Raw genomic sequence first — 72,089 nt, 5'->3', positions numbered from 1 at the left:
TTGAAAACCAGTGGATTGGCCGACGAGGTACCATACCTCGGCTGTGCGATCATTGGACGTTATTCCAATAGACTATTGATTATGGGGACACATGAAGGAATTGGTCTATGCCACTCCAACAGACGTTGTGCAGACACTACATAGTCGTGTCTTCCGTGCATCTCAGCTCATTCAGTATCAACCGTCCGCTCCCGGTAGCTGTGCGGTCAGCACGACAGAATGTCAGTCCTAAGGGCCAGGGTGCATTTCCCGGTTGGGTGGAAGGTTTTCTCCGCTCAGGGAATGGGCGTGGTGTTGTCCTAATCATCATCATTTCATCCCTATCGACGCGCAAGTCGCTGAAGTGGCGTCAAACAAAAGACTTTCACCCGGCCAACGGTCTACCGACGGGAGGCCATAGTCACACGACATTTTAGTACCACCATGGTGATTTCAATGAGCGTGTGAGTCTTTACACAGAAGGGTAGAGGCATGCATTGAGATGAATGGACATCATATTGAGCACTTCCTCTGAACATGTGAATGTATTCTTTATAGGACCCAAGGTTATAAGTCATAATTTCTGGTTCAGATGCACACAGTTATCCCCATGAAGTAATGGATACCTTTTTTAACGCCGTTTATAAGTGTATTATAGTTAATATCGTTAACAGTCGCGGTTAAATGTCACCTAAAATATCCACATTGAAAAGGATAGTGTGGCGGAACCGGTTTATAGTACTTCGTGACATTAATTGCTTATAAATGATATTTCAGGTAGATCAAAAAACGATAAAACCAGTTACCCATTGTCAGCGTAATAATTCGTTTGATCTCAAAAATGTGTATCCCGGCTAATATTTGTCACTCTGCTAAAGAAGTCTCCACTTGACGTTGTGTAGAAATGTTGTCCGTAAAGTCGTGTGAGTGGCAATAAATTGCATATCATTTATCAGATTTTACACAACTGTTACTTAATATGGTAGCACTTTTCTCTAGCAAAGGGAACATTTAGCCACAAAATACTATCCGCGCAGCCGGAAGGGGTGACCGAGCGGATCTAAGCGCTACAGCCTGAAACCGCGCGACCGCTACGGTCGCAGGTTCGAATCCTGCCTCGGGCATGGATGTGTGTGATGTCCTTAGGTTAGTTAGGTATAAGTAGTTCTAAGTTCTAGGAGCCTGAGAGAAAAAATTATTTTGTAATTAGTCACTGTACTGAAATAACATTATCATTTTCATTTACGAATTAGTTAAATACCCAACGATTGAATAACACAGCGAACGCCACATTACAACAGACGCTCTAAAATAAACTCTTAAATTTGCAATTTGTTTAAAGTTAACTGTCACAGCCGGCCCTCTTCAGAATGTTAAGAGGGAAATAAGTGCGTCAAGAGCTACATTTTCCGCGCGCGTATACATGAATTTTCCCCCATTTTCGAGTGAAGAACGCCACTCGCAACGTTTCTCTCGCGCAGTATTTTGTTTCGGGTCGCGGGGCTCCCGTCGCTCCGCCGCGGAACGAAAACAAGAAACGCGGCGCAAAATCAAATGCCGGAGGAGGGTACGAGCGCGGCGCGGCATTGGAAGTGAAGCGAGTAGCGCTTTATTACAAAGCGAGGATTAGCGCTCTCACGGACGGGGCCTGCAGGGCAGCGGCGGACCTGTACCGGACTGCGGGGCAAGGCCTGGCCGGTGAGGCGGAAGCGCCGGGGCACGCAGGTGCGTGCCGCGCGCTGCGTAGTGCGTGTCGGACGCACGCGCCGCGCCATCAGTCAACCGCCCCTCACCCCCTCCCCCCCCCCCCACCACGCCCGACCCCTTTTTTTATTTTTATTTCTTTGTAGGGCTGCTCGCTGCCACGGAGCTTAAATTACACGGCCGGCCGGAACGAGACGGACGCAAGCGAGCCAGCGAGCAACTGCGAAACAGGCGCGGCTACTCCCTTAAATTAAAACAAACCCGAGGTTATGAATCCCGTGACAAAAAAAAGAATAGAGAGACTGTCCACTCTCGCACCGATTCTTTTATTCCGAAATAAAAAAAATCTCCTTTCTCATTTAATTAATTAAACGAATTATACAAATACCAATAAGCAAACGCGCACTAAATTTGAGTAATTAACGCAGAAGCTACCATAAAGAGAGAGGCGAGGGAGGGGATGCTGGAAATTGCAGGAGGATTCGGCGGTACGCGTACTGCAAATAATTTCGCTCCGATATTTCACTCACGCGCCACGTGTGTTTGATCACAATCCGATTACACTAACACAGTTTTGACGCCTCGCTAAGTTTTCATTTTCCAAATTAAATCATTTTTTATAAGCTTACTAGTCACAGAGTTATGGTTAGAGTACGTTTGCTCGAAGTTTGTAGCGTCATCTGTCAATAGACGCAGTACCGCCGTGCTTTAGTAACTGACATTGATACAATCTTCAGCTAACATCTCCAACATACTACTAATAAAGTTGTCTTACCAAATAACAAAGAACAGTGTCCCTAATTTGCTGGGAAGTGGCGGTGCGGTCCCCTACGGCACTGCGTAGGATCCTACGGTCTTGGCCTGCATCCGTGCGTCGCTGCGGTCCGGTCCCAGGTCGACGGGCACGTGCACCTTCCGCCGACCACTGGCGACAACATCGATGTACTGTGGAGACCTCACGCCTCACGTGTTGAGCAATTCGGCGGTACGTCCACCCGGCCTCCCGCATGCCCACTATACGCCCTCGCTCAAAGTCCGTCAACTGCACATACGGTTCACGTCCACGCTATCGCGGCATGCTACCAGTGTTAAAGACTGCGATCGAGCTCCGTATGCCACGGCAAACTGGCTGACACTGACGGCGGCGGTGCACAAATGCTGCGCAGCTAGCGCCATTCGACGGCCAACACCGCGGTTCCTGGTGTGTCCGCTGTGCCGTGCGTGTGATCTTTGCTTGTACAGCCCTCTCGCAGTGTCCGGAGCAAGTATGGTGGGTCTGACACACCGGTGTCAATGTGTTCTTTTTTCCATTTCCAGGAGTGTAGTCCAGAAATAGTGGATTGTGATGGTGCTGGTTACTAACTGATTCACTGAAGCCCCAATTACTTGTAATCTGGAGGAGTTCTTGGGCTGTACATCTAGCAGCAACGCCCACACTCGTATGGGATTCGTTTACTCATTTTTATTTCTTGCTGCGCCCGCTCCTTATCAAACGTACCGTAAATTTCTACAACAGCTAAAGCTTAAGTCATAAGTTTGGAAAGTTCTTGCGATTTTTTTTTCAAAGCTGTGTCTTGTTGTGACAGTTCTAGTATAAATCGCTCTATGCATTCAAACGTAGGTCGACGAACTTTTTGAATCGATAATCCAGCATCATGAGCTAGTTCTTCTGGCGTTGTTTTGTTTACCCTCTTTCTTCCTCGTCGGCCGCGGTTAATGTACTTTTAGTGCCAAAAGTAACGGCGTTGTCTGTAACTGTAGTTTTTTGCATCACTAAACATTTATCCAGGATTTTTAATTTAGCTAGTCGTTTATCCAAAGTCATTTTCCGAGACTAAAGATATTTTTGGACTAAATTTACTTCCTTCACTATTGTGTGCCAAAAGCTGACGTTGGTCAGAAAGGTAAAATCACAGAAACTGGAAGGAGGATGCTTGCTGCAGATTTATTGCGAAGGTTCGCTTCAGATGGGTCCTGCGTATCATCCAAAGTGCCCACCACTGTTTTCACGTTTTCTTTTATGATTTTATCTAAGCAGTAATGATCCCTCCAGCGAGCATTCGACAATCGTTTAAAAATTTGTTTTGTTTTTTCTGCAAGTAATATCCGTCTATACATTTACATATGCAGAAGACGAGAAGAATGAATATAACTTCTCTACAACTACAAAATAGGTGACGCTGTAGGGAACACATGAGAATACATGAAATCCACAAAGTTTTATGGAATGTTTAGCACAGCGAGTAAACAAATATTTTGTAATTGCCTTTCATTGTAATCTCCATGTAGATCTGACATTGAGGTGACATTGACGAAACGTAGAGTCCTAAAAATCGCAAAATTCAGTCCATCTTCTTCCAGCGTTTTTCGTATATCTTTTTACATATCATCAGTTCATCTAACTTTCAATATTTTCTGTAGCATCACATATCAAGCGGTTTGATTCCCATCTTTTACGGTTTTTCTGTGGTGTTACCGCCAGACACCACACTTGCTAGGTGGTAGCCTTTAAATCGGCCGCGGTCCGTTAGTAAACGTCGGACTCGCGTGTCGCCGCTATCAGTGATTGCAGACCGAGCGCCGCCACACGGCAGGTCTAGTCTAGAGAGACTCCCTAGCACTCGCCCCAGTTGTACAGCCGACTTTGCTAGCGATGGTTCACTGTCTACATACGCTCTCATTTGCAGAGACGACAGTTTAGCATAGCCTTCAGCTACGTCATTTGCGACGACCTAGCAAGGCGCCATGTTCAGTTACTACAAGTAATATCTTCAAGAATGTATTCTGAACAGATAATATTGTGACTCATGTACCGTCAAGAGCGACGTTCATCATTAATTGATTAAAGTTAAGTATCAAACTAATTACGTCCACTTTCTGAATTCTCATTCCTTGTCATGTTCCAGACCTCACGTTAGTATAGTTCTTCCCTCCTCACGCCAGCCTGCGTGAGCTAAAATGCGTGCATTTCAGCCTTCACTCGTAACACGGTGTTGGCTCTTCTGCTAACACAAAATTTTCCACAGTCAAGATTCACTACCATACAATGCTGCACACGAAACGCACATTCTCAGAAATTTCTTCCACAAACTAAGGTTTATATTTGGTACCAGCAGACTTCTTTTGGTCGGGTATGCCATCTTTGCCGCCGCTTATCTTCTTTTTCTGTCCTTCTTGCTTCGTTCATCGTGTTGTTTTGTTTTCAGGTAATAGATTTTCTTAACTTTGTCTCATGTTCACCAGTTTTGAAGTTAAACTTGTTTCTACTCTCATTTCAGCTCTTACAAATTACTTTCGTTTTTCTGCAGTTTACGATTAACTCATATTCTGTACTCATTGAACTGTTCATTCCATTCAGCGGTTCCTGTATTTTTTCCTCCACTCAGGATAGCAACGGCATTAGCGAATCTCATCATTGGTACCTCTTCACAGGGGATTTTAATAATGGTTCAAATGCCTCTGAGCACTATGGGACTTAACTTCTTAGGTCATCAGTCCACTATAACTTAGAACTACTTAAACCTTACTAACGTAAGGACATCACACACACCCATGCCCGAGGCAGGATTCGAACCTGCGATCGTAGCGGTCGCGGGGTTCCAGATTGAAGCGCCTAGAACCGCTCGGCCACTCCGGCCGGCACAGGGGGTTTTAGTAAGACTACTGAAACTTCCTTTATTTCCGTCTTTACCTGTTCGACGTGTACTGTGTGCAATATGGACGAAAGACTGAATCCTTGTTTTTATACCGAACACTTAGTTATTGACTTCCATTCTTACAGTTTCCTCCTGCTTCTTGTACATGTTATAGATTACCTGTATTTCCCTGTAGCTTATTCCTATTCTTCTCAGAAATTCTGACAATGTAGAACCATTTTACGTTGTCGAACGCTTTCTCTAGGTCGACAGACCCGTTAACGTGTCTCGATTTTTCTTACGCCTTTCTTCCGTTATCAAGTGCAACAGAAACGTACCCCTTGTGCCTCTTCTATTCCTAAAGCTAAACTGGTCGTCACATAATATATTGTCAATTTTCTCTTCTGTGCTCCTACATATTATTCTTGTCAGAGTCTTGGATGTATTAGCTGTTGAGCGGATTTTGCAGTAGTTCCCTAAGTCATCTATCCTTTCTATCTCAGGGATTGTGAGCAGGATATTTTTCCAAAAGTCAGATGCTATGTCTTCAGACTAATGGATTCTAAACACCAGTTAGAATTACTGTCTGGTTACCACTTTCCCTAGTGATTTTAGAAATACCGATGAAAACTTATCTGTCCTGTCTGTTTGATGGGAAGTTTTTCAGAGCTGCGTTAAACTTCAACGCCAATGCTATATCACCTGTATTTTCCACATCGACTCCCATTGTGTCATCTGTCACGTCATCATCTAGTCCTCCTCGTAGAGGCCTTCAGTGTACTCTTTCCGATATCCGCTCTCGCTTCTGGAATTCTCTCTAACGATTTCGCATTAATTTAAGTGTTGATGCCTCTGCTTTTAATTTCGGGGAAGGTTGTTTTTAATCTTCTGTACGCTAAGTCAGTTTTTCTTGTTGCGGCTTAAAGTCAAGCACCTAAACGCCAGAGGAGAGATGGCTGTGAGAAGACCTCAGCCAATCGCACGCTGACCGACCCCTCTTCAGGACGACAATGAGACAGCAGCGGCCATAAGCACCGCACCCGACTGGTCGCGGCCCAGTTCTACGGAAGCTTCAAGACTATCAACTTGGATAGAAGCTTCAACTCTAATTACTTGCTTGTACTGTCTATGGACTTGGGCTTTGTTATACTGAAGAGATTTCTTCTCTGCCACCCTTTGCTTGCGACACATCTGTGTAACACAATGTTCAGTATTGTGTTTGTCCATTTTATAATGAAACTCATTAATACCATTTGTTTGAATGTTGTCTAGCGATCCGAGAAAACAAGTTTCCTAGACATCCCATATTTGACGACTAGGCTAGATTAAACACTTCCGACGACCATTTCTTTATCAGTTTCTTCTCATTTGTCCTGCATTCCTTTCGTCTTGGATTCCCAGCACTACCTGCTGATCTGATTTCTAAATGATCCATGTTTCTGTATTCTTGGCCTGCTGTGAACTTCTTTATGCTTTCTTATTGCGTCTTTATGCTTTTTTATTGCTTCTATCTGTTAAAGTATTTCATGTTACGCAAGGTTTTTTCACAGCTACCTGCTTTGTACTGTAAGATGTATATATTTCTATTGTCTATTGCCAAACCACAATTTATGAAAGATGTTTATATTTTATTAATAGCATTAAGTAGGAATAATTAATATTTGTCATGTTGGAAATAATTGTGGTAGCAGGGAATGTCTGGGCCAAAGTATTGTTGGCAGGAGAGACCACACATTGATATAATTTTAAAAAGGGCGAGAGAGACAGCTTATGGATACATTTCAAGAAAAGAGCGGGAAAGACCGCGCATTGATACTTTTTGTAATAGTAGCAGGGTTGTCTGCACCAGAAAACATTGTCGGCGGGAGAGACCGCACTTTAGCGTTCCTAGGAGGTCAGTAGTAAGCGAGATGTAAAGCGAGTCGGTAGCAGGTCTGAAGCGAGAGGCTGAGAGGAGCGGTGTGCCTGCCAGCCATCGGCTATCATTTACAAGAGATTATAAACGGATGTACAGAGGCATCAGCTAAGTATTATCATAAGAGGAACTAATATTATTTAATTATTTATCTTTGAGAAACTCAAGACTACTGAAGGTATGTTTGCGCAATGATAGTTGTAAGATTATTGTAAAAAGTAAGTCCCATTTGAACGTTTGTAAAATCATCTCATTCAGAATATAATTAATTTTTGCCAGAAATAATGCATTACTGATTATAATCCATCCCAAAAACCACCAACGTAAAACTTTTCAAAATTTTACTGTCAAAAAAATGTTTAACCATGAATTACGTAACTTCAGTCAAATTAATTAAAGAATAACGTCAGCTTTGCTATTAAAGAATAACGTCAGCTTTGCTAATAAATACAGCCGCTTATTATGACAGCCCACCAGCAGCTAATAGAGTATAGTAAAACAGAGTAAGTATATTCATGACGCAGTTCAATGTAGCAGTCAGATGGCGATCCATTAACAGTAAAAAAGGTGAGGAACAGTTTTGGGTTATTGCAGGTAACGACTGAGGGCCACGACGACACATTCTATGTTTCGTCGAAATAATCAGAAAATCACTTTTAATAAGCAGCATTTAAATTTGTATGCGAAGATTGAGAAAGAGAATTAATTTCAAAGGGAAGATTTTATTTGTTATTATTAAGCAAGAGATAGAAAGTCTAAGGGAAGGTTTCATAGGTTATTGTAGAAGGGAAGGTTTCGTAACAAAAGAGATATAGAGGAGACGGGAAGGTTACAGTACCTATGTTTGTCTCTTTAACTTCTGTGGAAGCCCTGTTTAAACATACCCATTCTTCTCCAGCTGAACCGCGTATGGTGGTATTCGTTGTCACAGTATTTGCAGCCTTAGAAAACTTCAAACACATCTCATCACTCCTCAACACTTCAGTATCCAATTTCCTTTCACACTGATTCTTTCGGACGATTCTCTTACACTTCAGTCTATTAAGTTGTGATCCGAGCTTACACCTGCTCCTTGGTAGGTTGTACAAATCTGTTTCAGAATCTTGGTCTGTCCATGACGTTATACAGCTGAAATCTTACCACTTCTCCAGGCTTTTCCGAAGTATAACTTTTGCCCTTGTAATTTTTGAACAATGTACTCACTATTACTAGTTAAAATTTATTGTTAAATTCAATTAGATGCCCTCGTCTCTTATTTCTGCTTCTGAGACCATATTGTTCAAAGGTTTTAATGTCGTTATACGCATTTGGGCACTGAAATTCATCAGTGACAACTGTTGAAAATTTTTGCCGCCCTGCAACACAATGCCAGCTTTACGTGAGCTGTCGCATTGAACGCCATGGCCATCTCAGCACGCTTCCACTCTGCAGACAACTTCGTAGATAGGGTAACCACAGCTATGAGTAGTCATCTAGGGTATCTCAGCACGCTTCCCCTCTGCAGACAACCTCATAGATAGGGTAACCACAGCAATGAGTAGTCATCTAGGGCATTAATAAAGTCTTTCATTATTGAATCACTACCGGTTTTGTGGCTCTAAAAGCCACATTTTCAAATTAACCTATAAATAAAACACTTGAGAGGTGGCATGAGCCCCCTCTCATATTTCTATCTGAGTAATTCGATTTTTCTCTCTAATTGCATGCGGTGAAAAGTCGCTATTCCTTCACACGCGGACTTCCCACGCAGCGTCTCTCGTCACCAGGGTGGTCCGGTGACAGGCGGGTTCTGCTGATCTTGAAAGTGTTAAGCTGACGAGTGTGATGGAGTCGAATGGATGCTTTCCAGACGCCGACATTGTCATAAGAGCGGTGGTGACACGCCCACAGGGGCCTGACGGAGCGGCTGGGCTAGAGATTCCATTACTTCACAGAAACTTTGTGAAAACACTTTCTGGTGGGCTATCAGCGAGGCGTGGGAATGACTTGTGTTCCCAGGCAGTCTTGGCGGGCAAATTCCCGCGTTTTCTGCAAAATCATAACTGTGATTGGCTTGCTCAGGGAATAGCTCCGTGACGTAGCAAAATCGGCGCAGAACTTGGTGCCAAGTATCTCCATTGGTGGAATAGTACTGCGTCGACAATAGAGGGGAATTTTCCGCCGGTTTTCGAGTTGCTGATTCTAACGTTTAATCACGACCACTGTCGTGGGGTTGGGAATGTTCTGTGTTCGACTTGTACGAGTGCTCTTGGGAGAGTCGGCTCTCGGCTTTCGGTCGGAGTAGGTTACAAGATTGAGCTCTCGCTGCTCTGGACACCCTGCCTTCCGTTGGCTGTCTAATATGCTTTCATTTAATTGTAAGTGTTTGACAAAGTTGCTGAAGTTTCGTCTTCAACATAACTTTCCGAGTACGATTGGCAATTGAGCGTTCTGCGTACAAGCAGCCTATGTTGTCCCCCTTGAGCAGTTTTGGCTAAAGTTGACTGTACCAGAGTTACTGTGTGACTTCTCTTGTTGAAATCTCTCACTGTACCATCAGTGATTGTGTAGCGGGCCCTCTTCGGCTCCCTGAAAGGCGCATTTGTATTGTTAGGAAGTCTTTAGTCTGGAACAACCAGACGAGGATAATTTGTTTCGGGCTATACTCGCGACATTATCATCACCACGACGGGACGTCGAAGCAACCAGCCATCGCCTCCAGTACGCCAGATCGTGTTCTTGCAGTTAAGAAGACAGCTTGGTAATGTATGTCCGCCGCACTGGCAGATTAGGGAATTTTGCTAGGTGATAATCAGAGCTCAGAAGAGTGCGCCTGTTCGTATTTTCTAACTTTGTTCTGTCTTGGGTGTTCATTGTCTGAGTAGCAGCAATTAATGTTGGGTTGGTTGGGTGTTTCCCTTAAGATTTGAGTTGCAAGGAATTGGCTCCACATACCACTTCGTCATAAATGTGACAATCTAGTTTATGGACAACTTCACCTTCACAGCATTTATTTGGGTATCCAGTTTGATCCAATTTGGTGTATTGCAAATGTTTCGTGTGTTTTGTTTATTATTTTGAGTTTAGTCATAATAAATCAAATTGTTATTTTGGACAGAACTTTCATTTTGTTAATCGGTAGAGCAATCCTTTCATTTCTCACTACTTTAACGAAACTTTCCTTTATTTAATTGATTTCTATCAAATTAAATTATTGCAGGGGCCAAACTCTTTTCTACACCACTTTTAGGGTCGATTACAGTCAGTTCGCGTTTCTTCTTAATCCATGTGTAACAGCAAAAGTCGGAGTTAGAAAAGCGGGGGGGGGGGGGGGGGGGGGGGCTTAGAGCATCATTTACATATGAAGATTCTAGAAGAATTTAGTGTTAAATACACTGCTAGCCCCAGCACCTCGCACACTACAGCGGAAAAGTTCGGAACTTCGTACCCAGAACTTTGTTGTGACGGGCAACGAATGTTGGGCACAAAGTTCCCAGATTTCCCTATTTGACATAACTTCTCAGCGTACGTCGCCTAGTGTGTGTGTGTGTGTGTGTGTGTGTGTGTGTGCTCAGCAGCGAGTAAGCGGCTGGATCAAACAGGGAGTCTGTTGTTTCGAACATGTCCGAAAGAACAGACATCACATCAAGCCCATATCATTGCGGACCTCTACGACCGCTTTACAATCTTCCACGTTTATTAGACTATCATCTCCCTTTTACATACTGAGTTACCCGTTCGCTATTCTCATATACTTCCCGTACCTCTCCATCTGTTGGCGACGTTGCCATGTATATCTGAACCATTGTCGTAGGCTTTGGCTTGCTGTCGATTCTGATGAAAATAACCGTATCGGTTAATTTACTCTGCCCTACTTTCCTGCACGTAATGAATCCTTCTCCCGTGACACCATTCTCTGCAGCTGTTGATATTGCCCTAAATTCGTTTGAGCCCAAATCTCTATATTTCTAAGATTTCACTTCAACTTAAGATATTTCCTTAAAAAAGGCGAGCCTACACTTACAGCAGTTGTAGATTTAGAAAACTTTCGGTTGGCAGGAATTTCGTTGAAATTCTGAATATAGGACGTGTAAAATGCAGTAAGGGCAACGTTTCTACAACTTATACAGAAAGCAGACGGCATTTAAGAATCGAAGCGTTATTTGAGAATTAGATGAGGCAGTGTTAATTAGCTTCTGCCTCATGTTATGGAATCTGTAAGTTGAGAATCAGTTAAGGAAAATAGAAATTTGGGAAGGGAATTAAAGCTCAGGAAGAACACACCAGAACTTTGAGATTTGTCATAATACTGTAAGAGACAGCAAACGACTTGGAAGAGCAGCCGAATTCTATGGATAACTATTTGAAATGAGTTTGTATGATGCATATCAGCAAGGGTAAAGCAAATATAATGGGTAATAGTCGAATTAAATCAGATGGTGCTGACGGTATTAGAAAATGAAACCCTAAAATGAGCGTGTGAGGTTTGTTATTTAGTAAGGAAAATAAGCTCTACAGCAGAGCGGATGAATAAATATGCAGACTGGCAATAGAAAAACAGAGTGTCCGAGCAGGCTTTGGAGACCCAACGCTACCGACCGGCCGCCGTGTCATCCTCAGCCCGTAAGCGTCACCGGATTTGGATATGGAGGGGCATGTGGAGAGCACAGCGCTCTCTTGGTCATCGTCAGTTTTCGTGACGGGCGTCGCTACTTCTCAGTCACAAAGTTCCTCAAATGGCCTCCCAAGGGCTGAGTACATCCCACTTACAAACAGCACTCAGCAGACCCAGACGGTGGGGTGCTAGCTAAGTCCGACAGCGCATAACTTCGGTGATCTGACGGGAATCGGTGTTACCACTGCGGCAAGACCGTTGGCTCAATAGCGGAAAAAACTGTTTCTGAAAAGAAGGAATTTGATAAAATTTTCTCGACCTTTCAAACGTATCAAGTGGTTTAAAATCCACGGGTTTTCGGCGGAATACTACTTGGCGATTGTCACGTGATGACTGTCTTTTAGTTGCTTCTACCGTCATTAAATAACCGTGCTGCTTTCTGTGACATCAATGGTGCTCGCTCTAGCGCCATATATTATAATGTTCTCGTTGCTTCAACCTCTCCATATCTGAGTCCCAAGCTGTACTTAGCTGTGGTCGTTCTCTTTATTGAGGGTATCGTCACAAATTCTTATCTCGATCTCTTGTTTACTACGCTGATTCCAGGAACTATTAGTCTGTGTAGTAACAGATGCCTCATCGAATGCAATATAGTGTCCGTTTTCTAGAGCGTGTTGTGCTACCGCCGGTTTCTCAGGATACTGTAGGCGAAAGCATCACTCGTGTTCTACAGAGACCAGTTCAATAGTACGCACTATCTGTCCGATATAAAACTGTCCGTACCCACACGGTATTTTATATACTGGTGGTGTTCTAAAGTCTACAGCCGGCCGGTCTGGCCGAGCGGTTCTAGGGGCTTCAGTCCGGAACCGCGCGACCTCTACGTTCGCAGGTTCGAATCCTGCTTCGCGCTTGGATGTTTGTGATGTCCATAGGTTAGTTAGGTTTAAGTAGCTGTAAGTTCTAGGGGTCTGATGACCTCAGATGTTAAGTTCCAATCGGGGTCAGAGCCATTTGAACCATTTTTTAAAGCCTACAGCGACTTTCACAGGCCTCATGAACTGTCGAATTTTTGCCGGAGCCCTGAAGACCGAATCGATTTTAAGCGTCTTTAGGAGCCGGCTAATCTTTCCTGTTACTGAGCCACAGAACGTCAAAAACGCAAGCTTCTTCGGCTCCTCTTAGAGGTTCTTCTGTTTACGTGTTATCAGAAAGACGGCTTGAGAAATCTGGCGATCGTTGTAGCCGTTTCCTTGAATACTTTCCGCAAGTGGCTCAGTTCCTTCGGCAGGTTTTCGGCGTCTGAGATGGCTTCCACTCGATACATCATGCTCCCAGAACAGAATGTTTCTGCGACAGAAGTTGGTATTGTAATGGATATTGTTGATGTGGTCCAAGAATTCGCGCCCATAAAACCAGACATCGAACGTGTCGTTAACCTAACGATAAAAGCGTTTAAGCTTTGCAGAAGTCGTGTCCAAAGAGATGTTCTCAAAGTGCTCCATAAACAGGTTGGCTGTAAGTGGAGGTAATGAGCTACCCATCTGGACGCCGTCCGTCTGGTTAAAATATTGGAGAGTTGGACTATCGAATACTGAGTAGGAATAATGACATCGCGTCAAAGCTAATCATGATATCTCCTTCTCCAAGAGGCAGGCATTTAATTCCTCTGATGAAGTCGGTTAAATTTTTTATATGGTGCACACAATTACCAATGTGCCGTGTAAGGAGGCTGGCCAGAAGTTTCACGAGTCTGTAAGTCTGCGATTCAGTGGTTCTCACGATGGGAAGTACAGTTATGTTCTTTTTCTGAACCTTTGGAAGGCTATACATGTAGGTAGTCGAGCGCCAGCAGTATATAAAGTACAGTGGACAGTTTTATGTGGGACAGACTGTGCGTACTTTTGAACAACGTTATGTGGATCACGAGAGATGCTTTCGCCTTCAGTGCCCTGAAAAGTCAGCGGTAGTACAGCATGCTCTAGAAAACGGACATCGTATTGCACTTGACGAGACATATGTTATTTCACAAACTACTAGTTTCTGGGATAGCGTAATAAAAGAAACGCTCGAAATAAAAATTTGTGACAGCATCCTCAATAAAGACAGAGACCTGCAGCTGTGCACGATTTGGGACCCGGCCATAGGAACGTTGAAGGACGCGGCAACGAAACCTTTACCCTGTATGGCGCAGGAGCGAGCACCAGTGACGTCACAGACGGTGCGAGGCTGTATAAGGACGGCGGCAGCAATTAAAATACAGCCACCACTTGACAATGGCCGCGGAGTACTCTGCCGGAAGCTCGTGGGCTCTAAACCACTTGATGTGGCTAGAAGTTCAAGGAAATTTTATCAGTACGTATTACCGCGACATGCATTCGTATAAAGAAGGAATTTGTTAACATCAAACATGTACTCAAATTTCGGGAAGTATGTTATGACGGTATCTATCTCTAACGTTAACTTGAACGGAAGTGAAAAGTGGACTATAAAGCAAACCATATGTGAAGAGAAAATTCTGAATTGTGGTACTATAGGACAATGCTGAAGGTTACATGAGTACATCGAATAACTAATGAGGCGTTTCTAAAGCCGAATTGTGGTAAAAAGGGAATTTATGCCAAAGCTTAACTAAAAGAAGGGAGCCTTTGATAGATTACATTCTGAGGCATCAAGGAAGGGAATTGGTAGGCGTGAAAATGGGTAGGGCGGTACAAATTTTGGGTAAGACCAGGCCTGACTACAGCAAGCAGATTCAAATGAATTCAGCAGTTGTGCAGAGTTGAAGAGGTTTGCTCAGGGTGAACTAGTGTTAAGAACTGCACCAAAATCAGTCTTTCGAGACCAGATCAAATGGGTAGGGCGGTACAAATTTTGGGTAAGACCAGGCCTGACTACAGCAAGCAGATTCAAATGAATTCAGCAGTTGTGCAGAGTTAAAGAGGTTTGCTCAGGGTGAACTAGCGCTAAGAACTGCACCAAAATCAGTCTTTGGAGACCAGATCAACAGCAGCAAATGGCAGCCAGAAACGAAACCAGTCATGCATAAATAGTCTGTAAATCAACTCGTTTGGTATCACGATACGTACAAATAATTTCTAGAAGATGTAAGTAACTAAATTACTCAACACACGAGTGTAATCGGGGCGACAATTTGTAATACACCCACGATCCGAATGAAATTTAGTTTCTTACACAGTACGACATGAATGTGTTCGGCAAACTCTACAGCTGTGGTAGTGTTAGGAGGGGGCTGTAGATAATTTCATGGGCATTTATCTAGTATTTGGATGTCATGAACGCACAAGCACCTATTTGCTGTTTGAAATTATAAGCGCACAGTGACATCAGAGATGCTGTATCGCCTGGAGGCTTGCTTGGACCATCTCAGCTTCGCAAGATGCACAGGAGATGATGCGCACTGTTAATGTTAAGATGAAGAGACACAATAGACCGCAGTATTGGTACGGTTGCAGTTATATTCTAAGGACGTGGAACATGTTGATTTGCTGATTAATTACGTGTGATGAAGAAAGAAATTGAAGCATTTTGAGAATAATATTTCATTATGTTATTTTGATTAGTAACAGAAGAGGATTTAATTTAAGGTAATTGATTTTAGATTTTGCACTTTATTGCGGCAGCTTGTAATTACACATTCTTCGTTCAGACATCCAGAGTCTTGAATATAGGGGTAGCAGATAAACAGCCATGCAAATCTGAAACTTGATTTTGCGAATACGAAATACTGTTAAATATTTAATGTCATTTTTACGAGTTGCATTTTGAAAAGATATTAAAGACTACTTACGTTTGGCCACTCAAGAACTATAATTTTTTGTCTATGTATCTTTGTCAAGTAAAAAAGGATAATTTTGCAATACACAACTTTTCTAATCAAAAAACTAATTACAACTGATGTTATAAGTTAGCCAAAGACCCAAAATAGAAGTTATAATTTTTACAGGTAAGCCAAAATTATATAATAAAAAGAGGGAACACTGAGTTTTTCCAGGAGAAGTGTATCAGTTTAAAAGTTTAATAATACACAGTGTTCAATTGAGACAGTATTCTTGCCATCACGAATATTTAAACTGATAGGGAACCAGATAGTTACTTTCAAGTTACTTTCTCGCACTCACATTTTGCGACATATTCTCCCAGTCGAATTTTTATGTTCAAAGTACGAATTCATATGTTGAGAGCTCATAATACCTGCAAACATTTTCATTATATTTCCACAAAATTTTGGCATAAAGCGTTTGATAAGTAAGTATTACTTCATGCTGTAAATTATTGTAACTCTGCTTTATAAATTATGTAAAATAGAGTTACTTTCTTACTTTATATGACACCATTACGAAGGTTAGAAAACTTTACTGCTAACAAAGACACAGTAGTGGGCGGTAGGTGAAAAAAGTTGACACCCTGGTCAGAGAGTTCTGGGAAGCCTTGAAAGGTTAGGAGGTTGCACTATATCTTTGATTAAATTGCGGTAAAACGAAAACTTTGGAGTGTCGGTGCTTTGAAAGTAGGTGGTAAAATTGACTGAGAGCCCAGAGCCGCGAAAATCGACGGTCTTTGTAGGAAAGATAACGACATGGCGGCAGCTAATTCCGCAGATTGATTTCCACTGTCCGCAGCACGGCCGCTGCACAAAGACGCGCTGCCACGTCACTGGGAAGGTGCGCTGCCAGAACCAATCAGCGGGAGAGCACCGCGGCAGCTGCAGTGACGTAGACATGAGCGGGCACAGACAGTGGCGTAGCCCGTCCCAATAGGACAGAGCAGGCGGTGCGGCGATCGCCCCTGGTGAAAACACGTGCCAAACACACGGAAAAACACGCGATGTCCTAAATTTCTGCACCTTTCGCCGAGAGATAAAAAAATGGCACATTTATTTATTTATTTATTCGTATGGCTTACATGTAGTGTAAAAACATGGTTATTAACATTAGTATATGTATATAACGTGAATACAGAACGACAAAACTACACATAAGACTAACTAAATGTCAATATCTAAGTTCCTAATCTATATAAGAGCCGGGTGATACGGGAGAATTTCAGTTAGATTCCATTATGGTCAGACAGAGATTCCGAAAGTAAAGAAGAATCAACATGTAAAGAAGTGGGATACCGACGTACTGAGGAATGATGAGACACGCTTGAAGTTCTCTAACGCTATAGATACAGCAGTAAGTAATACCGGAGTTGGAAGTCCATTTGAAAAGTAATTGACATCTCTAAAAGAGGCAATCACAGAAGTCGGAGAGAAAAACTTAGGTAGCGGAGAAACCATGAATAAAAGGAGAAATACTTCAGTTGGTCGATTAAAGAAAGTACAAAAATGTTGGGGAAATTCAGGAATATAGAAATACATGTCGCTGCGAAATGAAATAAGCCGGCCGCGGTGGTCTAGCGGTTCTGGCGCTGCAGTCCGGAACCGCGGGACTACTACGGTCGCAGGTTCGAATCCTGCCTCGGGCATGGGTGTGTGTGATGTCAGGTTAGTTAGGTTTAAGTAGTTCTAAGTTCTAGGGGACTTATGACCTAAGATGTTGAGTCCCATAGTGCTCAGAGCCATTTGAACCATTTTTTTGAAATGAAATAAATAAGAAGTGCAGGAAGCTAAGATGAAATGGCTGCATGAAAAATGAGAAGAAATCTAAAAAGAAATGATTGTCGGAAGGACTGACTCAGCATATAGGAAAGTCAAAACAACCTCCGTTGAAATGAAAAGCATAGGTGGTAACATTAAGAATGCAAGGAGAGAGCGTATAGTTGAAGAAAGGGGGAAAAAATCTTTCTAATATGATAGAAGAAGAAACAGTAGTCGGTTTAGAGGAGATAGGGGATTCAGTATTACAATCAGAATTTCAGAGGACTTAACAACAAATAAGTCAGAAGGGATAGATAACATTCCCTCAGAATTTCTAAAGTCATGGGGGAAATGGCAACAAAATGACTATTTACATTGGCGTGTAGAATATATGAGTCTCGTGGTATAGCGTCTGACTCTCGGAAAATTATCAGACATACAATTCCGAAGACGGCCAGAGCTGAAAAGTGCGAAAATTATCGCACAATCTGCTAAACAGATCAGGCTTCCAAGTTGCTGACGAGAATAATATACAGAAGATTGGAAAACAAAATTTAAGATGTGTTAGATGACAACCAGTTTGGCTTTAGGAAGACTAAAGACGCCAGAGATGCAGTTCTGACGTTGCTGCTAATAATGGAAGAAGGCTAAAGAAAAATCAAGACACGTTCGTAGGATTTGTCGACCTGCAAACGATGTTCGACAATGCAAAATTGTGCAAGATGCTCGAAATTCTGAGAAAAATAGGGATAAGCTACAGGGAGAGACGGTCAGTGTAGAATATAGAGAGGAAATAATAAGAGTGGACGACCAAGAATGAAGTGACAAAATAAGGATGTAGTGTTTTGCCCCTACTGTTCAATCTGTACATCGAAGAAGCAATGACGGAAATAAAAGAAGGGTTCAGGAGTGCAATTAAAATCAAGTTGAAAGGAAATTAACGATACGATTAGCTGATGACATTGCTATCCTCTGTGAAAGTGAAGAAGAATTACATGATCTGCTGAATGGAATGAACAGTCTAACGAGTATGTAATATAGACTGAGAGTAGACCGAAGAAAGACAAAGTAATGAGAAGTAGCAGAAATGAGAACAGGGAGAAACTTAACATCAGGATTGATGGTCACGAAGTGGGTGAAGTTAACGTTTTCTGCTACCTAGGCTGCAAAATAAACAATGATGGACGGAGCAAGGAGGACATCAAGAGCAGACTAGCAATGGCAAAAAGGGCACTCCTGGTTAAGAGAAGTCTACGAGTATGAAACATAGCCCTTAACGGAAGGGAAAACCGGAACAGAAGAGAGTCGAAGCATTTGAGATGTGGTGCTACAGACGAATGTTGAAAATTAGGTGGACTGTAGAATCGGAGAGGAAAGGAATATGTGGAAAACACTGACAAGGGGAAAGCACAGGATGATGGTACATACATTAAGACATCGGGGAAGGACTTCCATGGTGTTAGAGGGAGCTGTAGAGGGCAAAAACTGTAGGGGAAGACAAAGATTGGAATACATACAGAAGATGATTGAGGACTAGTTGCAAGTTCTGCTTTGAGCTGAAGAGGTTGGAACAGGAGAATTCGTGGCGGGCCGCATCAAACCACTCAGAAGACTAATGACGCAAAAAAAAGAAAAAAAATGGAACTATATCGTCAGCTTTCATGTCGTCGCTCCAACTCCCAGTTAGGAACGGAAGGGGCGTTCATGTGCAATGTATGGATAATTCTCCTGTAGCTTGCGATAATCCCTAAGCAAGCATTCACTTCTAAGGACTGCGGGTGGATAAACGTTGCTCAGCAGAGGAAGCCAAAAAATCGGTGTTGGTCAAGTTGACCCAGTGTGGTTCAACTGAACGTCGACCAAGTTGGGGCACAATACTTGGCTGCTGAAAAGACCAGCGCAGTGGATGTTGTGCGCAAGGTATCTGCTGGAGCTCCCTATATCATTCCACAAAATTTCTGAGTAATATTGTTGCGTGTTTTTATCTTGGCAGCGGTATTTTCAAGTTGTTTCTTATATGAAAGGGTGTGGTCAAGGATGATACCAAGTTACATTGGGTACTTGTTATGGCAAGGAGTGTTTCCGTTGTGTTTCACTCTGAGCTACGAGCTAGCTTTTTTTGTCGTTCAGATAGAATGTTTGTACCTCAGTTTTACTTGTACTCTGTTTATGTCGTCACTTTCTAAAGTAGGAGCCGATGATGGCTAAAACTTCAGTGAGAATCGTGTCTGGTTGCCCGAGATCTTTGGTTCTATAAGCAAGATCGATATCGTACGCATAGGATAATTTTGTTGACCTGGTATTGGGAAGATCAGAGCTATATGGATTAAATAACAGGGGGAATAAGACGGAGCCTTGCAGATCATTACTTAATTTCCTCTCCTTGCCCACATGTTCTCCAAGTAGACGCGGAAATGCCTACTGTTTATCATGGTGTTCATGAGAGTTAACAGTTTTTCGGCATTGGATTGTTTTTAGTAATATGTTATCATTCCTTTACTCCAGGCTGTGTCACATGCCGCGGTTAGGTTTCCGAATGCCTCACATGTCTTCACCTTTCCTTGGAAACAAGCTCTGAATCGTGTGTCGTCGTAATAGGCTCATCATAGCCACACTGTGTTGTCGTATATTAACCCTTGCAATTACCTGCTAGTCTGTTACTTTATATTCTAAAATTTTGAAAAAAATATTTTCTAGTAAATTCTTTTGCCGGATGCAAACAATGTTTTTTTCAGTTGTACTGAAATCAAAGATTTAAGTATAGATAGTAGATGTCACTTTCCATTATGAACGTTATTTACTATCTTCAGGTTCAGAAGGAAACGGCCTTGCCGCAGTGGGTACAACGATTCCCGTGAGATCACCGAAGTTAGGCGCTGTTGGCCGTGGCCGGCGCTTGGATGGGTGACCATCCAGCCAGCATGATCTGTTGCCATTTTTCGGGGTGCACTCAGCGTCGTGATGCCAATTGAGGAGATACTCGACCGAACAGTAGCGGCTTCGGTCAAGAATACCATCATAACGACCAGGAGAGCGGTGTGCTGACCCCACACCCTTCCTATCCGCATCCTCTCCGGAGGATGACACGGCGGTCGGATGGTCCTGGTAGGCCATTCGTAGCCTGAAGACGGAGTGCTTTCAGGTTCAGGACCTTACGCATCAAAATCTCTTTAAAATGTATGTTACGAGTACAAGTCAACAAATTTGAACGAAATTTGCCTTTTTAAATTTTTTGTGGTGGTTGTAATGCTGGGTTCTACACGTTTTTGAAAATTGCATTGACGTTGCCAAGAGTGTGGTAAAATATATTTTCAGATTATGGCTTCTTCTTACACGTCGGTACTTCTTTAGAAAGTATGTGGTTTATGTAAGTCAACAAATATCACCGATTTTTTTTTTATTTTTCAAAACTTTTTTTCACGGTGGGCCTATGAGCCCTCCTCACCTTTCCCTGGTAATGTGCGTTATGGAAAATGCGTTGGTATTGCTAGGTTTAACGTCATACTACATAGTACGACGGTATAACATGTTCTGCTGTTGTTGCATTGCGGTTTCGCGTTAGGATCCCGTAACCTGCTGGAAAGAGTTGAAAGGTGGGCGAAATGGCGCGAATGTCTTTCATAATCGCGAGCTACGCGGTCACTTCTCAACTCAAAGACGATTCGTCACCAGCTTTCTCTGTTCGCTGAAACGGCACACCTTTCCAGCAGAAAAGGGGAAGGAGATACCTGTGCTGCTCTCTCAAAGAACAGGGCGAGTAGTTTTTGGCTGGAGGCCTCTTGCAATTTAAGCAAAAAGCATGCTCTTCTTGGTCAGAATGAAGATCAGAAGGGAATTAGTTTTATTTGTTTAACCCGATCCGATTAGGGCCGCCAGGGTTTCACAAACACAGTACCTTTTTTACATCATAGCTTCCTAAGAAATAAAAATTTTAATATGACAAATAGTATTAAAATGACTTGAGTGTCTGAAGTGGCAACGTGGGTAAATAATAAATGGTAAAGTTAATGCTGGTAGTACTTAAACTTAATTTAGACATCGAACGACTGAAGGAACTGTCTGTTAAAGAACCCTGTGTGATTGAAATAAATAACCGATTTACAGCATTGCAAGAAGCTGAGGAAGAAAATACTGTCTAGAAGCCTTGGGAAAGAATAAAGACTGTAGTAACAGATGCAGCAAAAAAAAAAAAAAAAAAAAAAAAAAAAAAAAAAAAAAAAAAAAAAAGAGCACTGGGCAAGAAAAAGAAAACGAAGAAGCAGAAATGGCTCAACAAAAAGTGTCAGAGAGCAGTATAAAGGAGGAAAGAAACCAGGATGTTGTGGCTGCATAATAGGGAGAGAGAGGACAGGAGGGAGACGTTCAATGCGGTTAGAAGAGAAACATCAAGAGTTCTACGAACAGAGAAAAGGGAATATCTAACTGGAATCCTAGAATCTATAGAAGTGGAAAGCAGGAATGGAAACTCAAAGAAGTTGTTTCAATATACAAAGAAAAGTAAGAGATGTTATCAAAGTGAAAACCTATTCAGAAAAGATAAAAATCAAAATATGCTAACGCAGCTGGAAGGTATCCTAGAAAGATGGAAAGAGTATTTCTAAGAAATGTTAAATTGCACTGATCCGCACATAACCTTCAATTACGCAATGTCTGAGAGTGACAGCATTAATAATGAAGAATGTAGAATCACAGAACAGGAAGTGATCCACTCCACTCAAAAGCTCAAAAACAACAAGGCAGCAGGTTAGGGCCAGATATCAGCAGAGATGTTAAAAGAGGGCGGAAACAAACTACACAGAGAAATTTATAACCTTATCACAATGATCTGGAAGACTGAAACACTGCCTGAAGATTGGAAAACTGCGATAATTGTCCCATACACAAGAAAGGAAACAGAATGGAATGTGGAAATTACAGAGGAATCTGTTTGCTGAACATAACATACAAAATCCTGTCAATGACCATTCTGGAAAAACTTAAACCTTACGCAGAAAACATTATTCAAGATTCCACATCTGGTAATTTGTTTACTATTCGACAAACCTTTGAGAAATACTGGGAATTTAACAAAAACATCCACTGTCTCTTTATTGTCTTCCAGCGATCCTACGACAGCATTCACAGAAGTAGCCTCCACAACACATTACGAGAATTTAGTATACCCAGTAAAATCATTAGGATGATACAACTGTGCATGGATGGTTCCCAGGCAGCAGTGAAGTTCAGAGGATCCATATCCCCCCCCCCCCCCCCCCACCTTTCCAATTAAAACAGGCTTACGACAGGGAGACGCTCTTTCATGTGTCCTCTTCAACCTTGCATTAGAGGAAGTGGTTCGGGAGAGTAATTTACATCTATACAATGGTCTCCGATTCGAACACAGTGAAGCAAAACTCCTGGCATATGCAGGTGATATAGTGTTGCTGAGTGAAACTTAAGAAGAAATGAAAGACATGTACAGACCTATCAGGCACAGTGCCAGCAAAATAGGGCTTTTGATTAACCAAGAGAAAACCGAATGTATGGAAATAGGTCGAGTCATACTTTGAAATTGACCAACATTCTAAATTCAGAAAAGTTCTCCAGTTTAAATAGCTTGGATCACGTTTCAACAGTAAAAATACCATAACAATGGATATAAATGAAAGAATAGCCTCAGGGTCAATATCTCTGTACTCACTAAGCAACCCACTCAAAAGCAAAGCTTTGTCAGTAACCACAAAGATGAAGATGTACAACACTATCATCTGCCCGATAGTACTATACGGCTCAGAAAGCTTGACGCTTACAAAAAATGAAAGAGAAAAACTATGTTTTCGAAAGAAAAGTAATGAGAAAAATCTGGGGTCCCGTGTTGGAGAATGGTGTGCATGGAGAATTCGAAAGAACAAAGAAATATACCAGTTAATGAAGCAACCCACTATCATTCAGAAATTAAAAAGTAGGAGACTGCAATGGGCTGGACATGTGGCCAGAATGGAAAACAACAGAATAACCAAGAAAACATTTGAAGGAACTCTCCAGGCAACAAGACCATTGGGCCGACCTCGTACAAGGTGGAAAGATGACATCGAGAAGGGCATCGCAGCATTAGGAATTTCCGCAGGGTGGAGAGAGGCTGCGAGAGATAGAAGGGCGTGGAAGCAGATCGTTGATGTAGCGCGTGGTCTGCAGGGCCTGTGACCGCTGAGAAGGTAAATAGATAGTACTTGTACTACTGCAGCTGTTGCCACTGGTAATGATAACAGTAATAATAATAGTAATAACAATAATGGTAACGAAACTAAAGGTAGTGTCAGACATAAAAGAATTTACAGGAATACAAGATAGAAGTCATCTAATACAGCGAGTTTTGCGAGCAGGAAATGTAGGGAGACTGCATCTGCTGCGATAATACTGGGAAAAGAGGAAGATCTGGTTGGAGAGAAGGATGTACGAGGGTAACGAGTGCGTAGAGGAACAGTGGTAATCCTGATTTTTGCTTTAGTAGACATGTCATAAACTGTAGTAGAAATGCCGCATGCTGTCTTCTGAACCTGAAGATGTTATTCAGTTCTCTGGGATAATGTGTGGGGTTACTGCAGAGTCGGGTTTCTGATACTGAGAAGGACGTCGAGAAAGTGGCTGAAGCCCGGAGTGGGACAGGAAGGTTTTTCCTCTGAAGGGAAAGGGTGTTTCTGTCACGTCGTTCGGATAGGAGCGCTAAAATAGAGAAGAGAAATACAGTACAGTGTTCGTTTGTAAGTCAGCAGAAAAGAAAAAAGGCGTGAAGAGGTGTAAGCTTGTCTGCATGCAGCTAAGATAGCTGTGCATATAATGGTTAAATATTATCCAAGAGTCAAATATCACAGTTATAACGAAAATAGGTATTCACATCCAGTTCCAGGAGACGTGAGCTTACATGTGACAGGCCTTGCAGGATAACATCGCTGTAGTCAATAAATCGAAGTATAGGGGTTTGAGCAAGATTTATTTTTCAGGTCAAGAGGGAAAAATTTTTGGTATTTTTTTGCAGGGGATGGACAGATTTGATGCCTACTTACTCACTACAATTACGAGCTCAGTCCAATTCATATTTTCATCTACTATTACTCCTAGACTCTTTGGTGAATGAGAGAAGTTGATATTTGTCCCATTCGTAATTAAAGATTATATAAATTCCATATCATTCGGGCTAATGAGCCTAGAATGATCAACCAGTACTGCCTAAGGTTTGGAGGGCTTCTACTTCAACAGTACATCCTACGGCCTTTTTTATAGAGCAGGCAGATCGGTATTGAAATTTCTAGATAGCTGTCTTCCGGTTTGTTAGATTTCCAGTTGGATTGAACTTGAGGTCGTCACTGTGCATGTGGTATTTGCAATAGAACAAAACAGATGACACATCCTTTACGTACAATGAAAAGAATGTAGGGCTAATACCGATCCCTGGGGGAAGACCGATTATGAGCTGCCTTCATTGTGAATTTATGGTGCCGGACACGACTCATTGCTGGCTAGACACCAGGTATGAGCGAAACATTTGCACTGCACTAGGCGAGAAATTTAGGCTGTTAAGTTTGGCGAGTAAAATGTCGAAGACGACAGTGACAAAGACTGCTGAACTCTAAGTAGCACATGGTAGTTGCCTCTTTTGTATACATCGCAAGTTTCAGATCACATCTGCTACCTTTATTAAAGCAGATTTGTGATGTGACGTTTCTATAAACCTGTTCCAGGTTGTTTGTAGGTAGGTGATTTGTTCGCTGGTTGTGATGACGATGATTTTTGGTTCGTGGGGTGCTCAGCTGCGCGGTTATCAGCCCCCGTATTAACTCCCAATCTTTACTCGGTCCTATACAGCCACTTTCACAAATGATGATGATGAAATGATGAGGACAACACAAACGTCCAGTCCCTAGGCAGAGAAAATCTCCAACCCCGCCGGGAATCGAACCCGGGACCCCGTGATCCGGAGACAGCAACGCTAACTACTAGAACACGAGCTGCAGACTTCGCTGGTTGTAGATTATATACCCTAACGTTTTGGACACCACAGGAAGAATGCCAATAGATTGGTTGGTTGATTTTGGGGAGGGGGCCAAACAGTGAGGTCATTGCCCCCATTGGTTTAGGGAAGGATGCGGAAGGAAATCAGCCATGCCCTTTCAAAGGAACCATCGCGGCATTTGCCTGAAGCGGCTGGTTGCTCGCAGAGTAGTTTAACCACCCTAGACAAACCATACTCTCGTTGCTTGGGATTAGAAAATCTATTTCCTTTTCTGGCGGACACAATTTTGTGATTCTACAATTTTCGTTACTTCAGGACATTACAAGCGACCCGTCCGATTTCACACAGATGGCAATAAATATGCATGATCAGATGACTTGTCTTTTGCATCCATATTGAATTAACAGTTATAAAGCTAAGAACTGACAAAGTTATTTGTGCACTGTTATAAAGTTATCAAATGTAATAGTTTTCAGCGGTGTTTCGTGCTCTTTGGGGCGAAATAACGATTTAATAAACTTTTGGAAACGTTCGCTGACTATTTATTTGGAGTTATCTATGCGCTGAAGTCGTTTAGTAAATTTCGTGCTTTGGTTTTCAGCTAACGATTCTTATCGTTTCTAGAGAAATATTTAAGTAAAATTTTCAGCGGTGTTTCGTGCTCTTTGGGGCGAAATAACGATTTAATAAACTTTTGGAAACGTTCGCTGACTATTTATTTGGAGTTATCTATGCGCTGAAGTCGTTTAGTAAATTTCGTGCTTTGGTTTTCAGCTAACGATTCTTATCGTTTCTAGAGAAATATTTAAGTAAAATTTTCATTCAGTGTTTTAAATTCGTTGAGTGTTGCAGTGGCCACTAGAAGTTTTGGTTTTAGCTAGTAATTTTTTGATATTTTGTTGGTATTGATATTATCTGTAGTGTAGTAGTGTCAAACAAGTAGTAGCTTTCTGGGTAGACAGAGAATTTCGAGACAGCTATTGTTAGTTCTATAAATAATTCTACTGGTGTAACTGAACTTTGGTAAAGTAGACGTTTAGTTTTTTTCAGTAACTGTAAAATTTTACCATGAGTGAGAAGTGTGGGCTCTGTCGTAGGTTTGTGAGTAGTGAGTTACGGTGTGGGATATGTTCAAAGTATTTCCATTGGGGGGAATGCAGTGGGGAAGCCAGTGGACATTCTAGCGAGATCCTCTCCTGGGAATGTAGAATCTGTAGTAGAAATAAATTGATAGCGGAGCAGGAACGTAAGATCTGTGCCTTTCAAGTGCAGTTACAACACGCAAAGGAGGAACTAGATAGGTTGAGGGGGGTGAATGGTGGTGGAGAATGGGAACTGGCAGTTGGCAAGATTGCATCTAGGAGGAGAAGGTATTCAGACAGTTATACTTAGCGTTTAATCAATAGATTTGACCACCTGTCAGAGTTGAGTGGAGAGGAGCCTCTTGTAGCTATAGACGTAGGGAACATGTAGCAGTCCTAGGCATTTAGGAGTCCTAGGTCAGTTGTAATGTCTAACAGAAAGAAGCGGGTTCTGCTGCTAGGTAGTTCACACAGTAGAGGTGTGGGTCAGTAGTTGCATGCAGTGTTGGGGAGTGAGTACCAGGTCACCAGCATTGTGAAGCCTAGTGCAGGGTTGGCTCAGATGAATGACAGCATAGGGAAGTTATGTAGGAATTTGACGAAGGAGGATCAGGTAGTGACAGTGGGTGGAGCAGGGAACGGACTTCATAGGGGTGGGGAATATGGTGTAGGTGATGACCTGGTAGAGACAGCTACTCAAACTGGTGGCTCTAATGTGCATTTCGTGTAACCGTTTCAGCGTCATGATCGGCCTCATCTTAATGCGGCCGTTAGGTAAGTTAACATGGGGTGGAGAGGGCGCTGATGGCAGAGGGCATGGGCCACACAGTGCTGCTAGTTGGGTCCATCAGTAGATCGGGTTTCACTAGGCATGGACTGCATCTCAATAGGTATTGGAATGAGAGGCTGACAAAGCTTATGGGTGACAGTGTAGCGGGTGGTGGTGGGATCACTCATGGAAAAATTCCTGTGGTAGTTGGTGTTAGAGCTGCACCGTTTTTAGACCTGCCTAAAGGAAGTCTCTCTAACTAAGGGCGTCATGTTTGCAAGTAGAAAAAGAATTAGCATATTTCATCAAAATGTAAGAGGTATTAGAGATAAAGTTAGTGATCTGCTTATATATGTTGACTCTGAAATTATTGGTATATCGGAGCACCAGTTAAATAATTTGACAATTCAGAGGCTTCCTTTATCAGGATACCGATTATCTGGCTGTTTTTCAAGGAGTTTCTTGCGGGGTGAGGGAGTAGCTACGTACGTAAAAACCAGCATTCAATTTGAGTCCATAGACATATCACGGCACTGCACTGAACAGATATTTGAATGTTGTGCAGGGTCAGTTGAATTTAGTGAAACTAAACTTGTAATTGTTGTTTTTATAGGTCTCCCACTCTGACTTCAGAGCATTTCTGCTCAAGCTAGAGACGGTTCTTGATTCACTTTGTAGGAAGAACCAGAAATTAGTTACATGTGGGCACTTCAATGCAAATTTTGTATATGATGGTGCAAGAAAAAAGATGTTGTTAGATCTCCTAAATTCATATGATCTGATACAGACTGTGTTTCTTCCAACTAGGGTGCAGGGGAACAGTAGCACTGCTGTAGACAATATTTTTTATTCATTCTTCATTCATAGATGGACAGTCCTTACTAAAAGCGTGAATTGCCTTTCAGACCATGATTCACAAATCTTAACACTAAAAGTCTTTTGTATTCAAACATATGTCACATATAATTACAAACTATGTAGGAAAGTTAATACAACAGCAATGGAGTCTTTTTAAAACCTTATCAAGAAACGAGAGTGGCAGGATATTTATAGTGCCGATAACATAAAAGATAAATATAATGCTTTCCTTAACACCTTTCTCATGTTCTTTGAGAGTTGCTTTCCATTAGCACGTTCTAAACGGTGTGCTGGCAGTAACAGGCAGCCCAGGTGGCTGAATAGTGGGATAAGGATATCATGAAGAACAAAGCGGGAATTACATCAGAATGTTAGATGTAGTCACAAAAAAATGGCTCTGAGCACTATGGGTCTTAACATCTATGGTCATCAGTCCCCTAGAACTACTTAAACCTAACTAAGGACATCACACAACACCCAGTCATCACGAGGCAGAGAAAATCCCTGGCCCCGCCGGGAATCGAACCCGGGAACCCGGCCGCAGGAAGTGAGAACGCTACCGCACAATCACGAGCTGCGGACAGATGTAGTCACAATCAGGCTCGAATAGCCCATTACAAATGTTATTAGGAAGGAAAAGGGTTTGTGGTATGCAAATAGAATAGCTAATTCACGTCATAAAATTAAAACCATATGGTTGGTTGTGAAGAAAGTGTCTGGTCAGCAGCACACGGTCGATGATATAAAGTCAGTTCATAGTAAAAATATTTCTGTTTCTGATAAATCAGATATATGTACAGTATTTAACAATCTTTTCTGAGCATTGCTGGTGAATTAAATAAAAATTTAATTTCTACAGGGAATCATATAATTTTTTGGCAAATGCCTTTCAAGATTGATGTCTGAAATGCTCAACTGTGATACAGACAAGGGGAGATAGAGTCAATAATTCAGTCACTGAAGACTCATGACTCTCATGGATATGATGGGGTACCTAGCACATGTTAGCCATGTATTTAGCCATATTTGGAATTTTTCCTTTAGGAATAGCCAGTTTCCTGAACGATCAAAGTACACAGTAGCAAAGCTGCTTTATAAAAAGGGAGAAAAGGTTAATGTACACAATTTGAGGCTTATTTCTATGCCATGAGTGTTTCTTAAAGTTATTGAAAAGGCTGTGTATGTAAGGATAATTGATCATTTTATATCACATGATTTGCTATCAAATGTACAGTTCGGTTTTAGAAGTCGTTTAACAACTGAAAATGCTATATTCTCTTTTCTCTGTGAGGTACTGGACGAGTTAAACAAAAGGTTTAGAACACTAGGCATATTTTTTTGATTTAACTTTGGCGTTTGATTGTGTTGATCACAAAATATTGCTCCAGAAGTTGGACCATTACAGAATACGGCGAGTAGCTCATAATTGGATCACCTCCTACTTTAGCAACAGACAGCGAAAGGTCATTATTCACTATGTTGAGAATGGCTGTGATGTGGGGTCTGAGTGGGGCACTGTCAAGTGATGGGTGCCCCAGGGATCTGTGTTGGGGCCACTCCTGTCCCTTATTTATATAAATGACATGCTCTCTAGTATTATGGGCAACTCTAAAATATTTCTACGTTCTGATGACGTTAGCTTGGTAGTAAAGGATGTTGTGTGCAACACTAGCCCAGTTTCAAACAGTGCAGTTCAAGACCTAAGTTCTTGTCTTGTAGAAAATAAACTAACGCTAAATCACATTACTACTCAGTTTTTACAGTTTCTAACACACAATTCAACAAAACCTGACGTTTTATTTCACTGAACGGGCATATGATTAGTGTAACTGAACAGTTAAACTTTCTAGGATCTTGTTCAAAGACTTAATGCTGCTATTTTAACTATTCGAAAGGGGTCTGAAGTGAGTGATCATTCGACACGAAAATTAGTCTACTTTGCATATTTTCATTCACTTATGTCGTATGGTTTTGCATTTTGGGGTAACTATTCCTATTCTAATAGCACATTTTTGGCCCTGAAGCGGGCGGTTCGGGCAGTAAGTGGTGTAAGTTCTCGAACCTCTTGTCGACGCCTGTTCACGAGTCTGGGTATTTTGACATTGGCTTCTCAATATATATATATTCTTTATTGTCATTTCTTGTTGACAGTATTACCTTACTTCCAAGAGTAAGCAGCTTTCACGCAGTTAATACTCGACAGAAATCAAAACTACATTTGGATTGGACTTCCTTAACTCTTGTGCAGAAAGGTGCGCAGTATACTGCTGCATCCATTTTCAATAAGCTACCGCTCCAATTCAGAAGTTTTAAGAGTAATCCACGCGCTTTCAAATCCAAACTGAAGAGTTTCCTCATGGGTCACTCCTTCTATTCTGTTGAGGAGGTCCTTGAAAAATTAAGCTGATTCTTGTTGTATTGTTGACTGCGTTTACTTAAACTTATGGATTGACTTTTTTCGGGTTCATAAACATTTTACTTTTATCTCTTATTACTTTTATGTTGTAATTTTATGTACTGACATGTTCTATGACCCTGGAGATTGGCTCCTCAATTTGGTCCTATGGAACTAGACGTGTAAATAAATAAATAAATGAAACCTTTCTTGTGAATTACTTTGTGAAAATTGTTCCTGAGATTAGCGTTCACATACAAATAGAAAAATGTGGTGGAAATTAATTTAGTAGTATGTATGGAAGCGAGAATCATAAAATTGGAAGGTCAAAAAATACAAGTTCGTTTTAAGAGGACTGTTTGACAGGGTAGTAAAACGTTTACCACTATTTTATGTCGAGGAAGCAATGAAAATTGTGAGAGACGGTTTCGGAAGAGGATTAAAAGTATGAAAGGAAAGGATTACAGCGCTAAGGATTCGCAGACGTCATGGCCCTATTGACCGGAAGGAATGGAGAACTGTTGAAAGGATTTGACAGTATACTAAGGACAAAATGTAACTTAAGGATAAATAAACCAAGGACAGAGGTGATAATGGATAACAGAAAGAATATAACTTGCTTAACATCAACGACATAGTAGTTGGAGACATGGACGAATTCTCCTATTTAGGAATGAAAATTACATTCGATGGTAGAGGATAGGAGGTTGTCTATCACAGGTGAAAAAAATCTTTCTTCAGCAAAACAGCTCCACTCGCATTGGTTACTGATACAGAATTGCGGAGGAGGTATCTAAGTGTAAGTCTAGAAGACAACATTGTATGGAAATGAAATGTGGAGCATCAGAGCATCAGTTGAAGAAACTGCAAGAATCTGATTTGTGATCAAAGGTTAGAAAAGAAATGGACAGTAAAATACGAAAGAGGGGAGAGGAGGAGAGTGGTATAAGTTGAGAATGGTGAACCTACAGTTGAGTCGGTGAAAGTTGATCCTTGGCAGTAAATTGCTGTAGGCCGGAAACGGCAGCCTCAGGGGCCAACCTCAGCCAGTAACGTAACGCGATTTTGTAAACTTCTCTATGGCACTGCCTCAGTGTTGTCAGAGCTCTTTAGCTAGCTACTGATTTCGCCAGCAGCCGTTTGCACTTCGCAGCTGAAAGCTAGCAAGAGTGCTACAAGCGGTCAAGGGATACATGGTTTCCACAGTGGATATTTCAATCTATAGAAAGATTTCAAAATCACATGAAGGAATGGACATTACATACCATCTAGGCAATTTACGGCGTTTACTATTGCTTTTGTTATTGCGAGAGACGAGGTTATGCTTTGCGCACCGTTTGACCATCTTCTGACTTCTACACATTTAAATGCTGTATGATGTATTAAAGCTGTTTGAAAAACATTGTTAATTCTAGACTTACGGACTTTTCTGGTCAGAAAAATTCTATACATTTTTAGAACAGTCAATATAAGGTGTGGATAGCGAAGCCTTAGTTCATTGGTCGTTCACTGTTTTGAAACAGAAGAAGATCTTCTGCTGCCAACATGTGATACTTGCAAATTAAACTGAGTTTCTTTAATATCTAGCCGGCCGGAGTGGCCGAGTGGTTCAAGGTGCTACAGTCTGGAACCGCGCGACCGCTACGGTCGCAGGTTCGAATCTCCCCTCGAGCATGGATGTGTGTGATGTCCTTAGGTTAGTTAGGTTTAAGTACTTCTAAGTTCTAGGAGACTGATGACCTCAGAAGTTAACTCCCATAGTGCTCAGAGCCCGACGGGACGTTAAATACCACTAACCTAACCTAACCTCAGAGTCATTTGAACCATTTTTTAAAATTTGCATTTAACTTTTATCAGGTTTCAATATCCGTTCTGTTTAATTTCATAGTAAAGAAACATTGTAAAGGATAGAGTATTAAATACGGTATTGGCAAAATTATCTCGATTATAAAATTATTAACATCATAAATTTTATACACAAACCTTGCTCGTGAATTAGAACATCTAGTCCACATAGTTCTTACTGTGCAAACAGAAGAAGGTGGTGGGCATGTTCTACATTGGAACATTTATTTCACTTTTGGAGAAACTACTTTCCCAGAGGAATGCTATAATTTGAAAATGGAATAAGCAAATGCAGATAGGGCGATTAGAAATGTCCGCTTGGAGGCCATACAGTCCAGCATACACGTGCTAATCAGGAAAAATCGCCATGAGGATTGAGACAATCATCCCAATGATACACCAGGTTGAATATATCCAATGTTAAAACACTGTCTACTGCTGCGTGAAGAAGTTCTTAACTGCCTTCCATACATCATTGTCCAATAGGAATCGTCGACCCTTCAAGGCTATTTTTAAGGGGCTGAAAGCGTGAAAACGTAAGGGGCAAGATTAGGACCATACAATGAGAGCTGGAGTGTCTTCCACTTGCTGTGCGTAATAGATGACGTTGACCTCCCGTATCTATCGGGGTTTGTGTCGGATCGCGGCCAGCAGGAAACTTGGTGCAGCATTCCACATAGCTGGTTTTCGACGACAGACGTGCTGCCCCGTACACATACTTCGTTCTCCGATTTATGTCTACCGGTTTCCGTCCTTCGGCAGCTAAGAAAGGAATGAAAGTACATTGGTCCAGTGTGGATACATTTGGTAGTAACGTCGCCATAGTTCACGTTTTCGCATGTACCGCACGCAACGTCGGAAAGACAAAAAAGCCACACGTCTAGTCCCTTGACTACAAATCGGTGTTTGCACCAGCATAGGAGTCACGTTACATTGCACAACGCTGCAGCAACACCCTGAAACGGAAACTTTTTCATCGACCGTTCTAGTAAACTTCTACTATAGGTGCTACAAGATACACCACTGTCCCCTACTACAAATAATAGGCGATCGAAGTAGAGTGTGGAATATCTTTACCACAAGGGTCCCTGAGTAGTTACTTGGAGCTAGAAGACGAAAGTGCCATTCTCAGATGATAAGTTCCTCAGGAGAGACATTCACAGTGGTCAGCAACAAACTAGTCAAAACATAGGAGCACTAGAGAGGGAAAATACACTACTGGCCATTAAAATTGCTGCACCAAAAAGAAATGCAGATGAGAAACGGGTATTCATTGGACAAATGTTCACGCAATTTGGGTGCATAGATCCTGAGAAATCAGTACCCAGAACAACCAACTCTGGCCGCAGTAACGGCCTTGATCGCCTGGGCATTGAGTCGAACAGAGCTTGGATGTCGTGTACAGGTACAGCTGCCCATGCAGTTTCAACACGATACCACAGTTCATCAGAAGTAGTGACTGGCGTATTGTGACGAACCAGTTGCTCGGCCACCACTGACCAGAGGTTTTCAGTTGGTGAGAGATCTGGAGAATGTGCTGGCCAGGGCAGCAGTCGAACATTTTCTGTATCCAGAAAGGCCCGTACAGGACCTATAACATGCGGTCGTGCATTATCCTGCTGAAATGTAGGGTTTCGCAGGGATCGAATGAAGGGTAGATCACGGGTCGAAACACATCTCAAATGTAACATCCACTGTTCAAAGTGCCGTCAATGTGAAGAAGAAGTGACTGAGACGTGTAATCAATGGCACCCCATACCATCACGCAAGGTGATACGCCAGTATGGCGATGACGAATACACGGTTCCAACGTGCGTTCACCACGAGGTAGCCAATCACGGATGCGACCATCATGATGCTGTAAACAGAACCTGGATTCATGCGAGAAAATGACGTTTTGCCATTCGTGCACCCAGGTTCGTCGTTGAGTACACCATCGCAGGCGCTCCCGTCTGTGATGCAGCGTCAAGGGTGACCGCAGCCATGGTCTCCGAGCTGGTAGTCCATGCTCCTGCATCTGCAGATGGTTGTTGTCTTGCAAACGTTTCCATCCGTTGACTCAGGGGTGAGATGCCTCTCATCTCGACTGCTAATGATATGAGGCAGTTGGGACCCAGCACGGCGTTCCGTATTACCCTCCTGAACCCACCGATTCCATATTCTGCTAACAGTCATTGGATCTCGACCAACGCGAGCAGCAATGTCGCGGTACGATAATCCGCCATCGCGATAGGCTACAATACGACCTTTATGAAAGTCGGAAACGTGATGGTACGCATTTCTCCTCCTTACACGAGGCATCACAACAACGTTTCACCAGGCAACGCCGGTCAACTGCTGTTTGTGTCTGAGAAATCGGTTGGAAACTTTCCTCATGTCAGCATGTTGTAGGTGTCGCCGCCGGCGCCAACTTTGTGTGAATTCTCCGAAAAGCTAATCATTTGCATATCACAGCATCTTCTTCCTGTCGGTTAAATTTCGCGTCTGTAGCACGTCATCTTCGTGGTGTAGCAATTTTAATGGCCAGTAGTGTAGTATGGGCAGTTTAAGATCAAAATATGCTAAACAATCATAGAGATTTTTAAGTTTTTTGGTTGTCGCAGTTAATCAAGAACGAAGAGAGTAGAACAAAATAAGAACAAATGGAGAAGAAATGCCGGCCGGAGTAGCCGAGCTGTTCTAGGCGCTCCAGTCTGGAACCGCGCGACCGCTACGGTCGCAGGTTCGAATGCTGCCTCAGGCATGGATGTGTGTGATGTCCTTAGGTTAGTTAGGTTTCAGTAGTTCTAAGTTCTAGGGGACTGATGACCACAGCAGTTAAGTCCCATAGTGCTCAGAGCCATTTTTGGAGAAGAAATAGTCGAAAACACGGATGACTTAAAACAGGTTTGAGTTATTTGAGTAGGTTTTTTCCTGATTTTTGGAAACCTCCAGTACGTGAAAATGTGATATAACTTGTCGAAGTCGAGGGTCGAGTTTCGGAACTCCATATTCGCTGTTGTGTGTCAACATTTTGCGTCTCAGTTCATTTAGCTAGCCCGATCAGATTTCGGTTTCAGAGGCTCAGTAGTTTTACACGAACAGTGTCTGTACGTCAGCTGTTCCGATTTCATGAGCACGTTAGAGAATCGACATGAGAATGCTTAAATGACCAGCGAGAAGCAGTATTGGGAGATCTGATTACGAAAAGGCTTATTTAGGATACGGGGCACAAACGGAGTGGTTGTAATGTTCGTGGAGTTAGAAATCAGAACACGGTACCTCTCACGTCCGAAGCGGGCACGGTAACACGAAACTGATGTCAAGGATAAAGGCGACAGTGTAATTTCGTAAACAGGAGCCTGCGTGGCCCGCCGTGGTGCGTGCTCTTCCCACGGTCGCGGCCCCCGGAAGTTGGCGCGCCTGCAAATGCTTCGCAGCTTCGCCACTGTGGCGCAACGGCACACGACCACGTGCGGAGCCCAGCGCCGGGCTTACCGTACCGCTACCGCGGCGCACTACAGCTCTTTTCCATTACTCGCGGCTGGCGCCCGCGGCGCTGCGGTCTGACCCGGCCGCCCGACACGTCACGCGCTTTCTTCGCCTGCTAATGCCGGCCACCTGTCCTCCCATCGCTCCCCTACGCTGCCCACCACCCCTCCTTGTCCAGGAGCGAGGTAGGCGGGCTTAAAACACGTTTCTCGTACACAGCTGAAAGGTTTCAGCAACCTCAGATGAAATATTATTGCTATTTGCTTATTGTATCTTACATCACGAACAAAACTTATGGCTGGTGTCGAATGATCTACAGAAAGGCTCTGATAATGCGCTTCAGTCATTAGTGTGGCAGCCTCCGAGAGCGCACAGTCTAGCACAGGGTTTCCCAACGTGTGGTCCGCGGACCCCTTAGGGGTCCGCCGGCTCTTTCTAGGGGGTCCGCAGCCACCTTTCACCAAACCGAGTAAAGAAAAACGAGTAAAATTATTGAATAAAAATGTGAAAGTCAAATTCATCGCTATTTTTTCTTTTCGTGTGAAAAATATGTGCACTTTTACTTCAGTTCGTATTTCCAAGCAGCCTTTGCGGTTCCTAAGTGAGAACGCATACACAGTGTAGTACCGGAGAATGCAGCTTCTCTGATCGACTGTTTCGCAACAATACGGGGGTCGTGCTGAAACCTTTTACGCATGCGTGGAGCGAGTTTTGTCGAACAATCACAGCGTTCGCTGGCACGTATGAGGCCCCGGGCATCATTAAATGTTAAACTTGCTTTGTCAGTACACTACCTATTTCATAAGTCGAATTTTGACCAGTTTATTACATCTAACATGGATCCGTGGCTGAAGTCAGGATCACTGAAGAAGGGTGCGGTTTCTCCATCGCCTTCACAACAGTGGAAGTTTCCAGTTGAAATTAATGAGGAGGGAGGACGACCAAAGGAAGAACAATCACAAGAAGCTCCAAAAGACTATTGATACTTCGGGGACGGGGGGGGAGGGGTCATTGGGAACATGGCACTTACATTAAGAAGCTTTCAGTTCCCGTGGGTTTCGCTCTGAAATTTAAAGTTACTGTGATCTTGACTGACTAGGGGCCCGCCATGGATTTTCGACTGTAAAAGGGGTCCGCCACCTGAAAAGGTTGGGAAGCCCTGGTCTAGCAGAAAGTAGTGTGAACACTATTGCACATGTGTACGGTTATTGTCAGAAATATTCTGAACAGCATATGTGGGTGTTGCAGGGTAGGTTGTGCCATGATAAAGAATAATCGATTCGGTGTGCCGTTTCCGAATTAATTGCTACTGACATTGTCCAATCGGGCCATTGCCCAGCAGATCCAAGCAGCTCCACAGATACACATAGTGTTAGTTGTTCTCATATCGCAGATGGTAGCGCACGAGACTGCACAGCTTACTACTGCTATGTCCAGTTTTTGCATCGCTCTATTTTTCGGTTTCCGGAAACCAAACGAAGTACACATACAGCGACTGCGTCTCTAGCTGGGCGCCCAACGGCTTGACTGGCTAATTTCAGTGTTAATTAACTCGGAAAAGGAGCAACGTATCGAAATTCTTTCTTAACAGTTATTACTCAGCATAACGTACCCCGCAACACCCTTACAAGCTTTTCAGACTACCCTTTACAAAACTGCCTAGAAATGCATCTGGAACCCATCTGCAAAATTTGAGAATTTTGATGTTATGAAACCTTTCAGACTCAGAGCCATCAATGCATAGATATATTCTGTCACGTTTCGTCTCCTACTGCAGGCCACATCTTCGAAGGCCAAACGGCAATTTATTTTATTTATTTATATATTAAGTCTTTCATGTCCAAAACGTGAGAGCAAGGCGAGGACTTGTACAACTACAAATGTTATTTTCAGCCAAATATCCCAGGAATCTGGGAGTGGGGCTTATTGAGAATGCGTGGTATTTGACTGATGGTCAAGCGAAACTTCCTGGAAGCCTTGGTCAGACTTGGATTTCGGGATCAATTTGATTTCTTTCTTAACCACTGTTCTCATTGTCCCAGAAAATATTAAAATTTCGTGTATGTATATGCGTGTGTGCGTTTTGTGGAGGACTGAATAACGGCATCAAGGGCTCGATGGTTTCTCCTGAATAACTTGATCCTATTGGTCGGTTGAGTGCAGCATGTTACTTGGACACATCTGATCTATGACAATAAGTAGTTTGGACGTCTATGGATATTGGTTTTCTTCACGGGTCGCTTCAAGAGATAACAATAAGAAATTCAGATGGGCCTACAGCCTATCAAGTAGCTGCTTCATTACGCCGTCGTAATCTCCTACATCTACATCTACATCTACATCTACATGGATACTCTGCAAATCACATTTAAGTGCCTGGCAGAGGGTTCATCTGACAACCTTCACAATTCTCTATTATTCCAATCTCGTATAGCGCGTGGAAACAATGAACACCTATGTCTTTCTGTACGAGCTCTGATTTCCCTTATTTTATCGTCGTGATCGTTTCTCCCTATGTAGGTCGGTGTCAGCAAAATATTTTCGCATTCTTAGGAGAAAGATGGTGATTGGAATTTCGTGAGAAGATTCCGTCGCAGCGAAAAACGCCTTTCTTTTAATGATTTCCAGCCCAAATCCTGCATCATTTCTGTGACACTCTCTCCCATATTTCGCGATAATACAAAACGTGCTGCCTTTCTTTGAACTTTTTCGATGTACTCCGTCAGTCCTATCTGGTAAGGATCTCACACCGCGCAACAGTATTCTAAAAGAAGACGGACAAGCGTAGTGTAGGCAGTCTCCTTAGTAGGTCTGTTACATTTACTAAGTGTCCTGCCAATAAACCGCAGCCTTTGGTTAGCCTTCCCCACAACATTTTCTGTGTGTTCTTTCCAATTTAAGTTGTTCGGAATTGTAATATCAAGGTATTTAGTTGAACTTATGGTTTTTAGATTAGACTGATCTGTCGTGTAACCGAAGTTTAACGAGTTCCTTTTAGCACTCATGTGGATGACCTCACACTTTTCGTTATTTAGCGTCAACTGCCAATTTTCGCACCATTCAGATATTTTTTCTAAATCGTTTGGTAGTTTGTTTTGATCTTCTGATGACTTTATTAGTCGATAAACGACAGCGTCATCTGCAAACAACCGAAGACGGCTGCTCAGATTATCTCCCAAATCGTTTATATAGATGATGAACAGCAAAGGGCCTATAACACTACCTTGGGGAACGCCTGAAATCACTTCTGTTTTACTCGATAACTTTCCGTCAATTACTACGCACTATGACCACTCTGACAGGAAATCGCAAATTCTGTCACATAACTGAGACGACATTGCATAAGCACGCAATTTCACTACCACCCGATTGTGTGGTACAGTATCAAAAGCCTTCCGGAGATACAGGAATACGGAATCGACCTGAAATCCCTTGACAGTAGCACTCAGCGCTTCATGTGAATAAAGAGCTAGATGTGCTTCACAGGAACGATGTTTTCTAAACCCATGTTGACTGTGTGTCAATAGACCGCTTCCTTCAAGGTAATTCATAATGTTCGAACACAATATATGTTCTAAAATCCTGCTGCATATCGATGTTAATGATATGGGCCTGTAATTTAGTGGATTACTTCTACTACCTTTCTTGAATATTGGTGTGACCTGTGCAACTTTCCAGTCTTTGGGTACGGATCTTTCTTCAAGCGAACGGTTTATATAATTGTTAAGTATGGAGATAATGCATCAGAATACTCCGAAAGGAACCTAGTTGGTATGCAGTCTGGACCAGAATACTTGCTTTTATTAAGTTATTTGAGTTGCTTCACTACTCCAAGGATATTTACTTCTACGTTACTCATGTTGGCAGCTGTTCTCGATTCGAATTCTGAAATATTTACTTCGTCTTCTTTTGTGAAGGCATTTCGGAAGGCTGTGTTTAGTAACTCTGCTTTGACAGCACTGTATTCGATAGAATCTCCAATGTTATCACGCAGAGAAGGCATTGATTGTTTATTGCCGCTAACATACTTCACATACGACCAGAATCTCTTTGGATTTTCTGCCAGGTTTCGAGACAAAGTTTCGTTGCGGAAACTGTTATAAGCATCTCGCATTGAACTCTGCGCCAGATTCCGAGCTTCTGTTAAGGATCGCCAATTTTGGAGATTTTGTGTCTGCTTAAATTTGGCATGTTTGTTTCGTTGTTTCTGCAACAGTGTTCTAACCCGTCTTTTGTACCATGTCAGGCAGCAGTAGCCGACCGCGACAGATGCAGCAGCACATAAGTAAACGCTTTGGTGTCATTTACCAGTTCCTAAGCAGGAGCGAATTTTATTGTATCATCTATGTGCTTTAATAGTTTAGTTTCTTGTGTTTCTGCGTGTAAACTTAACATCTAATAGCCACTGTTCTCGCGTTTTCGTTTGCGTCAGAAAGTAAACCGATCTTGTGGCATTCGTATGAATGCGTTTGGTGATGATTGTGTCTTCTGATACAGCTTCGTTGAGTGTTCCTGAAATCGCGGAAGTACATGTGGTTCCTTCGCTGTCTTGTGAAGATAACGGATTGGGAAATTATGTGTACGTCCAAAATGCGTTGAAGCGATTTATTCTGGAGGCGCTGTAATTTCACCATGTGTGTGTTGGTGGCTGTACCGCCCACACTGGGCAGGCAAATTCTGTGACAGTCCGGATGGAAGCTTTGTATATTCGAAGGCTACACTGGACGTACGATGTGGACCGTTCAGTCAGTAGGGGACAAAGAGCTCCGAACGCAGCTGACCTCTTCTTCCAGGTGTCGTCGACGTGATGTTTCCAAGTCAACTGCCGGTCGAAAGTGCATCGTGCACACATGTAGCATCTTGCTTTCCTTGTGGGTTCTGGCTCCGAAGATGATGAGGCAAGAGGAGTACCACCAAGTTTAACAACAACGCCTCTCAGCTCACGAAAAAGGGGTAGGACATGTCGACTTTGTATGTGGGGTCTTACTAAATCCATTCCAAGCCTCTGTAGCAATACTCTTCTTTTTAAATCATCAGTTTGATCAAGTCTTTTAGTGCACTAAACTAAAACACTGGACATCTGCATGTTCGCCGTGATACCGAATAGTTGGCGCACATTTCGTCCAATGCGTCCACTCCTCCTTTTGTGGCATTGTAATCAATGATCATTTCAGATTTTCTCTTTTGAGTACTGATTTTCTGATCGTGGTGCATAGATGAAAGCAACACAAGAGCTCGACCTTTCTGAGGAACATAAGAACAAATTGTCTTCCCTTCTTTATGCCTAAATTATCCAGATTCTACTGGGCGCTTTCTGTTTGGTTTGAATTCTTCTGGTATCTGCTGTTTATTTAGCTTTAGAGTACCCAAGACAGTAAACTTTTTGGCTTCCAGTTGATCACAGAGCTCAAGTGTCATGAACCAATTGTGTACTGTGACGTATCCTTCCCTCAGCTGGTGTTATTAATTTCAAAACGTCCTGTGTTGGAATTGATAACATACTTTTATTTGTCCCATTGCCTGTGTAGACAAATGCATTACATAAATAGAATGTTCGTGAATCACAAAGGCACATAACTTTGAGGCCGAATTTGGCTGGCTTCTTAGGCATATACATGCGAAATCTGCACCTACCAAGAAAGGGTGCTAACATTTCATCGATTGTCACGTTCGTTCCTGGAGTATAATACTTTTGACATTTGTCTATAAAGAGTTCCCACACATCTCACATCTTTAATAGCTGCAAGTCTATCATCAGCCTTCCTAGAACCTCTTGTAGTAGCACAATCGAAGCGGAAACAAGACGAAATGAATAAAAATCTATGAACGCTCATAATGGTTTCGAAACACATCACGACCAGTTCCATCATTAGCAAACAGTCCAACAACATTTTCGTGATTAGATTTCATTACTCCAGATAAATAAAGCAGACCTAGAAATGCCCTCAGCTCTATTATATCTAATGGCTTTATGAATGCTGGTTGATGAGCTCCGTATTTGTTTGACATGTCATGTTTCTTTACATTTGTATTGGTGAGTATTAGTTGTAATAAATCTTCAGTAATGAACAATTCCCAAGCAGATGCTATTCCAGTTGAATCAAGTGTCTTTGCTTCACGTATAGCACCTGGAAGGCGACTAACTACATTGAGAGCACGGGTACGAATTGTAGGAGGAGCTTCTTTTGACCAATGCTTTTTTCCAAAAAAATATTTGTCAGCGGAAGGCCTAATACACGCCTCTTCATCTGATTCTTCACAACTACTTTCAGATGTAGCTTCAGAGGTGGAATCGTGATCACTTAGTATAAATTCATTCTCATCTACTATGCTCTCCTCATCAGATTACAAAAACGCAGGATCATTCACTATTCTTTCCAACTCGTCATCCGTTAATTACCTCGATCATGCCATTCTGAAAAATAATGTATACATACTCACTTGACCTTAAAAATGGACCTTATCACTGAAAATTTGCTCTTTTAAAAGTACCCTAAGACTTCAGTCGCGTAAAACACTAATTAAGATAATGAAAAACAACTTACGTTAATACTCTGGTGGGGTATTCTGAGACCACTTTCTCTTTATCTCACAAAATACTACCGGAAACACATCATCCAACGCTCCGCGTTAAACAGCATCACTTCACTGAGGACTACAAAGAACGCAGGCACCATCTGTTGTTCCGTTCACATAATACGTATTGTATTCATATCGCCTGGGGTTCTCCGAGATCCCACTACAGCAGTTACGGCTTAACTCAAGAGAACACTGGCAGTGAAAGCTTGCTTACTTGACTCAGAATGGAAGCTATCCCGTTGAAACCTGAACGCTAATGATATGATGTTAATATCAGAACACAAATCAGGAACTACAAGTGACACACGAACTTAAGCGGAGCTCCTTCCTTCTCCTCGGTGCCAACTGATGTAAACTTCCGCACTTCAACAGTTCAGACAATATTTCGCGTTTCCAGTCGTTTTTAACATTCATGCCAACTGTACACAGAAGAGGGGGGGGGGGAATAGCTGACGAAGAAACAAAATGAACATCTAATGAGGCAAGCAGCATAATGTGCTCTCCATAGCATTTATATGGAGATCCACATCAACTGATAAAATTCGAAGAGTTGCAGTACAACACATACACGGAAACCATCGCCAGTGGCTACAGCAACCACAACAATAGCAACAACCTAAATCACCGGAGTTGCTGCCACACCACTTTGCTTATTTCATCAGCCCATGCGATCCCATCGAAAGATGCAATAGCACCAGTGGCAGGGGGGCCTCACACTGTCTCGTATACGGCCGGCAACAGAAGTCCCGCAGGTAACAGCAGGAATGCGCAGCCATCACTGCAGCAGAAGCCTCGTGCTAGGCCGACATCGATGCAGGAAAGTACCAGCGTGTGGCTGGGAACCACAAAACAAACTAAATACATTGTCCCTATTCAACCGACACAAGGGCTGGCAGGCTCTAACAAGCAAGACAATAGGGGCTAAGTCTGGAATATCAGCTCCAGTAGGTTGTTCTGTTCACCCAGAAAATACTGCACATGATCAGAATGGTGGGAGGGAGGCCATCTCATATAGCTTAACAGCTGTCGATATGGTACAGTGACTAAACGTGGTATTGTTTCCAGGAGGTACGCCATTATCCTTTAGGCAAATTTTGGGCTGGTGTCCGAGCCCTGCAGCAAACAAATACGATTTACAAACGGTTCAAACACGGTTACACACAGACTAAATGTTACACTATTTGCAGGTAGGTGGCACACACTACTGTCCTATAAAATAAAATAAATTTTCCAAATCATTGAAATAGCTGACGCCGTACGACGGGATAAACGCTTGCACACACAAGCATGTGGACAATCATGGGAACAATGCCACCGAAATTGACGGTGTTGGAGGTAGAACCAATCGTAACTCTCAGTCAATAAGAAGTGGATTATAACAGATATTACAAAAAACAATTGTTGTCATCACTCCGATGAGGGTCCTTATGTCATATGCATCTAGATTAAGTCCTGTCCTAAGGCTATAGGAGACTTATTTCAGGAAAGTAGCAAATTGGAAAATGAAACTGCTGATATCAACTTACCGGGTAGTAATGGAATAAGAGTTCAACTCAAGTCCACCACTGTGTACAGTTTACATATGACATTAGACGTAACCATAGCAGTACCAACGTGTTTTCCGTAATTCGTACTACCAATGGGGAAAAGGCCGGCTTTATGACCACCAAATAAAGAATTTAAAAAAACACAAATTTCTTTCATAGTTGTTAATTTTTACTAACAACATTTTGTAAGTAGGTGCAAAAAGCGTACAGAAGCTGAAAATACATTTTAGCACAATCTGAACAGTATCAATACACTGCTCATAATGTGTACACAGAGAGGAGGAGTACTTCATGACCACCACAAAAAATAAATATACTGTTAATTATCGTTAACTTTTATTCACAACATAACGAATTAACAATATATTTTTTAATTTATATATATATATATATATATATATTATATATATATATATATATATATATTATGTGTGTGTGTGTGTGTCTGTGTCTGTAAGAATGTCCCTCAACTTGAAAATGTAAATATGACACTTTTTGCAAAGAGTCACATTTATCACTAAGATTTAAACTTTTGAGTTACGTTTAGTTGCAAAATTCAAAATAATTACAGAATCTACTATAAGAAATCATTAAAAACAATGAAATTCTTTTTAAAAACTTTAAAATATAAGTTACATTAATAGATTGCAATATTTCCAAGAGACCGGCTTAAAGTACCCTCGTTTGGTATTCTGAGGGCTAATTCCAGCGCACTTTCCATAATGCAGACTACCAATGGGGAGGAGGTACTTAAAGACAACAATAAAAAGTAGCTAATTGTTTTTAACTCATAATTAACAACCTACTTTTTAAAGGGGTACTGATGTGTCAGTTGTGTCAAGAACATAAAAATATCTTCTAGCTCGTTCTTAACACTATGAACACACTTTCAATAATGTACACTACCAAGGAGGATTACCTTATGCCCACTGTAAAAAAAAATTTCAAAAAGCCCGAATATCGTTAATTGCTGCTGCATACTTTTTAAAAAGATGCTGATGTGAAAATATTGGATATGAGATTCATTTTAGAAAGTAAGACTTACTACTAAGACGATACATGCATAACATCCTGAAACTGAAAATGTTGGGTATTAGATTTAATGGGTAAACTAAGTACTAAATTTTTGGGTTAAGTTTAATTGGAAGATTTAAAATATTTATGGAATCTAGTAGGAGAATTCATTAAAAACAATAAATATGATTTCAAGGTTTTAAAATATTCAGTAAGTGTACAAATTACAATATTTTCAGTTGGTGGGCAGAAAGTATCTCCGTTTCCCCCCTCCTTGGTATTGCGACGATTGATGACAGAGGAAACAATCCGAAAAGTTATCTACCAACATACATGACACAAAACCTAGCAACTTTACCCAACATAACACTCACTTGTATTGCTAAGAGTGTCTATTCAGATTCTCCTTTTCTGAATCCTCTAATGAATTCTGAATGTACTACTTTCCTGATGAAGTCTGATGGAAGCTGTAATATTGTCGCGCATATTCTTCTGTATACTAACATATGTTGTACCACTCTGTTGTTTCTCAAGCACTGTTAGAACAGATTTTCATGAAGCAGGATCAAAACTTTCCAATAATGTATTCAATGCTTCGCTCCGTTTCATTTACGACTTGCAAATCGTCCGTATACAGGGTGAACCAGAACTTCACCGACAAAGTTTCGTAGGTAGTAATGTCGATTTAAACAATAAAAAAGGTCAAGGAGACGTATGCTCTAAAATGTACACCTTAAGAGCCATGAGCAATTGTTTATCTTCGATACCGTGAAACATATCTCTGCTACTGCAAGCTCTTTACTTTCCATACTTTGGGAGAAGGTAGTATGGATCATAACAAGAAAAAAAAGTCCAGCAAACATAGGTCCTATAATGCACACCATAATAACTATGACCATTTGTTCTGTAGAACAGATGTGTTTCAAAGCAGGGAAGGTGAACAAGCGCTCAAAGCTCTTAAGGAATGCATTTTAGAGTCCATGTTTACTGTACATTTTTTTCCATGTTTTGGTCCATACTACCATCTTTGAAACATTGTCGGTGGTGTTCTGGTTCACCCTGTGTATTAATAAACGGCTATGGTCACCCAGCAGAGATGTAATCTTACATAAAAAGTTTAATAGCAATTTAGAAACTGATACGTGTCTTGAGGTAGTGTAACTTACGGAGTGCAAATCATCCAGACTATATTCATCCAGTGTTTGAGAATTAGGGCACTTCCGACAAGCTTTATGCCTAAGTTCCAATCTTTTTCAAGTATATTCTCGTTGAGACTCATCACTCAATAAAAAAGGAAAAACGTTTATTACTGACTACACTTTCGCTCTTCTTTCGGTAAAACTTCATCAACCAAGGCGTTTTAATTTATTACTTCTTTAGTAGTAATTCTATCCGCTACACAATTTGCAGATAGTATACTGCTGACTGTAACTGGTTAATTATATCCCTGTACTAGTTATAGTTCGAAAGATATAACGTAATAAAATCTGAAATGTGTGAAAAACTTGCTTTCCTATATTGTACACGCCAATTAAACAAATCGGTGGTAGGTGTTACTAGTTACATCTACATATGAATTCAGATTCTCTTTTCAATTTGTTAATTGTTGGTGTTTGTGTAGTGACTGTTGTTCAGTATTTCAGTTACGAAATCCACCTCCTGTCACTTTAATATACTATTTATTGCACAGTGCATTTCGAAGCTCGTGCTTCCTCACCAGCAATATTTTACAGGAAGTTCGTGTGTCGTGTCCCGAGAGAGAGTGAGAGTGACACGAATTGGATTCACGGGGCTTACCTCAATCGATGTTCTCGAAGAGTACAAGTAGGCGCGGGCAGCTTCTGCAACTCCGACATCTAGAAGGAGCAAGCTAATGCTAAGGCGCAGGATACGGAACTCGGTGAGGAGTGATTACTGCTGCAGGGTAGAATTCATAAAAGCCGTTACAGTTTGATAACTGAGAATCCCTACTGGCACTGTCTTGCACTACTTTCTGTCAGTTGAAGTTCTTACTCTGGAATCTATCTCCCTGGTTGTTGTGGATCCGAGGCTATCGAATCGTACTAAGTTCCCACTTCTGGCGTAGAAATGGTTCAAATGGCTCTGAGCACTATGGGACTTAACATCTATGGTCATCAGTCCCCTAGAACTTAGAACTACTTAAACCTAACTAACCTAATTACATCACACAACACCCAGGCATCACGAGGCAGAGAAAATCCCTGACCCCGCCGGGAATCGAACCCGGGAACTCGGGCGCGGGAAGCGAGAACGCTACCGCACGACCACGAGCTGCGGACTCTGCCGTAGAACTACACGGAACTTGCGTCGTTATACTCAGCAGATCTCGACTGCCTATAGGGTCCTCGTGACCCCCTATTTATACTACCTTTGTGCATCACGGAAAGCTTCTAGAATGTTCTATACCTCCTCCCCGGAGGCTGACCACGTACTTGGTATATTTCTAACATCATGTGATGTGAGAAAGCTTGATCCCTGTTACACATTCGGCTACAGCGTCGGACAAACAGTGCTCTGCTACCGCCGACTTATTTGGATATTTCAGTCGAGTGTGCCTTTGATGTTCTCGGCAACGATCTTGGACTTATATCTGACAAACAGTACACACCATCGAAGATCGTTGCCGAGAACATCAAAGGCACACTCGACTGAAATATCCAAATAAGTCGGCGGTAGCCGAGCACTGTTTGTCCGAGAAACACGAGATGGATTATGAGCGTACCAAGATGCTGCCTCAGACCTCTAAATATTGCGACAGCGTTATAAGGGAGGCTACCGAAATTCGCACCAGGGAAGATCTTATCAACCGAGATTGCGGCTACAATCTCAGCAAGGCTTGGGACCCGGTATTGAACGTAATTAAGAAGACTCTCAGCACAAGTAAGAACTGGCGACCAGGGCCGACGTAGCAAGTACATCGACGCTACGACAGATTTCGATGCCCACGTCTTCGAGAGCGCCGGTGCGCGGGCGCGGACGGCGAAGAGAGCGGTCCGCGGGGGGAGGGGATTTAAATCGGCCGCCCGCCCTCAGCAGCTCAGTTCGTCATCGCACCTGACGATTGCGACATGTCTGATCACCGAAATATTGTGCCCGTTGGACACTACGAACCGGCAGTATACCCGTGGACTGTTCCAGCATATCAAAGATGTTTTGTTGAATGGTTCGCACAATGACACTTGTCGACAGCCCAGCATTGAAATCTGCAGCAATTTGTGGAAGTTTGCACTCCGTCATTTTGAACAATTTGAAGGTTTGAGAGGTTCCTGATGGATTTGTTACCCATGTGGCACTTAATGACTGATTTATGTGAAGTGACTGAGCTCAACTGACCCACCCATTCTGCTGTAACTAACATCAAAGTACTCCCTACCTCATTTTAACCCGGCCGGTCCGTCTTTCGTAATGTTTAGTAGTCAGTGCCACATCACATACTGGTGTTTAGACACTTCTTTATAATATTATTATTTTCAGTTTTTTCTCCTACCATATTTCAATGTATAAAATGTGAGTTGCTGTACTCGTAAAACCGGTATCAGTCGTTCCATTCGCAAAAAGACGGCATCGAAACATTACTTTCACGGGAAAGACGTGATGGTCGTTCAAGCTGTGATATCCGCTAACACGGCAAAGCATTTCCGCTAACCTAAGGTAGACACGAAGCACGGTTTCACTGCTGTATGTTCGTAATGCAGCAGTTATGATCTCGGCCCGGTGCTGCACGACAACGCTATAGCTCTCTCTCTCTCTCTCTCTCTCTCTCTCTCTCACACACACACACACACACACACACACACACACACACACACACACATACATACACACGCGCACACACATAAAACGCGTGCGGCGAGTAGCACACGCCACGCTTATATCGTGGGACCCGATATGTCATGAATGCCGAGAGCTGCGTACCGACGTACTGGGTCGTGACTTACGACAGGTTCACCGATGCCGTGTTTAAGCTCAGCCTGGCTCGTTATTTTTTTTTTTTTTTTTTTTTTTTTTGAGCAAGCACCTTTGATGCCATAAGACGCGTGTTCCACATGACTCATAGCAAATGTAATCTTCTTTGTGTTAAGATGTGTGATAATGTGTGTGAGATTTAGAGAAAGTTCTTCTCATTGTTGCCTTTTAGAAATTCTGAAGTTAACAGGGTCCAAAATGTAGTCGATAACTTGTGCGGGAATTAGGTTGCAGTTAAAAGACTCGAAATATATTGACACAAAATCCTAGGTGACGATCGCTAAAGCACTTTTATTTGATAATTATTTTCATCTCATTGACAAGCCATCTTGAGAGCAATAAAAGGTTTATTATTTGTACCCCGAAGTACAACCCATCAAGGACTATACATCGCCAAAATCTGTACAGCTGAATCGCTCTTATTGTCGTGTACAAACCGAGGTAGGTCCTCATGGTTACAGTCTATTACTAGAACCGTGACGATCTATTTTGGTTTGTACATTACAACAAGTGTGATTCAGCTGAACAGATTATGGCGGTGTGTAATGCTTGGTGGCTGTTTTTTTTTTTCCTTCCTTCATCGGTCTTCTGCTTGGTTTGATGCAGCCCGCCACGAATTCGTCTCCTACGCCAGCCTCTTCATCTCAGAGTAGCACTTGCAGCCTTCATCCTGAATTATTTGCTGGATGTATTTCATTCTTCCTCTGCAGTTTTTGCCCTCTACAGCTCCCTCTACTACTATGGAAGTTATTCGATGATATCTTAAAAGATATCCTATTTTCCTTTGTAAGTGTTTTCCAGATATTCCTTTCCTTCACGGTTCTCCACACAACCTCTTCATTCCCTACCTTATGAGTCCACATAAATTTCACCATTAATCTGTAGAACCACATCTCAAATGCATCTCTTCTGTTCCGGTTTTCCAACGATACAAATTTCACTACCATACACTGTTGTGCTCCAAACGTGTATTCCCAGAACTTTCTTCCTCAACTTAAGGCTTGTGTTTAATAGTAGTAGACGTTCTGTGCCAGGAGTGCTTTTTTTAACAGTACTAGTCAGCTCTTGATGTCCTTCTTGCTCCGTCCATCGTTGGATATTTTGCTGCCTAGGTAGCAGAATTCCTTAACTTCATCTACTTCGTGACCTTCAACCCTGATGTTCAGTTTCTGGCTGTTCTTATTCCTGCTACTTCTCATTACTTTCGTCTGTCTTCAGTTTACTCTCATCCATATTCTGTATTCATTGGACTGTTCCATTCATGTAATTCTTCTGAACAATCACTCAGGATAGCAATGTCGTCAGCGAATCGTATCATTGATATCCTTTCACCTTGAATTTTAATTCGCCTCCTAAACATTTCTTTTATTTCCATCATTGGTTCTTTGATATGTCGAATGAACAGTAGGACGAAAGATTACTTCACTGCCTTACGCCATTTTTAATCCGGGCACTTCGTTCTTGCTCTTCCACTCTTATTATTCCCTCTTGGTTCTTGTACATTTTGCATATTACCCGTCTCTCCTTATAGCTTACCCCTATTTCGAACACCTTGCACTATTTTACATTGTCGAACTCTTTTTCCAGGTGGAAAAATGCTATGAACATTTCATGATTTTTCTTTAATCTTGCTTCCATTATCAACCGCAGCGTCAGAATTGTCTCTCTGGTGCCTTTACCTTTACTAAAGCCAAACTCGTCATCTAACACATCATCAGTTTTCTTTTCCATTGTTCTGTAAATAACTCTTGTCAGCAACTTGAACGCATGAGCTGTTAAACTGACTGTGCGATAGTTCTCGGACGTTCCGCTCTTGTAGTCTTCGGAATTGTGTGGATAACGCTTTTTCGAAAGTCAGATGGTGTATCGACAGACTATATTTTCTACAAACCAACGTGAACAGGCGTTTTGTTGTCACTTCCCCCAACGATTTTTAGAAATTATGATGGAATGTTATCTATCGCGTCTGCCTTACTGATCTCAAGTCTTCCAAAACTCTTTTAAATTCTAATACTGGATCCTCTATCTCTTCTAATTCGACTCCCGTTTCTTCTTCTATCACATCAGACAAATCTTCCCTCTCATAGAGGAATTCAGTGTACTCTTTAGACTTACCCGCTCCCTCCTCTGCATGTAACAGTGTAATTCCTGTTGCACTCTTAATGTTACAGCCCTTGCTTTTTTTTTTTTTTTAATTTCACCAGATGTTATTTCGACTTTTCTCTACCCTGAGTCAATCCTTTTGACAGTAATTTCTTTTTCTATTTCCACACTTTTTTCATGCAGCCATTTCGTCTTAGCTTCTCTGTACTTCCTATTCTTTTCATTCCTGAATTTTCCTGAACATTTTGTACTCCCGTCCTTCATCGACCAAGTGAAGTTTGCTTCTGGTGCCCAAGGTTTCTTCGTAGTTGCTTTCTTTGTAACTGCGTTTTCTTCCCAAATTCTGGAATTGTCTTGTTTTAGAGATGTCTATTCCTCTTCAACTGCACTGCATAATAAGTTATTCCTTATCGGAAAATCTATATCCTTAGAGGACTTCAAGTGTATCTCTTCATTCCTACTAAATTGTGATCTAAATATCTACTCCTAGGTATAGCTTACAATCTAGTATTTGATTTCGGAATCTCTGCCTGATCAAGATGTAATCTAAACGGAATCATCTCGTATCTACCGGGCATTTCCAAGTATACCTCCTCCTGTTGTGATTCTTGAACTGAGTATTCGCTTTTACTGGCTGAACTCAATTAGTCTTTCTCCTCTGTCTTTCCTAGTACCAACCCTTTCTTGTACTCCTTCCCATAAAACCGAATTCCAGTCCTCCCTGACTATCAGATTTTCGTCTCCCCTTATATACCGAATTACTCTTTCAATATCCTTATATACTTTATCTATCTCTTCATCTTCGACTTGCGACGTCTGCATGTACACCTGAACGATCGTTGTCGGTGTTGGTTTGCTGTCTACTCTGATGAGAACAAACCTGTCAATGAATTGTTTACAGTAACACACTCTCTGGCCTACCTTCCTATTCATAACGAATCCTACTACCGTTACACCATTTAGTGGTGCTATTGATATTACCCTATACTTATCTGATAAGAAATCTTTCTCTTCTTTCCATTTCACTTTACTATATCTAGATCGTCCCCTTCTATCTCCCTTTTCACAATTTATAGCTACCCTAACACGCTCAAGCTTCTCACAATCCACGCCTCGGCACCTAGAAAGTTATCCGTTCGTTGGTTATCCATTCTTTTTCTCATGGTTACCTCCCCCTTGACAGTCGCCTCCCGGAGATCCGAATGGAGGACTTTTCCGGAATCTTTTGTCAATGGAGGTATCATTATGACACCTTTTCATTACAGGTCACATGTCCTGTGGGCACACATTGTTTTTCTTTAATGCAGTGGATTCCATTGCATTCTGCAGCTGTGATTCCTGATTTAATTTATGGCAGGTGATTCTTAACTGTTAATCAGTAATTAATAATGAATCGCGTAGATGAATTAACAGCATTGTGTATTACGTTTTCATGACATTTATTGCAATGTTTTGCTGCCCCATCCATAAGCTTCACAATCGTTTTGATATAAACCTGTCAAGCTATTGTAAGAGTTACAGTAACAGCAAATACTGTTCTTATCAAGCCCATTTACATTGCCAACGAACTAAATGTCTCAAAGGCATAGCCCTCTTTGAAAGCATGAAATTAGGGGTTTTTCGTAATTTTTTCAAGTAAAGTAAAAATTAATACTAAATAGGAAGTCATAGTTTTATTCATTACACTTTTTTCTTCAAGATATCATTTTTGCGTCCACATCAGACGCTCACTGTAACCGTTGAACCTGGTGGACGGCCTCTTGCAGCCGGAACTATTGTCATCGCCGAGAAATCCCGAAGCTCTCCCATAACAAAACAATTTTGTATGAGCATGTATAGGATAAATGAAAAATATTACGTTAACAAAGAATGAAAACCCGCAAAATTACGCACGAATAAATGATGTATGAAAAGCCTATAACATGATTCGTCCAGCATCATTTAAATATACAGAATGTCTCTCCAAGAGTCTTCAGGCGCATTTTCTCTGATGTTTCGGTAGATGCAAAATGCAGCTGAGTCAGCCCAAACAAATACTGTTCGTCACGTCTATCATGGAATGCCCACTGAACGACTAAAGGCGTAAATTTGTTTCCCGATACGAAAAAAATAATTTTTAAAGCGGAATTCCACCTGACTGTTCGATAGAATCGTCTCAAATCAGTCTAGTGCGATTTCCGTTTTATCGGTATGTGTTAATTGCGATAATAACACATGAAGAGTAAGCAGTACTCCAAGAGCGACTGAACAGCGCTGCTGCGTGGCTGTAACAATCTGTGCGCACCAGGGCTGTGCTGTCGCTACTGAAGTACTGGTTATTCTCCGTGTTTTACTGTCCACGTTAATTTACATCGGTAAAACGAATATCGAACTAATTTTGGATATCTCTATCGAATGTGCAGGCAGGTTAAATTCCGCTTTAAAAATAAATTTGTTCTTAACAGGAAAGAAATCTACGCTGTCTGTCGATACTGGGCGTCGCATGAAAGATGTGATTAACAGTACTTATTTGGGCTGACACCATCTACGTACTGGAAAGAAGAAACTGCAAATATCTCTCGAGGTATTACAGAAAATGAGCCTGGCGACCTTTAGGATAGACGCTTTGGCAAAAGGTCTACAGCCAATGCCTTACCAGCTTGCAAGAACTACTTCCAAGTTTGTTCAATGCTAATTCTTGACATGAGCTTTCGACGCTACAGTTCGACAGGGATTACTAACAAGGGAAACTCCCCCTCCCTCAGATTTAGTGGTAAGATGGCTCAGTGGACAGCACGCCAAAAACTGAACTAAGATCAAACATGAAAACGAGAAGAAGGCGTACTGAACAGTCCAAGCTGAAGAACGTGCAACATCGAGCGAATTGCAATAACCACGGCGTCATGGTTGTATGGTCACGGTGTATGACTGGAAAGCGGGAATTCCGTCTCCAGATTTCCCTGGGTCACTCTTTTTTTTCCCAGAAAATGGCGATCTTTCCGTCCGGTCACTGACGTGTCGGTTCTCCTTCGGTTGTCTTTGCAATTGCATTGGTAACAGAATATGTGTCATGTGGTGAGAATATGTCACCGTCGCAAGTAAATGTGATGGATAGTGAGAGCAGTAACATGCCGCATGGACCTCTCACAGAAACGAAAACAACAAATAAGCGGGTGCGAACTATGTTACAACAAAGAAATTCAAGAATCAGAACTTCCAAAACGGAACCCAAGAGTCGTTAACATGTGATACTTGTGTAGAACAAATAGGAGGTACGTACGTCTGTAGATCCGTTTCTTACGTCCCGCTGTTGCAAACTGACGTTACGCCACGATACAGACACAAATATGAATACAGCGAACAGACCCGTCACTGACCGAAGACAGTTCATAATTGTGTGAACAAAAAATGGGACAGGAGGGGAATTAGAACACAAATCTCCCTCTTCGCAATCCAACAACGTGACCACATGACGACGACACCGTGGTTATTCAGATTCGCTCGATGTGGCAAATTTTTAAGCTTGGACCGTTCACTGTTTCTATTTTGTTGCTTTTTTCACAGTTCAGTACACCTTCTTCCTGTTTTCATGCTTTTTCTGTGTACAGATTTTTACGGGGTATCCACTGGGCCACCTTACCACTAAATGTGAGGGGTACACGACGAGGAGCCTCCCTTGTAAATGATGGTAAGATGAGTAGACAATTTAAACACAACGCTCAAGATACTGACGCGATTCCAACCGAGTGGATCTCGAAAATAAGCCTCCGGGACCAATCTAATTTCCAAATACAATATTTCTTTGTGCACACAACTGGACAAAAATTCCGAAAAAAATAATTAAAAATACAATTCGGTTCCCGACCTAATTAGAGCATGAGTAAATTGTAGCACAGTAACAACACAAAGCTGGTATTTAATTTACCCCTCGTTGTTTCAGATTGTAAAAAATTCAGCCGAAATTGCGTAGTAATTGAAACACAAATTACTTTAAACGACGTATATTCATGTTGCTATGATCGCATGCAGACAACAATGTAGAAGTGTTTTTTTCTCGTAGCTATGCCTAACACAATAATTTAAGAGAACTAGTGCTTTTTTAAAATATTAGATAACGTTTTATGCACTGTGCGTGTTAGAAGCATTGAATACATTAAGATAGCAACGCTGATACCTCCCACGATACCGTAGACGATACGACATTACTGTTACATATTGATTAGCTACATTAATTCATTTCATGGCCATCATTTAGCCCTTATGGTGGTGGTCCCTTGGGCTGTGTGCCGGGAACAAGAGGTTCGCATCTTGTTGGCGTTTTCAGAGCAGTCTGGGCATCATTTTGTGGCGGCTGAGAGCTCGTCGGTAAATCTAATTCTGTCAACCACACGCTTTTTTGGGTGGTCTGACCTTGGCATAAGTCTGAACGCCTCACACCACTGCCAATGTGTGATGGAGAGCAGTATCAAGGTGGTTTGTGCCTAATTTCGTGGCATTTCTCGACCGTCACTTTGGGAATAGTACAGAATCGGCCCTTCCACCTGAGATTTTTGAGAGGTCGGAAGTTGGACAAGAGGAAGAGGTTTTTTTCCCATAGCAGGGGAGAAAGTTTCCGGGGACGCCGTTCGTGACCCAGAGATAGGAGCGTCCGGCCTTTTGTGGCTCTTTATAGAATCCTGCTGACTCCTCCGATTGCGAAAATATACTGTTGGCATCCTCCTACATCGGGAGAAATGATTATCACGATAAAATAAGAGAAATCAGGCCTCGCACAGAAAAATTTAAGTGCTCGTTTCTACGGCGCGCCGTTCGAGAGAGGAACATTAGAGAGACAGCTTGAAGATGGTTCACTGAGGCAGTTTATTAAGAATGTCAGAGTAATCACCTAGATGTAGATGTAGAAGTAGATGGAGCAGAGCTAAATTTTGCAGTCCATGGTAGTGCGATTTGTAACCTGAGATGTTTTGGATATAAAACCTAAATTGCTGTCTCGATGTGATTTACGTGGGCGAGAAAGACAACAGTGTTCTTGGCCTACTGTTGTACAGTTTGTCACTGTAATTCCAGTAAAGCCAACTGGTACCCTTAAGAAGTTGTAGCAGAACTTCAGTAGTTCGTTATTAGACACGATAGAAGTCTGAATATTCTGTGCCTTTTGTGTTCCAGAGCTTTTCAGTGGAAGATTATACGTGATGTGGTTTCATTCTCCTCACCACAGAGTCTACGCTTACGGACTTCTTTCTCTACACCTATCGGGTGTACGTATTTCTTAAAGTACCCATGGCCAGTCATGAGTCCTACTAACTCCTGTTCAATTTCAGGTTTCGGCATCATCAGCTTGCCATATTTTTGTTTTAAGATCGTAGTCAAATATTCTACACGCTGACTCCTGATCCAGTTAGACTTTTTTGAGTTTGCCTTCGCCTTAGTGAAGTTGGACAGTTTCCGGTCCAGTAAATGGACTCCTAGCGCCTCTCCTGGCCAGCCTATCAATTTGTTCTCTGCGTCTAGTTACTGATTGACCATGGACCCACACTAGATTCGCCCTGATGCTTTCCCTTAGTCGGCCATTGGCTTCATGGCATCCTGAAATGATTTTTGATCTTATTGCAGGGGCTGATAGAGGTTTCATAGCTGCTTGGCTGTCTGAATAACTGAAGATGCTCTGGTATTTGTAGCACACACAAATTTTCCTCCACAATCACTCTGACAGCATGTATTTCCGTCTGGAATACTATGGCCAGCTTCTCGAGAAACTGCTCTCTGTAGTGTAGGCTGTAACTATTATACTCCATTCCCAGTGCTTACTGCAACAGTTTTCTTGGGACTAATCCCCAGATCTTGTTTCGTGCACCAGTGTCCACAACGTGCAGTGCACATTGTGCCATTATTCTAACCGTGTTAGCAAATATTCCAACAATTAGTATGACTAAATCGTCTGCATGTCCCTGGCAAAAGTAGACTCTAGTGCTGAACTCTTCAGTCAGTTCGTTCACCTTTACGTTCCACAGAAGTGCGGACAAGACTCTTCATGTAAACATCCCCTGGAGGTGATGATTGCCAGTTTCTTGTTCATCATGATGGCTTCTGCCTCCCTTCTGTTTATCGCACTCCTGATCCACCTACTTGTAGTGGTCTCATTGCCATGCTCGTCTGCTCTCTAACCATGGATTCGAAGTTCGTATTGCTAGAGCCCCTCGTTATACAGAAAGATGCAGAGAACAGTTTACTGAAGGAGTCGAGGTTCTACTGCCTTCGTGACAAGATGGTGAAGTACTGTTTCATATGGTTTACCTGGTTGCTATGCATGTTGGTTTACATACAGAGGAACTCAGTTAGCTACTTAATCAGTTTTTTCTTTCTTTTCTTTAATTTCTCATGAAGGAAGGAGGACAGAGTGATTAGTCTGACATCCTTGGCGTTGATATGATCAGTCAGAATGAAAACAACCCTTACTATCCTCCAAGCATTAGGAATGAATCCTACTGTTAGATGCTTGGCTAACCCTTAACAGTCTACCTCGGAATCTAATTAAATCCTCTCCTGTTTGTTTCATTAGAGTTGGAAAGATACCATCTGGGCCTGGTGACCTGAATGCTTGAAAATTCCCCACTGTCCATTGCAACTTTTTTTAAATCAACATATTTTCTGGGCCGGCCGGGGTGGCCGAGCGGTTCTAGGCGCTACAGTCTGGAACCGCGCGACCGCTACGGTCGCAGGTTCGAATCCTGCCTCGGTCATGGATGTGTGTGATGTCCTTGGGTTAGTTAGGTTTAAGTAGTTCTAAGTTCTAGGAGACTGATGACCTCAGAAGTTAAGTCCCATAGTGCTGAGAGCCATTTGAATATTTGAACATTTTTCCTCTGATTACATGTAAACTTGTGTCTCTTCTGGACTGACTGCTGGTCTGTGTTATCTGATGGAGTGCACTGAGGGAAGTGAGTCTTGATCAGCACATCCAGCATCTCACTTGCTGTACTTGTATAGTCACCATCCTCCTTTCTTAAAATGCCTGCTGCGTTAGTTGGTGTACCTTTCACTTACTCACAGGATACTTTCAAGAAAGATAACTACAAAATATTGGTCGCAAGGTTGTATTTGACAAGGGCTTCCATTGTCCTCTCTGCCTTGCATGGTTCAATGGTCTTCTTACCTGTTTCGTTTGCAGTTCCAGGTTTTTGTTCCATAAGGTACACACACCACTTCTTGGTGATTGGGCAGTTTTTTGAATGTGAGGTCGTAATGGCAGACATCACTGCGTCTGCCATTTGCTCAAAATCTTCTGATGTCCTCATCGAAGCTCTGATTCATATAAGTGTGAGTTGAGGTCTTCTCTGTACGAGTCCCAGTACGCTTCCCGAAGACTCCTTTAGGTCACCACCAGTTTAACACTCATTTCAACCCCAAAGTTAATATACTTGTGGTCAGGTAAGGATGGCTTCATCGGCACATGATATTGTTTAACATAACTACCCATTAGAGTTTAACCCCAAATTTATTTCAAGTACTTCTTGTTTTACTCCAGAAGGTAGCTTCCCTACCCCCATTCAACATTTCGGGACGGTTTTCTAGTAGAAATTGAAGTAGGTACCCACTACTGTTGTTGGTGTCGCTGCTCCACACCAGCTCGTGGCCATTTCCATCACAACTAACAAGCAATTGTTCATTCTGCCGTGAGCAGCTCACTTCCTGCCAAAGAGACATACCATTCTGGTAAAGAAGGTAAGCTGAGGCCAATACAAGTGTGCTCATGCTTCCTTCTTCACGTTGTTTCATACTCTTTTTCCTGTGGGCCTTAGTCCCACGTGGCGCAGGATTGGCCTTGTTATTACTGATGTTAGTGGCAAAGGGTGGCCGAATGCCCTTCCCGACGCCACCCCAACGCCCCCCCCCCCCCCCCCCGCCGTCCAGGATGGAAGAAGTGTACCCCAGCTGTCTGCATCAAGTGTAAGTCATGGAATAGAGTGAACGTGTTCAAATGTCTGCGAGCCAAGTAACTGAGGCGGAACATGGGGACCAGCACAGTATTCACCTATCGGGATGTGGAAAACCACCTTCCCATCCAGGCTGGCCATCAGACTGGCCCTCGTCGTTAATCCACCAGCCGAATTCGAGACCAGGAAGCAGCACATTAGCGCTTTTGGCTACCCTGGCGGATCCTTCACATTGTTTCTTACTGATGGATTATATATCTGTCATTTACACGAATGAAGCTCCATTATTTCCATAAATACATGTTCTGGACTTCCTTGGACTTCTAGCATAAATAAACTTACCTCCCGTCTTAGAAGACGACTCAGGGCGGCAGATTCCCCTTTACTAGGTTGCTGGTTTATCTGCAACACTTACAGCCTCCAAGTCGCCGCCATGGTCGTCTCTGATGTCTTTGATTATGCTGACGGCAACCTCCAAGAACCCTAAGACCAGCCTCAGGTCTTGTTCTCATACTGCCGTCAGGCATTTTTCGCCGACGTCCACCAAAAGGCTTTGACATCCGGTACAATCTCTCTGTCGATTACTCCCCAAACCTCTGTCAAGCACCTTCTGGTTCTGTGTCTCTATTTTCTCGAATAGGGGGTTAGGAGGACTATCCTTCAGAAATTTTGGTACCCAAATTGATACCTTAGTGGTCCTGAAGAGCTCAGTCGCTGTCTTGACCAACTGCCTCGCCTCCTCCCATGGAGATACCTCGTCCACCACTCTTTAAGCCATTCCATTGTACCCATCCTTTGATAGAGAGGGAAAGGAGCACATGGGTCCAGACAGTCTCTCCTGAATTTGGATCGTGGACTTTTGTCCCCCCCGTCATCAGAAAAAGAGCTATCTGAACAAGCTGCTGCTTGATGTTGAGCAGCGGATGTTCCATTTGCATACTGCATTCCTGAAACCCAAGACTGTCTTAGTATAGGTCTGTTTTCTAATTTCCTACCTCGGATTTTTCTGGTTTTGCTTATCCTGAGAACTGAATAAGTGCAGACTGGAGAAGAAAAGGCCTGAAAATTGGACGCAGTTTTTTTCATACATCCATCTTAATATTCGCCTCAACTTGTTCAGAAAAAGAAGAGAAGAAACAGCTAGACCACCACCTCTCTCTGGATGTTTTCTGCAAAACTCTCGCTATAAAACCGAGTTTCCTAGCATGCTGATGTCATTGACTCATTGTGTAAGTTTGTGTTGAGCTGTCAAGATTCAGCAGATTTTCTCCCAAATAAAAGTTTGCCAAATAAAAAAAAGTTACTAGTTCCCTTGGTGACGGTAGCATGTTTCATTTACGAAATAGTGGGTAAATGCAGGTAAAGGAGTTCCATAAGATGTTGGTAATCACGCAACGTAGGAGGACGCTAATGTACTCTATAGTTTCGCTCACCCCATGGCTGTCTGCCAAGAATCCAGGGGTAGAACGATTGCCATGATGGTGCTCTTAATGGAGCAGAAGCGATGGCTTTGATTCCTGATCAACAGACATTTCTGAAACGTCTTAGAAGAAATCCCCTTGTATCTCCATAGAGTACCACTGGGCGAGGACATGACGATGTTGGAGGTACCCCTGTGGTGAAAATCGAGAGCAGAAGACAGTGTGCTAGCACCGCAACCCTGCTACCTCTGAAAAGTCTTAGCCAATTACGGAGTTAACTTCAGCCCAACGTAATCTAAAACTATGCCAATGTGATATATAATGTCTTCTGCACTCACTGCATGTAATACGAAAGAGACTTCACATTTATCAAATCTTAATGACGATGGTGGAAGTTAAATCTTTAGGTTATTTGAATCAACTGAACGGGTATTTTTGTCGAAAGTAAATAGTTTTCGCTCTTATTTCTTTCTAAAGAATTCTGCGAAAACAATCGCAGCTTACTAAAGCGCTGGCAGTGGAAGTGCATAATTTATGACACCCCAGCACTTCTTCTTATATCATGCTTCTGTACGTCATCACTGGAGTGTTTATCCCCAAGTCAAGTGATGCCTGTCTGACGTAATAACGTGAGCATTACGAAACTGGCTGTGAAGACTCACGCACTCGAGTTGTAGCAGTGACACTGCCGAATGACGCAGCATGGAGACCTTGTGCGACACACAGGGACGCGCAGGTGTGCCTCTGTCTTGCATTGAGGAGCTCACGCGACGTTAATAACCAGATAGTCGCTGCGTGACGCAGGCACGTAGGTGCAGCACGTTCAGTCACGCTATGAGCACTTTCTGCGTTGCGAAACGTCATTTTAATTTCACAGTTACTGGTCTTTAACATCTATGATAGCATACTGCGCATCTAAGACGATAATAATGACAAGTACTGTAGGAATATACGAATTACAAAGTAATAGCTGCTATTCTAATATGTTGTGATGGCCGGCGCGGTCTTCCGTATTGGATTAACCCTTTTGTGGGAAAAATTATTGAGCACTTTTTTTTAATGAATGGAGAGCAGATAGTAGTTAACAGATAGGTATATTTATCATACAGAATATCAAATTTGCTGCAACTGCGAAAGTGAGGTCACATAACAAGGTGGGAAGTATTCTTCCCGCTGCCCTTCCTTGGAGTTAAATGACAAAAACAACTTTTTCAATACATGTCATATTTATTTGATAAATTTACTTCTCTTGTTACAATGATTGTTCACAATTACTTCCCATGAAATTTTCTGAAACATGGGTCTATACAAAGTGGTATTTGACAATATGTACAAACACAGCGAGTGCTCTTTTCCGCAGCTTTGGTACTACAATGACGGCACGTCCAGCAGGTTTCTCCTAAAATGGGTTGATGCTCCCCTACAGCCACATGACGAAAATCTTCAGGTACTTTACCCCTTTTTGCCAGAAAGATAGGTTTTTGTCCACGCCTTTTTTGGGATGAGAAGCCTGCCATCAATTGTCTGGCTAGATGGATCCTGTATGTGAGCCGATCATGCTGTCCACTTTCTCTTTCACTTATTTTCCACAGGATAAAACTGTTCACTGCAACAACGTCCACCAGGAAATAAAATATTCTGTGCCATCATTTAAAAGAACGTCTGCCAATAGCATACCTTTCTCGTACTTGATCAAACTTATCGACACCACCCATTATTTTGCTGTATTCTGCCACAACTTCAGGACAAGAAATCTCTGTACTAGTACCATCCTTGTTTTTTTCTTTTCACTGTGGCTGCTTCTCATGGGCCATGAATTGAGGACAGGTAAGTGACTGGACGCTTATCCATCCATTTTACTGCAGAAATGGCTCCTTTTGTTTCAATTCTCCTCGTTCCAATTTTACGTTTTCCTTCAAAAATTTGGGTAAAACAAAAGTATTTACCTTCTACTATAGCTTTGAGGAAAAAATCACGCAAACAGAACTGAAAGGCTCCTCTACAGAGCAACACTCAGCTATACAATGCCTCTACGCGAAGGTACAGCAAAAACGGTGGGAACTTCCGATTGGAAGTAGTACCCTATACTGTTCACTAGGTGGTAGCACCGTACAGAGGTGGGAACTGTGAATCCCACGGGACTAGGAGCAAGTTCATTGTAGTGGGAAGAATGTTTCTCACGGCTCACGAAAGGTTCAAAATGGTTCAAATGGCACTGAGCGCTATGGGATTTAACTTCTGAGGTCATCAGTCCCCTAAAAGTTAGAACTACTTAAACCTAACTAACCTAAGGACATCACACACATCCATGCCTGAGGCAGGATTCGAACCTGCGACCGCCCCGGCCGGCGGCTCACGAAAGAGTTAAAAAGAAGCCAAAAAAGAGCGTTGAAGAAGTGTTTATAAGCTCCTCACTCCACACACATGTACAGAAAACATTTAAAGCGAAAAAAAATCACCTTCATACAAGGACGCAAACAGACATGGAAATTTTCTTCTATAACAAAACAATAAAGGTCGTGTTCACTCTCCAGGAAAGTATCTCAGATAGAAAAGCGTAAGGAACCAAAGAGATACGTTTAATGACAAGAGAACTCTGACAGAAGAATATTTCCACATCACTGACACTCTTTACAGTTGCCACGATGTCTCAGCTAATCTAGCAGCTATGTGAAAGTTGTAGCAGCCATGTTACGTACAATAAGCTGCAAAATTTAACAGAAAGTTGAGTCATTTAAGTGTTTATACAGGAGTCAATGGACACACATAAAGCATAGGAAACATAAAAAGTAATTATAAATCACAATCGATTACATGAAAAGAAAGCAAATATTAAGGTGGCCTAGCCGTGCTTCATTAAACATGCATTACATACTTGAAAATAAAAAAAAATATGTCATAGCAAAATTACCTTCTCTACGTATTATTATTATTTTTTGTTGGTCACTGAAGCTGAATAACAAAGCTAAGTAAAAAATTCGTATAGAAATATGGTAAAAATTCGGTTGCATCTGTAAGTAGGCTGTTTAGGTTTTTATGTTGGTAACGCCACGTAGCGCTCTGTACGAAAATCACTGACTGTGTTGTGTGCAGTCTGTGGCTGGTTTGCATTATTGGCAGTTGGATGTGAGCAGCGCGTAGCGTTGCGCAGTTGGAGGTGAGCTGCCAGCAGTGGTGGATGTGGGGAGAGAGATGGCAGAATTTCGAGAGCGGAAGATCTGGAGGTGTGTCCACCAGAAAAAGGAAATTTGTAAGACTGGATGTCATGAACTGCTGTATATATATTATGACTTTTGAACACTATTAAGGTAAATACATTGTTTGTTCTCTACCAAAATCTTTCATTTGCTAAGTATGCCTATCAGTAGATAGTGACTTCAGTAGTTAGAATCTTTTATTTAGCTGGCAGTATTGGCGCTCGCTGTATTGCAGAGTTCGAGTAACGAAGATTTTTGTGAGGTAAGTGATTCATCAAAGGTATAGGTTATTGTTAGTCAGGGCCATTCTTTTGTAGGGATTTTTGGAAGTCAGATTGCGTTGCGCTAAAAATATTGTGTGTCTATTTAGTGTTGATCAGAATAAGTAAAGAGAGAAATGTCTGAGTAAGTTCAGTTTTGCTCAGCTGTTTGAAAATCAAATAACGTAAGAGGTTTACCAGCACAGTAATTTACAATTTTCAAAAGGGGACGTTTCACCTTTGATAATTCAAAGTAATTCGTATTTACAAGATAAAAATGATGTAAGTATTAGCTGAGAAACAATGGCAGTAAATATTAACAATGTAAGAAAACAATTCCGAAGAAATATTTAAATTTTTATATTAATGACTTCTTTTAATTCTTGTTGTACATCACGAGTCTTCTTTAATGTAACAGCTATTGCTTGCACATACACTGAAGTTATACCACACTAGTGAATAGAAGACATAAATGAAAGAATACTACGTCAACGAGAAAGAAGTATTTCGTGTCACCAAGAATCTGTTTGTTGTGATGTGCTAATACACGTCTGTTTTTCAATCTTGCACCATGTCTTATGGGTTAGACAAATTTCGCCAACGACGGCCGGCTCTGTGGCAAAGGACGAACAATTTACTACACTGCCAGAAGGCATGAACGGCGGAACTACCGCACAGCCTCACTGAAAACCAAGTTTAAGCTTTTGGTTGAAGAGTAGAAGGGAATAATTTAGAAGTGTATGTACTGAACTCGGCCATGCATTGGTCTAATTGTACGAGCTGCATTCAAGTTCTAATGCCTCCGATTTTTTTTCTCCGGACTGGAAAGAGAAAGAAACATGCGCATTGTTTTAAAATGAGGCCGCGTTCATTGCCAAGACGTCCCAGAGATGGCAGCACTGTACGGCAGATGGAATTTTACTGCCAGCGGCGAGAATGAGAACTGTTTCAAATACTTAAAATGGCGACGTTTTCCTTACTTGAACAGCGTGCAATCATTCGTTTTCTGAATTTGTGTGGTGTGAAACCAATTGAAATTCATCGACAGTTGAAGGAGACATGTGGTGATGGAGTTATGGACGTGTCGAAAGTGCGTTCGTGGGTGTAACAGTTTAATGAAGGCAGAACATCGTGTGACAACAAACCGAAAGAACCTCGGCCTCGCACAAGCTGCTCTGACGACATGATCGAGAAAGTGGAGAGAATTGTTTTGGGAGATCGCCAAATGACTGTTGAACAGATCGCCTCCAGAGTTGGCATTTCTGTGGGTTCTGTGCACACAATCCTGCATGACGACCTGAAAATGCGAAAAGTGTCACCCAGGTGGGTGCCACGAATGCTGACGGATGACCACACGGCTGCCTGTGTGGCATGTTGCCAAGCAATGTTGACGCGCAACGACAGCATGAATGGGACTTTCTTTTCGTCAGTTGTGACAATGGATGAGACGTGGATGCCATTTTTCGATCCAGAAACAAAGCGCCAGTCAGGTCAATGGAAGCACACAGATTCACCGCCACCAAAAAAATTTCGAGTAATCGCCAGTGCTGAAAAAATGATGGTGTCCATGTTCTGGGACAGCGAGGGCGTAATCCTTACCCATTGCGTTCCAAAGGTCACTACGGTAACAGGTGCATCCTACGAAAATGTTTTGAAGAACAAATTCCTTCCTGCACTGCAACAAAAACGTCCGGGAAGGGCTGCGAGTGTGCTGTTTCACCAAGACAACGCACCCGCACATCGAGCTAACGTTACGCAACAGTTTCTTCGTGATAACAACTTTGAAGTGATTCCTCATGCTCGCTACTCACCTGACCTTGCTCCTAGTGACTTTTGGCTTTTTCCAACAACGAAAGACACTCTCCAAGGCCGCACATTCACCAACCGTGCTGCTATTGCCTCAGCGATTTTCCAGTGGTCAAAACAGACTCCTAAAGATGCCTTCGCCGCTGCCATGGAATCATGGCGTCAGCGTTGTGAAAAATGTGTACGTTTGCAAGGCGATTACGTCGAGAAGTAATGCCAGTTTCATCGATTTCGGGTGAGTAGTTAATTAGAAAAAAAAATCGGAGGTCTTACAACTTGAATGCACCTCGTAGTAGTTCTAGTACTTCACATTTCCCAGCACAGTGCGTGAACACTTCTGTAGGAATGGGTCAGTGCATAGTCTACAGAAAAAGTTCTCATCTGCTGTGAAGAACTCTTGCAGGGAATACACAATTTGGATTTGAATACTTGGGGTTTATCACTCTTTTTTTTTTCAGTTCCGCTGGAAGCCAACTGAAAATGAAATCTGCTGTTAAGTGCACACATTTCTGTACAGAGCATAGGTGCGTATTCTTCTTGCGCCTAGTCTCCACCGAATGAACGTTGCGGTTTCTTCTGAATAAGTCAGAATTGTCAACAATGGTCGAGCAGTTCTAGACGCTTCAGTCTGGAACCACGCGACCGCTACGGTCGCAGGATCGAATCCCTCCTCGGGAATGGATGTGTGTGATGTCCTTAGGTTGGTTAGCTTTAAGTAGTTCTAAGTTCTAGGGGACTGATGACCTCAGATGTTAATTCCCATAGTGCTCAGAAACATTTGAACCATTTGACCTATATGTACAGTACGGCACAGCCAGAATTCAGAATAACCCGACGAACGGCGTGCAGGAAATTCGTGGCCTGATACTGCAATTTAGTCTGACGGCGATTTACTGGCCTAACGGTGTTCTTGGTGAGCGCATAGAATTATCGCATTTTATAACATCATACGATGTAACATAGTGAAAGAAAGCAAAGTAAACACGCCTTCAGATTTCAGTGTAGGAACTGCAGAAATTATTCTTGTAGTGAAGTTAGCAGCATTCGGTTTCTGCACAAGATTTTAATGTAAAGCCAAACTTTTCATCTGCTCTCACTCCTAAGAATTTATAATGTTCGACTTCACTGTTTCATCGCTAAATTTCCTCGGAACGAAAGGCATCTACGGCAGGTAATATGATTTACCCATGTCTTTATTGTAGACCTCTGCAACGTGAATTGTGCGGTATGCGATGACGTCACGGCTGTTAAAACTTTCCAGCCCTGGAACTTTATCGACTTTAGGCCCACGGACGAGGGCTACGGTTACCTACCCATTACCATGCTGCAGGGTACCACTGTTACTAATAGTAAAGTTGAGAACTCCACCACAGAACACTGATGGACCATGCAGGGCGCTTTCACAAGAGTTTCATATCATAAAGTGTAAGCATTGTTTTTTGTTCCTATTAATCGTTAATCTGTTCTGTGAAATGCGTATTAGAGACCATTGTTATACAAAAGAAGTAACGAACCCAGAAGAGCAAACCAGTCTCTGCGCGTCCCCCAGTCATCTCTTTCCTGTGATTCTTCAGTTTCTCCCGGCGTATTTGTTGCTCGAACAGTCCACGGGTATACTGCCGGTTCATAGTGTGGACACTATGAATCGGCAGTATACCCGTGGACTGTTCGAGCATCTCTTTCCTGTTTGTTGATGCTGGTCGACAACATTTGCTCCGTACTTTCCAGATATAAAGTGGGCCAATTTTGAGATTTTCCACTGAGCTCATAATTCTCCATCTTTTGCAAAAGTATTGCATGCTCCATACAAACAACTTGTTAAGTCAAAGCAAGGTCAACTATCCTCAACTTATGGTTAAGCCCTTCAATAATCACACAAAAAAGAATAAACTACATTTTCTGTGGCTACTTCTTTCCTGAAGCGAAACCGCAAGTCTACCAAAGCCCAATAACGCCATGGCTATCAATCTACAAGGCCCCCTACTTAGATGTCGAAGATCTGCATTCGAACACTGGTTCATAGAAGTGCAGAGAAATTTCTTATTGCGTAAGTAAGAAGAAACAAGCCGTGCGCTAATAGTTCAGAAGATACAATTTATTAGTATCATTTCATTTGTGTCGATGTGGTACAGCGTGTTGGAAGGTTACTATACAGTTACAACTTATGTTGGAAATGACACCCATGGCCTGCTGTACCAGTGTGAATCGGAAAACACATTCTGCAGCATTGATAGTGATACGATTCTGACGAGCAATTATTTTTGTTTTTAATTCAGAAAACCTGCGTGGGCGAATGTAATACACTACAGATTTTGCTGCTCGCCAAAGAAAAACGTCCGGCAGAGTAAGGCCCGGTGAGCGTGGGCTCCATACGTCTTCTGACATGACACGTTCCCCAAAAAGCTCTTCCAGAAGTTGCTTAAGCCGTCGGCACACGGACCGTGCATCCGAGCGTTGAGCGTGCCGAGTTTCTGACGTCATAGCGTGGAATAGCACGTTCGGGAGTCTTTCCGAACGAGCAGAGCAATATCTGGCATGTCAGATATTCTGAGCGTTGACCAATGAGATGGCACAAAGCCACTACGTCACATGCACGGCGTCTCCCTTCAGTAAAGAGCTGTGAGACGCCATATTGGCGTTCATTTCAAGCCTATATGTATATAAGCCGTTTCTGAGCACCAGCAAATTGAGAATCACTGGAAAACCCGTTGATAGTTGTGTGATTCGTTCCAATAAAATAATGAGAAACATCATATTCGTGGCAAAAGAATTAGTGTAACTGGTGTATTATGAGGGGACTAGTGTAGCAGGGGATACAACCCGTCGGCTTTGGACAATGACGTCACAAGTCGCCAAACGAGAAGCGATTCTTCTTAGTGTTGTAGCTCCCTTCAGTAGCTGATAAGAGTTTTTTGGCTTTAAAAAAAAATCTCACGAGATACAATAAACAGATCCACTTTATGAAGCAATCAGTAAAAAAACGAAACTGAAACATAACAGCAAAAGCGAAAATGGTGAACTGCTCTCTGGCGACTTGTGACGTCATTGTCTAAAGCCGACAGGTTGTATCCCCTGCTACACTAGACCCACTATGAGAGTAGGCTATTTGAAGGCAGCGACACACTGAAGCTCCACCAAAAACGCATTGTTCTCGTTGCAATTTGTTATAATTAAATCTCAGTTAGTAACATAATTATCTACGATTAACGTTTTTGGCAAGGGGTAACACAATATGGTTACAAGATTTTAAACATGGCTGCAGCAGCAACTGTTAAAATTCTTCACAATAAAGGATGGCAGCCAAAAACAGTTTTTTTTAATAAAAAAAAAATTCTATCCTGCAACTGTTTTTGGCTGCCATCCTTTATTGTGAACAATATGGTTACGTACACGCATGGTGTTGTTGGTTTAGCGTAATGAGGAGCTTGTCTGTCCACTAATGACATTTTGTTGGGGGCGGTGGTTCGCGTCTTAACACTTCCAAATTCTTTTTTCCTAACATTCGCGTTTTTAGTATTTCTGATACCTTATTATTAGTTTAATATAAGTATATGCTATAATATTTGATGTTATGTAAATGTAAGTTCACCTTTTTTTGAGGGGTGACTTTGTTCGATTGGCTTAATCTACAGGACAGCTTGCGCTACTTATATAAGGATATTTTGCTCCTTTTTCTTTTACGCTTCTTAATTCACATGTTGCAAAGATTCTGCTACTAGCTAGGAACAGTGATCAAGTAAGACTGACCTTGGGATTTTACTAAAATGTGGGAATGATGAAATGATGTTTAACTTATGCAGAAAAGTACTCCAAATTTGTACCGCGCTGTTTGTAATGGAACTTTTATAAGCCTGTGTCCTTATTGATTGGACATGATACTGTCCTTTTCGTGGACGATGGAGGAAATATGCGTTTTAATAGAGCTAACATGGAAATTTTACGCGCGCCCGTTGAATAAACAGTGCGATTTACGAACTAGAAACATCCCTCAACTGCTGCTGGAGTGCGTTGCGATCGCGTATACCACGTTGGGGCCCACGTACCGTATGCACAAGTCGAATCGTTCCTGAGCGTTCAGCAGCACGCTGAACTTGGCACGCTCAACGTTAACGTTCGACAGCACGGTCCGTGTGCCGACGGCTTTAGTGTTGTTATCTGTGTGTGCTGTAGTGAAATCTTGCTGAAACCGTGTCAGCTGATTTAGTCTTTCCCTAACTGACCTATGAAACCATGGATCATTAAACGATAAACTTCACGGCTACGGTTCATTGAAAAAGATAGGGATCCATTAACGCTACCAACACACTAATTTTCTGATCATGCAGTGTCGTTTCAAGCACAGCATAAGGATTCTCCGTTGGTCGAAGTCGTGTGTTTTGTGCGTCAACATGACCAGGAAGGTGGAACCAGACCCCCTGTGTATAGAAGGTGACATACAGAATATACTGAACTAGCCGCCTAACGCGTGGTTGCAAGTCCAATGTCTTTTTGTTGTGCCAAGTGCCGCAACGATTTTTCTGGGCTCTGCTGTGCAGAGTCATAAATATCCAACAGCATTTGACTATTTAGTTCAGTTCGTTCGACATATAACTATGAGACTGTCTCTCGAAATTTCTCAATAAGTCGATGAACCGTATTACAATGAGTTCCAGCTACTTCCGGGATTTTTTCAGCAAATGCCTCCTGCACTAAACTGTGTATTTACCACCATGTCGAGACACATTTTCAACAAAAAAGGCCGTTCCCCAATTGAAAACAACATCATTTCAAAACAGAATAAAGATCCTAACACGTGACATTTAGTAGCTTTCATCAACTGAACCAAACAGTTATATGTTACGCAACAGCAGAATGAACCATATCGGTCAATTTGCGGTCTACCAACTTTGTTCCGAACTTCCAGCATAATCTATATCTGTTGCCGTAGTCCAGAGCATAGTGACTTCTCAAACGCACGGTATTTCCCTAACAAAACAAGGTGTACTGCGGAATTCTACGGTGGGGAAAGACACAGATATACACTCATGAGCCTAAAAAGTATGAGCTCCTGCTTAATAACTTGTTTCTCCGTCTTTGGAGCGAAATACATAACTGATTCTGCGTATCAGGTATCGACGGTTTGTTGGTAGATTTGTTAAGGTATGTGGCATTAGATGTCTCCGCACATGTCGTGTTATTCGTATAGATAACGGGCCGCTGATTTGCGTATGCGGTGATGGCGCCCTATGGCGACACAGATGGTTATTGTAGGACTTACATCAGGCGAATTTGATCACCGAGACGCCAACGTGAGTTCACTATAATGCTCGTCAGACCACTGTAGCACGATTCTGGCTCCGAGACGTGGACAGTTTGACTGCGAAGGATAACGTCGCTGTCGGGGAAAACAATAAGTATGAAGGGATGCAGGTGGTGCGCAGCTGTCTGCCTGTCTTCGACTGCTATCACACGTCTCGTGCAAGCGCAGGAGAATGTCTCCCATAGCATAATACTGCTCCCGCCAGCCTGCGCCAGTGGCGTGCTGCACTTTTCGAGCCCGCGTTCACCTCGTTCACTACGTTTTTGAAGACGAGCAGCGACCTAGTGTATCGGAAGTGTGTTTCACCCGAAGAGCTGACACGTTTCCAGTGATCGACAACAGAATCCCGATGGCCCCGTGCCCATTGCAATCATAACTGACGATTCATTGTGTCAATATGTGAACACATAAGGGTAGTCTGCTGCAGATATCCGTATTCAACAATGTACGACGAACGGTGTGCGCCGAATCACTTGTGCTTGCACCAGCTTTGTGTTCTTTCGCCAGAGATGACGGATCACTATCTATCCTACTCTACAGAGCAGACAAGCCCCCGAATCCCACATCCTGTGAAGAGTTCTTGACGTCAAACCATTCGGCTCCTAGTGATAACTTCACGGTCCTCCTACCATTTCCTGTAGATGCTCACGACAGTAGCACGTTGAAAGATAAAAAAAAAAGTTCAAATGTGTGTGAAATCTTATGGGACTTAACTGCTAAGGTCATCAGTCCCTAAGCTTACACACTACTTAGCCTAAATTATCCTAAGGACAACCACACGCACCCATGCCCGAGGGAGGACTCGAACCTCCGCCGGGACCACCCGCACAGTCCATGGCTGCAGCGCCTAAGACCGCTCGGTTAATCCCGCGCGGCCGTTGAAAGATAACCGTACTGTTGGAGTAAAACAAACTTTCTTACAATAAACATAGCAGAGGACGCCAGATAAAAGTTAACCTTATTATTGGTGAGGAGATAAAACTATGTTTTTGCCTGTACTTTCTTAAAAACCCCTGACAACACTCGTATTTCTGCTTTACGCAGCCCTCGTGATTTTTGTGAATTTTCTTGTTTCTATACTGGTCCACACCAAGGCGGATACCGACACCTGACATCGGCATTAA

This window comes from Schistocerca serialis, chromosome 5, assembly GCF_023864345.2.
Source record: "Schistocerca serialis cubense isolate TAMUIC-IGC-003099 chromosome 5, iqSchSeri2.2, whole genome shotgun sequence".
Taxonomy (NCBI): domain Eukaryota; kingdom Metazoa; phylum Arthropoda; class Insecta; order Orthoptera; family Acrididae; genus Schistocerca; species Schistocerca serialis.
Note: the sequence above shows the minus strand (reverse complement) of the source record.